The 72,089-nt window shown below is 38.7% G+C and overlaps 2 long non-coding RNA genes across 2 annotated transcripts; one reads left to right on the top strand and one right to left on the bottom strand.

Moving 5' to 3' along the window:
* Positions 1 to 5,889: 5,889 nt before the first annotated feature.
* LOC137466540 (uncharacterized) lies at positions 5,890 to 40,350 on the bottom strand. The gene is made up of 2 exons (XR_010995204.1): positions 40,235 to 40,350; positions 5,890 to 6,530 (listed from the first exon to the last, which is right to left on the bottom strand). It is a non-coding gene; the product is annotated as an uncharacterized lncRNA (long non-coding RNA).
* Positions 40,351 to 43,038: 2,688 nt separating this feature from the next.
* On the top strand, positions 43,039 to 44,078 carry LOC137466548 (uncharacterized). The gene is made up of 2 exons (XR_010995205.1): positions 43,039 to 43,301; positions 43,861 to 44,078. It is a non-coding gene; the product is annotated as an uncharacterized lncRNA (long non-coding RNA).
* The last annotated feature ends 28,011 nt before the right edge of the window (positions 44,079 to 72,089 follow it).

The following is a 72,089-nucleotide window of genomic DNA, read 5'->3' on the forward strand; positions in this document are numbered from 1 at the left end:
TGAAAATAACAGGAAATTCCCTAACTGAACAAACCCGATATATACCAAGAGGTTCACATACCCTAGGAATAAGAATTTCAGCTTTAGGAACGTGTACAAGTCCATTCCCAAATGCATTGCATAAGTCTCCTTTCAGATAATTCTGCAGTACAGATATCCTGGAGGGAAAGGTCAGATCATATCCCTATTTCTGTCTCATTTGGGTGGTTGCAAAAGAAATGCTTTGATCTGCAGAGCATCCTGGCACTGTGGTATCCCTGTCTGAATTGAGAACCACACACTCTTTTCACACAATTGCTTCTCATTTCCAGCTGCTGCACATTGTTCCCTGGTCAGCTCAGGTTCCATCACAGAGCAGCTGGCTAATCCAAAGCTATAGCCTGAAGGAAAATTTACAGTCTTTTCTCAAGACTTTCCCCAGAAGCTGAATCACACCTCTTTGGGGAACTTTTTTTCTGTCCAGTGGCAGCTCCTGTGAGTTTAGCCACAACTCTCACACTTCTTTCCCTTCTTTCCTTCATCAGAGTGCTGACATCCTCTGCTTGCAACCACCCTAATTTCTTTTGGGAAGGGTAAGCACAGAGATTCCTCAATCACTACATCAATCCTACCTCTTAGCTGTCAACATTTATCCATTGACTCCTTTCCTAGTAATAAGTCAAAATTAAAAAATCACCATATATTCCTTAGGATCCTTTTAGTGTCCCAACTAATTCAGGTAATTGAAAGGGTAAAGGGGCATCACAATGACCCCTTCTTTATCATCACCTCCTTATAGGCACCTCGTCTTCTGTTTCCATGAGTATATTTTGCTCCCCACTTTCTCTTTGAGTGTGTGGTGCCCATGTGTCCTTCACTGACAAGTGCAGAAGTAAAGCTTCCCTTATCTGTCTTTCATTCCAAATAAAATTTGATGTCCTTGCAGGCAGGCATTTGATATGTCCTTAGAAGCATGAGTGTTAGGACTCTAGCACTTTCACCTAAACCTACCTATCATTGTGGCTCCAGATTTTATCACACTGGCAATTTTGACATATGACAGTGCAATTTTGACTCCACATACATACAACTCTAAAAGATTTTTTGGGTATTTTATCATTCTCACATTCCCCTGCTTCAGTTCCAAGTACCATTCAGGCATGGAGGCTGCACTTTCTATGCTGAACACTTACAGTATTGGACTTACCAAAGCAGGATGATGTGCTGTCTTCAGCCTGATTCTTGGACCTCTCTGCTTTTCTAACCTTTGATTGTCACCTTCTCAGTGAAGTGGCATTTTTATGTACCATCCATGCCAGGGCCTCAAAGCTGGGGCAGTGCTTTATATTTGCAGATATATGGAGCAGAACATAAACTCCGAGGAGTAACAGATACCAACCATTCTTTCATGGAGAAACACCACAGAGATGGGGACAAAATGGGCATCTACACCCACTCCTTGCTTCCATCTCACTCTTCAATTGCTATCTTAGCTGATATGGTGTTTCTTAAATCAAGGGCCCTTCCTCTCCAAGTTTACCCTTCTCTGCCAGCTCAATTGCTAACTCTCCAATCATAATACTTCTCTCAACTCAGTGGTCTTCCATGCCCTGTTTCAAACTTCTCTTTATCATCTCTTTGCCAACTTCCAGATTTTCTTGTCATGTAAGTAGTGATCTCATGAGGTGCTCTGCAAGACTGCCTATCACTAAGTTGCTTCCCCACATTCAAATTTGGGCTGGACCACAATGAGCTCTTTGCACATAGGCAAATAACACCAGCCAGATATAAAAATGTCTTGAAACACTCATCGAGATTTGAATCTGATATAAAGATTAACAATAGAAGAGAAAGTGCACACAAAGTCTGGTGTTCAACAAGGATATGTACATTTTCTATGTGAAGCAGAATTGACAAGTCATCAAAATCTTCACAGAACCTTGAAAAGCAGGAGTCCTCCTTCACATGGATGTTTTATGAAAAGGGGTGGCAGAACAGACAGGGAATACTTTTGGCAAAGACAGGACAAGAGCTGGAATAAAGGCAAGAATAGAGAAGCAGAGGAAAAACTTATGTATCTGCAACAAAGAAATCCCAGTCTGGATCCCAACTTACATGTTAATAACTGCTGTGCCAGACTTATTAATACTTCCCAATTGTTTGGTTTCCAGTTAGGGCTTTGCACATGATTGAATCATTGAGAGACTGTGTCTTGGCCTCATATTTCCAAGATATATTGCATTCTTTTTACATATATATTACACATCCTACTCAGGGCCTGGTGTTATATTCAATACGCAATCTACATTTAGGAAGCATTCCTTTATATTCATTCAAGAAAAGTGCTATCCTCATTTGGTGTCCCGATCATCCTTACATGGAAAATTCATCCATCTTTTAATCTCCTCTGAAACTAGTCTTCATCTGATACTTTGGAGTGTTCAGAACATTACTTTCTCTCATGTGTCTAATTTCTGATTCCTTCTGGGCCAGAGCCAGAAGTCTTACAGGAAAGCATCTATACATGAGAATAAAAGCCCATTTTAAAAGGTTGGAATAATCTGAATCAGGTATATGATCTAAAGTCAAAGCCTCTGCCCAGCAGCCTTACTATTTACACTTGATCACGTGTCAACACCATAAATCTGATTTGCATAAAAATTTTCATTCTCTTTAGTACCTATAGAAATTACAGTAACATAGCTCACTCATCCAGGTTTGCCCACTGGTTGTTGTCAAGTCAGCTGAAGACAAAAAAAAATATACAGTTTGATGATATTTTATAAAGTTTTCCATTCCCTTCTCTTTTCTCTGTTTAATCAAGTTATCACTTGGAACACAGCAAAGGTACTGCTCACGTCCTGAACCCTGTAGTGCTAAGCTAAGTGTGCAAATACAAACAGCACGTTCTTTCTAAAAGAACGTGTACTTGCAAGTGTTTTTAATATGCTATCACAAACAGGGGTCTGGATTTTAGTGAAAGCAAAGTTTACCAAACACATACTTACCTGCTGAAATGAGATGAGAAACAAATTGTTGAGGAAAAATAAATTTTGGTAGTTAAGATTAAGAAAGCCTTGTTTTGCAGTGATCAGCTAACTCCTGTAAGAGAGCTGGGCTGTGCTTCTCTTTACCAAATATTATTTCCATTTTCTAGCAAATCACAGTAGTTTGCTCAGAATTGAAACAAGAGTAGGCATACACTATATCTTGTGTAAATGACATCATCACTAGGATTATTATTAAAGGCTGCTTTTTTAAACTGATATACATAGAAATGAGCTTAGCTCTATTGAGTGTAAGTTATTTGCCACAAGTCTTTAATTTTTGTGTTCCATGAGTGACTTCTCCATCTTAATTCCATTCTAACTAATTGGTGTAATGCAGTGTAACAATCACAGAATCATATATCACAAAAAAAAAATTGCATTGAAATACACACCCAGAGGATGTCTGATCCAGGTCCTTTCTCTAAATAGAGTTAAATTGATTAGATTGCAGAGCTGTCCAGTTGAGTCCTGAACATCACCAAAAACAAGAGTGTCCACAGCCAGGGCAACATGTTTGACCACCATCATGGTGATATTTTGTTAATATCCAACAGGAATTTCTCTGTATCGTAACTCATGTCTGTTGTGCCTCATTATCTCACTGTGCAACTCCAAGAAAATCCCAGCTACATGTCTACATGTAATTGAAGACAGCAGAGAGAACTCCTTTTAGCCTTCTCTTCTGAAGGATGAACTTTTACCACAGCCACAAACTCTATATCTTTTCTACAGCCTCCTCCCATCGATGTGACATCCAGTGAACGCTCTCCATTTAGCTGAAGCCTTTCTTGTCCTGGAGAACTCAGACACAACACTCCAAATGGCATCTCAAACATTCCAAGTCACTCAGCCTGCTGGCTATGGTTTTACTTATGCTGCTCAAGTTGTTGCTGGCTTTCAATGCTGCAAGGGCCCATAGCTGGCTCATGTTGAATTTATTGTCCATCAGGACATCCAGGTCCTTTTCTGCAAAACTGAGCAGCTGGTCCCCCGCCTTAATTGTTGCTTATTGGGCTTATTGCCTCCCAGATACAAGTCTTAGCATTTCTTTTGATGAACTCATGATATTCTTGTCATCTCTATATTTCTCTAACATGTCAAGATCCCTCTGAAGAGCAACGCAACTCTCCCCAGTTTGGTACCATGTGTAAATTTGTTGAGGGCATACTCTGTCACATCACACATTATAGGTGTCAAAAACCCTGTTGAACACTACACATTACACTTATGTATGGAGAGAATTATAATATTGTATATATATGGTTTTACCTACTTGCCCTGGTCAGTAATCAGTGGAACCAGGGTTAAAGTGTGACTCCCTTAGCAGAAGAATTCACACATGTGGCTGCCATCATGACTAGCATTTCTGGAGAACTGGGATGAAGGGGAATTTTATGAATTCACTTGAAAATTATTCTGTGAGGATTGGAGGAGTTAAAATACCAGTCAATATAAACCATTTTTTGCCTTGTTGTTTTCTCTAAGTTTAGCCTGACCATGGACATAAAATCTATTCTAGGATACATCATACACATTAATTTTTTTATCTTCACCACAGTGAATAGAAAAAATGCTCTTCTACTTTGTAACATGCTCTGCAAAACCTTTAGTCCCCATGTGTTTAAATCTCAAGCATGTGCACTTTTCCTCCTTCACTGAACTTTTTTGCAAAACAGGTCAGTCTTCAGTTAATTGCAGGAAGCACCATTTGCAAACCTGCATCACTTTTGCTTGTAGCTGTAGTTTGTGCTGCATGGTCACTTAGATAAAGGTGGTCAGGCTGGGCTCTATCCTGCTTCCTTTCCACCAATCTTGGCACCTGTGATGTCCCAAGTCCAAATCATGACTGGCTGTCAGCCTGGGACACTAAGGCCAAAGCCATCTAGACAAGAAACCTTGTTTCTTTACCTTCATGTCCAAATAAAGCCTCTTCCTGGGACCTGTGTTTACAACAACTGGCCACAACGATTTCTCAAGAGATGTAAACAAAAGGGCTACAAGTGTAACAGGACTGGATCATGATTTGGGTTTTACAGCATTGGCAGGAAGCTGGCTGTGTTTAGTGTTTACTTACACAATAGTGTAAGTAGTGTTTAGTGTTTACTTACACAATAGCTCTGCTTACTATAATCCCTCAAGGTCTAGGAGTGAGTGGGTTTTCATGCCTGTTGTCTCTCTCTCTGAATTATAGTTGGGTCAGTAACACTTTGTTATTTGTTACAGGTTATACTGAGACCAAAATGTAATTTGCAACCACATAGCCAGGGATTCAGTCACAGGAACTGCAGTTTATTTTAAGTCACTGAACTTCTCTATTCCTTGGTTTCATTACTGTGCAGTAGATTAATTTGAAAAGTGATGATGGTGCTTTGATGACAATATTTCTTTATTAGTAGTAATTAATTTTTGCATGTACCTTGAAGCAATAGAATGTAAACAAACAAGTGATGTCAGCATGTGTAGCAGAGAAAAAATAGTCTATGAGAACATACCCTTTCTTGCATATAATGACATGTTTTTGCTGTAGAAAGTCCCTAAGGCTGATTTCTTACTTGCAGTTTCAAAACATCATCATTAGTAAGACACTGGGGAATTAAACCTTTCCATGAATCCATTTATGTCTTTACTGAAAACCCCACTTTTCTATGTGAACAACAAGAGTCACTTGCAGTTTTTTCCTCACAGATTTTGATGTGGGCCAGAAAACCATTTCAGATAATAGGCGTAACATACCCTGCTAATCTGAGTTGGTTTACTCAGCTACTACAAAGGAAGGAGCCAAATATAAAATCTATTGTCAGTCTCATGACTAGTCATATGTTATTTTCACTACTGTAATTTTTTTTTGTTTAAATTTGACTTTTGTTGCATTCATAGATATTTGGAGCTTATACTAAATTAGAAGACACATATATTTATGCAACAATTCAATGGCGAGGTAGGAAGATAACTTGGCAAGATTCTTTTTCCCCCTCAGGCTTATAAATTCCAGATTTTTTTTTTTTTGCCACACCTATTTTGCATATTTTTTTTCTTTTTTTTTTTTTTATGAAGAACAGGAATAACAAGATCAACCTTGAAAAACACAAAACCACAAAGCCCCTCTAATGGGGGCCCAATCCTAACCTCCAGAATCTTTTTGCTCAGCTTAGCTAGTTCTGGACCAGGCCCATACTCCGGATTGCTCCTGCTCCTCAGCGTGTTTCAGCTGACAGCCAGGACTGCACAAGAATGCTTGAGAGAACCCTCTGTCCTTGGCATAAACTGGACGAGTTGTTAATCATTTCTCACTGACTGACATTTTTTTCTGCCTTCTGACTTTCCAGGTCATCTGTTTCTCTCTTCCCAGTGCTCTCAGACACACTACATTTGGTTGCTTCAGGGGCTCCAGCCACTCTCCTCAGTGTTTCATGTCTAGTAGCCTTCTGGTAGCAGGTACCTCCCAGGTAAACAGGGCTCTGACAGCTTTTGACTAGCTCCAGTTTGTCCAACTGCACTGCACTGGAGGAAGCAAAGAATATATTTCATTTAAAAATGAAAGAAAGATTAGTTGGGTAATGTGATCTGCTGCAAAACCACACTCTCCTGCAAAAGCAGTCAGGTAAAAAACATTACAGAAAGAATTTCTAAGATTCTTTTTTTTAAAGTTGTCAGTAACAATACAGACTATTGTTTACATTTTTATTAACTTCTGTTTCACTGTTTTTTAAATAAGGTTAATTAACCTCTCGCTTTCAGCTGAATTATTGCATGGTCTTGAACCTATTCAAGACCTACTTAAAATTTTCAAAGGTGAGCATGGCCGGTTTGTGTAGAGGAAGTCAAATTAGCAATAACTTTATAGCAATTTAGTGCCTTGTAGACACTGAAGTGATGCGAAATATCTCTTGGAGAATCTCTCTTCAGCAACCTTTAATCTTACAGGAGTTTTCTTCTTTACCTTTGTAGTATGTATAACTGTTCAAACTTGATAATAAGGAATGGGAGATTATATGTGTAATACAGTAAAAAGTTAACATCAGAAACCCCAGAAGTATCCCTCTACTTGTACCAAAAATAAAGAGAACACCTGGCTTTGACATCACTGCAATGAAAATAAAAGCAAAGATACACTGAGTGCTGCTCTCCTGTACTTACCGCCTTCTCATCTGCACTTTCACCACCAAAACTTTAATTCCAGTCAAGAATCTTGTTGCTTTTACACTGTGCTCTTCAAACAGTGTGTTCAATATAAGTACTAGCAAATATGTTACAAATGTGCATAGAATTGTGAGCAAGCTGTGAAAGCAACATTGCACAACTAAAAGGAAGTATATGATTGACTCATTTATAGGGGAGATATATATATATAATATGTCTGCACTCATGAATCCTGATACAAATCAGTATGGTTTCTTGATGGTATACATGTAGCTCCCTAGATCTTTGGCTAGGACTACAAAGCATATTACACAACACAGGAAATGTGAAAAGGGAGTTTCAGGCCAAATTTGCAATGTGCCACTCCCAAACTAGTGACGTGCTGATCTGATCTTCCAGCATAAGTTGTTTGCTTTAAATTATCCCTCCTGTCAGTAGCACAAAAGTGCTATGACAGCAGCTAGGAATTGGCAGGAAGAAATGGAGCTCCCAGCTGCGCCATCTCTTTTCTAGACCCATTCTTTTTTTTGCCTGCCTTCCTCACTCTCTTCACCAAATCCTCAGGCCCTTCCTGTCTCTTTCACCTTTTATTCTTATTTTTGGCATGTATTTTTCTTAACTGAGTCTTCTGGCTGTGTGCATAAGTCATCAGGAGAAGAACTAATGCAACCAAGGGTTGATCAACCTTTGCCCTATTGCCCAGAGAAAAAAAAAATCCTTTTCCAACAGGATTTCTTGCCCAGCTTGGCAGGCGCTTAACAATTTTCATACACTCATAGGCAAATCTTAAGAAATATTTTGACATCTATTCCCACATAGTAGTGATGAGTTCACACACGTAGCTACCAGACTGAACATTGAGGACATAAGAAATTCTTTCCAACGCTGATGAAACTTGCAGTCTTATGTTCATTCTACCAAGGAGATTAATTATTAAGGTGTATAATAGTGAAAAACTTTTAGTTTTTCGTGACACCCTTAGAGAATAAGACAGACAACCACCAAAACTAACATGTCATAATCATCTGGTGACCTCAGACAGTCCCCTTGAACTCCTCTCTTTCACAAACCAAAAGCATCCCCACAGCTCATTGATGCATTTTGACAAAGTGAAAAAGCTAGATACGATTGCATGTGGTAGAAAAACAATCCTGAATTTATTTAACAGTGGCATGAGGAATAAAGGAAATCTTTTGTATAACTGTCATTGCATCACGAAACCTTCTTAATGAACCAGCTAGTCACAGGGACACTATAAACCTCAGTCTTTGTCACCCCTTGGTCTGTTTTTTCTAACAGTGGGTAAATTGGAGGTGACATTATATCAGTAATAATAATAATAATGTTTTAAAATAATAAGTAATCCCAGATCATTTTACCTAACAAGATACTCTGAAGCTTAGCATACACTAAGTTGACTACTGAAGGCCAAAAAGCCTTAGAAAATACTGAAGTCACTATGGCAAGGGGAATAACATGTGCTTTTGTTCATGAACAAACAGGAAAGCCTGGGTTTGCTTACTGCTTGGAGATATTATGGTCACAAAATGCTTCTGTTTTCAGCCACCCTGATTTTCTCCTTAACAGATGGCGTATGCCTTCCCATTTTTATGACTAACTTCATTTCTCATTCTTGTATTGGAGTTACACTCTATTGCTTAAAAAAGGTCATTCCATGAGTACCAGGATGGATGAAACTCTTTTTCCGTGACTCTGAGCCTCCAGGATGATTGACTGATTAGTTAGGTATCTTTAACACATAGAAATTCTTATTAAAGTTTCTCTTTTAAGAACACACTCTATTTACAGAGGTAATCACAGCAGCAATCAAGCGCTAGAAACCAAGAAAGGTACATTCACTCCAAACTCCCCATTCACAGTTTTAGTGGTGAGAGAAATTAATCAATATGTGGATTCTTTGTGAGAGAAAAAAAATACGTGAACATGCTTCTGTGTAAAGGCACATAAATTTCACGCTGCCTTGTTTCCATACCATTCATAGGATAGATTGCTTTCTGTGGGAATGTTAAAATGAGCTCTTTATGCTTCATTTTTTACCACCTGATTCATACTGTGTGGATGTTAGCCTGAAATGCTGTCATCAGATCTGTTTTTCACAATTTGTTTTTCGCAAAGTGACTCTGAGCAAGCAATCATGACAGGCTATATCCAGTAACCTAAAGAGGTTGCACTTCTTGGATTGTTCTATAATTCTCTAATCTTTCTTGCGGCTTCTGCTTCCCCAGTTACTCAATATTCTTCTTGAAGACTAGAGACCAGAATGGAGTTCTACATCCCAACATCAGTCACATCTGAGCCAGCTGTAGAAGAAAAAAGTTATGCCCTCCCTGATGCTACAAATATTAGCATATGCTGTTTTGATCATGGCTTAATTTATTTAGATGACCATGACCCTCAAGTCTTCCAGAGTCCCTTCTCTAAAAAACAGTGTGGATTATTTTATATATTGGCTATTACTCTATGGCTTTGGATACAGAACATTACAGCTGATCATATTGAAGGCCATGTTATTTCTTGTGCTTGGTTGAGTGATACAGATAAGCCTGTGTCAGGCTAATGTGCATCTTACCTGCCTTCAACCACCCCAAAGTCCCTTTCTTTTAGCCACATAGCTTCCTGTGTGAGCCATCAGAAAGTCACAGTGTCCCAAGAACAAGTCCACAGTTCCTGAGGACACTTCCTCACATCTTTTTTTAGATAATGACAGGGGATGGACTGTCTCCTTGAGGTGCCAATAACTCTCCTTTGACTCTACAGAACTGTACAGTCAGTGTATATTACACACCTGATGTTATGGATGCTGACATGGGATGTAAGACAAATGCCATCCCCAGTGATATGTCAGCACCACTATTTATATCTCCCCTAATCTTTACAGATGTCTTCTATCTCTTTCTTGTGTTTGGTTTTTTTCAGGAGTGGTTTTAGATCTTCATTCAAGCTACAAGTATGAGTTTTGAAATGAAAGAAGGTCAATTACTTACCTCTAGGGTCTCTGCAGAGATAAACACATACACTAATAATGATTTTCCTGCTTCCAATTACATTTTAAAACATGTTAACCTGATGAATTGTTTTATCTTTTCTCATTTTTTTCCATTAAAATGCTGTGTGACATCAAATCAAATCAATTTAGAACAAAAATATCTTCTAATAGCCCTGTGAGTGACCAGTTATTCATAAACGCATTGTTCTTGACACATGCTAGAGGTTTTCCTTTCTAGAATCCAATTCTACTTACTCTTGGAATCAGTGTCAGATCAGTACATTTAAAAATACTTGATACAATAATAAATTTTCATCCATGCTTCTGAAATTTTCTTTTTTACACAAAACATATGAAAAATCAGTATTAATAGTTGACTTCTCTCTTTAAATAGAAATTTCAAAATGTCTAATTTCATTTTCTGTAGTTCAACATTTCTGTCAGCCATTAAAGCAAAAAATTACCATCTACAGATGATGTCTCCTGTTTTCTTTGATATATAATAAAAACATCTAAATTTTTTGCCTTTTTCCTACCATATCTGACATTTTAATCTATAAATAAATATAGCTACTGTGTTTCCCCCTTTATAAAAGACTTTAGAAGCTCCTACTTTTTTCTTTTCCTGATTTCTTTTCCTGTTTTGTTTCCTGTTTAGAAATATCTAAAATCTGCTATTCATAGATTTTCTCATGTCCTTCTTCTTCCTTTCTTAATATTCTCAAACTCCTTCATTTTAATTTATGTCTTTTCCCCTTCTTCATTATTAATGTTCCTGTCTTAACGAATCAGAAACGTGATTCAGGCAGGCACCTTAAAAAATTAAACTATCCACTTGGTCTTCAGAAACACAATGTAATGCATAAGATCTTTCCAATCATCTCATTCCTAATTCCCAGACACCCAGTTTTTGACTATCACATACTGCACCAAAGTTCTGCAGTTTGTGCTATCTCCTTCTGTACTGAATATTTTGCTACTAAGATTCAGAATGGTGCCCAGTTCCTTCTTTCCTGGAAAAAAAAAAGAAAAGAAAAGTGGTTTTAGCATGTCCTGGATCTAACTGCTTTTTAATTCCAAAAATATCCAAGTGGATACAAGCATCTTAAGACCTCTTAAAATTTCTCACTGAGTTACAAGATGGAAATGGTCTCACAGTATTGCAAGCTAAATTTTTGAGGTTCAGAAAATCTTCATCCCATTTTTGGTCTCTGCACAAGTTTTTGAATACAAATAAGACTCTGAATAGTTTCAGTTCCAGACAATATATTATGAGGGAAGTTCCTCAATTTTAGGATTGTATGGGATGAAGTGGGAAATTTGAGGAACTTGGATGCTAAGAGTCAAAGCAGAGTAAGAAAAATACTTGCCTAGAAGATTTAGTTGTTCAAGACTATGAAATCCAGAGTCATGTAATATAAATTATGAGAAAAGACAGAAATAGAATATTCATTTTAAACATTTTAAGCTACAACTCTTCACTTAATAGAAACTAGTCACTTTTTGATTTTCTGTGGAATCCCCTTGCACATAGCTCAGAAGATAACACCAGGGGAAAAAAAAAGCAAAGTGGACAGATGTTCCAGAAGAAATTACAGAAGTGAAGCACAACTGGGACATTTACCGTGCTCACAGTATTTTCTACATTGAATGTTTTCTAGATCCATTTGAAGAGAATGATCTCAAAGAAGAAATTAGATAATAGAGATAAATTAGATAAATTAGATAATTTAAAGCTCCCAATTTACTGCAGGGGAAAGAGAAACAAACCCTACAAAACAAAACGGAACAAGCCTACTAAGTTACAAAGCAGTTCAAAACATCCATTGGATGAAATGGGTAGGGAAAAGTAGCACTTGTTCTTCCACAGGTTCTGGTGAATTATTGTGAGGTTAGTTATTTTCTAATGAAAATAGAATTGGCATGAAAAATGCACGGGAATTAGCCATCAGCATGCAGAGATCCATGAGGGGCAGCACCCTTCACTTCCTAATCAATTTTAAGAAAAAAACATGGTAAGTTTTTGAGGACAATACATTACATGGTTTCGAATCATGCCTGTTAACTGTGTGCATAACCCAAAATAAATTCAATGCTTTTAGGAGTTCCACAAGGTCATTGACAAGGACTTACTGACTCTTCTCTGCCTTCTGGGGCTGCTTTGCCACAACTCAAGACATCTCCTATCTTTAGCCATGATAAAGAAAGTTACATAATGGCAGAAATGTAAACATGGAAAACAAGTTAGTCTTTCTATTTTTTTTTATACCAGGTCTCTTGAAATGTTGCTGATTAAAGCAATAACTCAGCTGAACCAAAATAATAACAGATGTACTGTAAGTGTTCCCAGGCCTAAACACCTTGGAAGGTCTGAGATCATATTTAGTAAAATTGATCCCTATCTTAAGCAGTTTTGACACATATTCTTAGCCTTGGTGGTAAGCAAATAAGTAAATCCTTTGAAGTATTTTGAGGCAGGCAAACAAGGATCTGTCACATAGGGCTCTTTTGACCTTATATTTTTGCAAAAATTTCTCCAACTTAGTTAAATTCACTAGGATTTTTCAAGTGATGCTTCATGGAGCTGACATTTTAAAGCAACAACCTGTCTGCCTGGGCATGTGTGTGTATAACATGGAAGACAGCACCTACATATTCAAAAGTCAAGTGAAGTGATACAATTAAAAGTAAACTGGAGGTGACATATCTTTAAAAAACCATGAAAGTGTTCTCTAGTTACCAGATTCAAATATATTTTCAACAGAGATATATTTCCTTTCCTCTTCATCATTTTCTTGATTATTACTAAACCAGTAAATGAGTAAACAATCTTTTCTAATTTAGTATATTGTTTTAATTCAGCATAGGCAGACATACCCACTACTGCAATATGACATGGTGAACATGATGAAAGCCATCTGCTTCCAAAGGTTATGGTTCAGAATTTCACTCAAAATGTTTTGCAATGGTTCCAATTACAGATGCTGATATTCATGTGCCAGTGGCATAAGGAACATGAAAAGGCAGTCTCACCAGATCTGTCCAGAAACAGGTTCATCATAACTTCCCAGATTTTTGCAGACAACCCCAAAATCACAGCTGGCCACATCTTAGGCCACCCAAGACATTTCCACACCACCAGCTGGTATCTATATGTTCCAAGGCATTGATTTTTTACTGTGGCTTTACAGCATTTTAAGGAAAAAATGTTTGAGAATAAATCCTTAGGATCAAAATAAAACAATATAGATGGAATAACTAATTATATTTAAGGCACTGGTAACAGTAAGCTGGTACTTTGTTTAGCAACTTCCTATACAATAAAACGTTGTAATTCTAAAAAAACTATCAGAAAGTACAACAAGTACGTAGGTGGTTAAAGAACGAGGAGGGTCTGCTTATAATGATATGGCATTCAGCTCAGTAGGATGGTTCTTATGTCCTTTCCTGAAAAAAATTAATGACAATCCACCAAAAACCTGCATTTTCTGTCACTGTAAACACACCCCTTTTAACTATTCTTATCTTCCATCTTCCTTAATAATCTTGTTTATTATTAATCCTTAATAATCCCTACTTTTTCTTTCTTCTTGGCTTCATCAGACTGAGTTCCTTGCACCCACAAACTTCTTTGGAGTTACAATAAATAAGACAAATAGGGTTATGATCTTGACTTCCAACAGCACATGCTGCCAGGGAATAAATTTTCCGGGCCAGTGGCATCATCCCTTGTTTTTCACCCTTGCCCGGCAGAAAATGAATGTGTGACAAGCTCAGAGTGAAGAAAATCCACACTTCCCTCCCACTACTCTCTGGGGCAGCATGCAACCCATCTCTGTCTCTAGAGTCCCTACAAAGTAAATTCGTGTATTAAATAGCTGTGGATTTCTTTATAACTCAAAGGTTTCTGCTCATAGGTTTCTAGCTTTTTTCTTTAAAAGCCAAAGGCTGCAGGTAAGGTAAAGCCAAATCCTAGTCTAAGGCTTTCTTTTGATATGTATGGAAGAATAGTAAAACAAAGAGCAAACAGTAACATACCAAAATAGACAGAAAGGCAGAATCCTAATTTACAACTAAATTTAAGCGTGGGGCAGAGCTGTCTTGCTTATGAAATCTTGCTTCAGAGGCATTCACATAATTTTCTTCTCTTCATCAGCTGAAGGAAAACTGGGTTCACATACATGTAGGCAGAGCTGTCTCACTAAGGGCCTACAGTTCATCCTCAAGTTAAGCACCTTACTTATAGTGACTGGACCCCATCCAAAATCACCTCGATCAGTCAGGAAAGCTCAGCTCTAAATTAGCTGCAAGAATCACTGATACATGTGAAGTAAAATGCATCAGAGGATAAAAGTGATATTAATCTTACAATTAAAGTCTATATAATGGCTCGGTTCAGCAGGGAAATGTAGGCACCATGTCAGACAGTACAGCTTATGGTCCCCCCCCAAAAAAATCTACCGGCATTCAGGTGCTGCAGAAGCATGGAGGAGAGGGTGGAAATAGCACAGAAAGCATCATAATGGCTTTGCATATATAAAGGACAGAGCATACTTCAGATACTTCTTGCAGCACCAGACACTGTGTCCCATAAAACAATATGATAGACTTGGTGAGAGATCACTAAAAAATAACAGCAGTGGAAATGTGGTCTTGTGAAGAGAAATTGGAAAGACAGAGGATTTTCCCCTCATACAAGAAGGAATGAGAGGCGAAATGAAAATATTTTACAGATTAATGTTATCATATAAAACAGCACAGGAAAAGCAGATCAGGGGCTTCCACTCTGGTTCTGGAAGGAAAAACAAGAAGACATTCATTGAAATTAAAAGGTGGGCAAGTCAAAACTGATAAAAGGAAATACCTTTTTATATTACGTGTAATTAAATTGTGGAACTCATTGCCAAAGGAAGTTGTTGAGACCAAAATCTTCACCAGATTCATCAAGAGATTGGATATTATATCAATATCATGTATAACCAGAGTTATCATAATTAAAGAAAATAAAACTTCTGGAAGAGATATTAAACCTAGTGCTCCAGGGCTTAAACTAGTCTCTCACAATTAGTGAATAGGATCAGGAGATCTCTGTGGAGGCAGATTATTCTGCCTCTGCCTCCTGCAAGGTTGTTCTGTCATTCTTTACAGCATCTATTTCTGCTTGTATCAGATTGAGTAACAGACAAAATGGTTCTCCAGTCTGACTTAGTCAAGGATTCCTCTACACTTACACTCCTGTGCAAGGAAGGTCTACCTAGTAGTGGGTGTGGATATGCGCTAAACCTTTCCGTGTAAGCACAGGATTTTAGTGTGAGGTTTGCCCAGCACTTCCGAATCTGTTATTCTGCACAAAGATGCAAAACATTCTTAAGAGATAGGTAAAGAAGTTTTATTTAGCAACAAGATAGTCCAGATGATGTGATATATCAATATGTTATGGTGGCAAAATGACAAAACCCATGAAAAGAATAAATCAATACACAGGACACTCTAAAAAGCATGTTTTAAAGCAGGTCATTAAAAAGATACCCCTTTTCCCTATTTCTTCTCGCCTTGGCTTAGTTTTGCAGTCTCAAGACAAATTCTGATCCCCATCCTGATGTGGGGGTCTTGGAACCTGAGCAAACATATAGACCAATTGTGAGATAAGCAACTCATAGACTTCTTTCTCCAGAGAGACATCCTGTCCACTATATGTAGGTTAAACTTAAAAATCAGCTGCAGTGAACTCCTTTGATCTAGGGCTAGCAACAGGGAGATGCCACTATCATGGTTTGAGAAGACATACAGCAGTGGGCTGCCAGTCAGTGGGAAAATACATCTTTTTTATTGTTTGCATAGTACAAAATGGGGAGGAAAAAAGTTTTGGAATTAATCCAGACATAATTTTTACCTCTTTTTGAACCAACAATAATTGACCTAGTTTTACTCCAAACAATAGCTGACCATTGCAAACATAAGAAGTCTTTAAAAGCTGACTTTCCATCTCACCCACCCACCACAGCTCGCTCTTTCTTTGGAGAATTAAATTGCCTCAGCGTAAAGAATTCATACTAGCTTTAGTTCTAGAAATCTGATCCTACATTTTTTTCACATGAAAAATAATTCCTTGATCTGCTATCTTTGGCACTTTTCCTAAACCTTACAAGCATTCATTATCTATTTTGTTTGGTTGGGTTTTGAGCTACATTTGGAGATATTATTGTCAAGTACTACTGTAAATATACAGTAGCCTAGGTAACCCCTTCTTTTGTGTTTGCCTTCATGCACAGGATTACTTTAAGCTACCTCTACCAGTGCAGCAGGAATTTAATAAAGTTTATAACCAGATATTTATTCCACTTGACCATCCTTGAAAGTGACTTCTTTAAAAAGAAGTAACTAAAGATACAAATTGAGAACACTATAGAACACTATAGGTTTTTACCCTTTTAGTTGCTATTTTTGTTATTCTTCCTCCAGCTCAGGCTTTTATATTCAAGTTTTTCATTATTTCATTTTGAAAGCATTCTGACAATGACAGCTAGTCAGAAAATATTTTCTACCTCCTTGTAAAATATGGACTTTAAAAAAATGGAAAGTCAAGCTTTTGACAGTAGTGTTGTGACTAAAATATATTTCAAACTCCTCTTTGCTTAGTTTTTTACTTTCAATGTCTTATTTAAGATTTTATGAATACCACAGGAATTCAGAATTGTATTCTTTATTCCCTTATATTCCTGTTTTTCCTTTTTTCTTGTTTTGTTTATATTCTCTCCACCCCTATATACTCTACTGTAACAAGGGCAGAGGAGACAAACACTGGGTAAAAATAGTGGATGGGAAGGATTTCTTCACTGATTTCTCCCAAACAGAGAAATTCAAAATAATATGAGTGAGAAAATTATATTTGAGGTGATAAATAATAGCAGTAGTAATAGCAACACAACTCTACAGCTGAAAAAAATATATCAATATGTAGCTGTGCGTGTACTTTTAATTTTGAATATAAATTAATTTATACGGATTTCTCTGCAAGCCCCATGCTTGCTTTCTCTGACCCAAGTATTACTGTCAAAAATGCAAAATTTTATCCTGTAGTGATTTTTTTATAACTGACTCATAAACCAGTGACTATAGGGGTATTTTTAATGGGAATGTTGATACAGTCCCATCTATTCTAGCTCAGACAGTGCTACTCAGTTTCTTGTACATAAAACTCATTTTAATGCAGTGATGACAAGAGCTTGTGTTTTCACAAGCCTTATAAAGTTCAGTTCAAACAAATACCTGTTATCAGACTATTCAAGAAAAGGAATGTGGGAGGGGGGGTTGTTTTAATGTTTTACTCAGTTTTGAAGTGGTTGAATGGTTCATCAACCCACTGAGTAGTTTCCTTAATCATTTTCTTTTTAATTAATAGACTTGTGAACAACCACAACTGCTTTGTGGAAACACTAAACAGATGACTAACTTGGAGTGAGCAATCTACTCAATACAGTCTGCTTTAATTTGAGCCATACATGCTGAAAAATAAAAGCATGGCAAGTATGCAGGTTATTGTACAGCTTTGTGTCTGCTTTCAGTTAAAACAAGTCCCTGGTGAGCAGAAAGCAGCAATCATTAAAGTGAGAGAAACATTTTAGATTTGTTGCCACCTGTTAGCGTGACTTTGAGCAGTGTAAGGGACATGTGTTATCAGCCAGGTTAGTGTCACAGTGCTGATGCTGGTGGCCACCATGGCTGCAGAAAGAAATGGTCAAGTGTCAGCTCTGTGGACCAGACATTAGTGACTGATTACAGGAAAGATAGCACACTGTCACTGTGTTCCTTCTGTCCTGTTTCTGGATAGGAACCATCTACTGGGGGTTCATTAGAAACGAGCCTCGAGGCAAGCCAGCTCTGTAAACTACAGCTGTCTAATTGGTTTTGCTTGTGTGCACTGTCTTTGCTTTTATAATGGGGGAAAGCAACATAGCCTTTCTAATTAGATTGTTAAACATAATAGCTGAATGGCACAGCAGTAAAGAATTTGCCCTAGTCTTTGTAATTCCAGAATAAGGCACAGCAAAGATCCAGGATTTTTCCAGCCCATTTCCCCCATCATCATATCCAATGGTAATGAGACTGGGTGTTTTTTGTTTTTTTTTTTCCTTAAAATAATGCAAACGATTGTAGGCCTTGCTAAAATCCAAAATAAATGTCAACACAGAATTCCAGGAGCAAACACATCTCTCCCTTTATTCTGCTGTCTCTGCTTTCATTTGCTTCAAATGCTGGGGCTATGCACTAATTGGTGTCTTTGTTGGCAGTCAACACAGAGGGGAAAAAAATGCACAGGCTTGGCAGATGAACTCTCCTCTCTGCCCGAAGGTGGTCCCCCTCAACCAAGGCTGAAATGCACTGGTACAGTGGGGAAAGCTCAAAAATCATTTACTGCACCTGTTTTGTGTATTAAGAAAGGAATTTGGTCTGTCAGTTCAGCACCTTTCATAGCCTTTAAATTGATTCAGAAGAAATAAGAAAGCATCACAAAGACAGTTTTTTCTCAGTGCCTTAGATTCAAAGTTCTTGATTCTTTTATTGGTCCTTGCTGGTTTTCACATAAGGACTTTGTCAGCATGCTGAGCACACGCAGAAAAATGCAGAGTCCTCTGTTTCCATTTGCTTTCTATAGAGTAATTTAATGCATATTCTCACAGACATGATGTGGATGTTTGGAAGGATTCCTAATACAGTTGAAGCTTTTCTCTTCTTTGAGAAGAAGAGAATTCTTCTCAAATATTCTCATATTCTCTTTTCCTTTCAGAAGTCTGGTGAAAGAGTCTCCATTGGATCCATAGGATAAATGGAGTAGGAGGCAAATAATCAAGTATCAAATAAAAGTGCAATTTGTATTGATTCTAAGGTTTAAGTCACTCTTGATAACATGGCAGCAAAATGCCAGCATATTTTACCACAGTCTTCAAGTCATTCAATGACTCTTTTTTCAGATACTCTTTTTGATTTCCTGGTTAGAAAGTGAAAAAAAGGAAAATGGTTTGCTAGAATAACGAACCATGAACTTCCCCCAAAATGGTCTCTTTGAAAAGATAAATTCTTTGGTGCTTTACATGTAAAAGAGGATTTTTTTTTTTTTTTTTGGGGAATAGCATGGAAATTGATGTTTGAGATATATGAAAGATGTCATGGGAAATAGCAAATTGTTCAATGTGCAACTGCAGTAAATAACAGCAAGAGGAACCAGCTGTGCAACTTTCATGTGGGTGTCTCAAAGGAAACAGAAAATGAAAAACAAAATATAAGTGCACTACATGAACCTTTAGCATGTATTGCTCTCTACTGCCTTAAGCCTTCTGAGTCAAAATGAATTTGATTTCTACACAGAGGCTCTTCCTCATCTCTCAGGGTTGCACTTTGTTCTGCAGGATCTTCAGAACCAGAATTCTGAGAAAAAATTGGTTGAACCTCATCTTGCACAGTATCTTTCTATTATGTCATGGTCAAATCACCTTGCATTACCAGAATCACTCACAGCAAATAAAACTAATTTTGTTTCCAAATTTTGATACTTTTTCCTTCTCTTTTATCTACAAAACATGAATTTATATCATACAACTCTTTTAGTTCTTGAGAAATTGCAAAGTTTACGTAATAACCGTAAATCATAAATACAGAAATATTTTTGATTAATACATTAGAGGATGCCAAAAAGCAAGTTCTTTTCTGTAAGAGCGTATTTCTGAATATGAGAATGACAAGTAGGTACTTTTAAGAAATGTACATTAATTCCTTATCTGCCTTTCCCCTGGCTCATACAACTTCACTGCTGTAAACAGTTATAAACATTATTTTAATAAGTAGATATGGGTCTATCACAAATGTGTTCACCAACCAAGATCTCACCAGAATGGTAACACCTAATACCAAAAATTAGGTTTTTAAGATCTCCATTAAAGACCTTCTGCATAAAATGGATTTGAAAGACCTTAGGGGGTCATTTGATGTTTTATACTGTCACATGAGGTTGCTCATGGATTTTTTCTGTCAAATTTTTATTATCTTCAGGGATGGAGGTTTCACAACATCTCTAGATAATTTGAACCAGTGTTAGACAACCCATATGGTGAATTTTTTTTCCTGATATCCAACAAAGATTTTCTTGTTTTGCACTTTGTGTATGTATTTCTGCTCATGATTTTGTTGAGAATCCCCAAGAGAAAACAGCATTAAGATCTGACTTTGCCTTCTGTCCTTCAGACTGAGCAAATCAAGGTTTCTCAGATAGTCCTTGTACATCAAGGACTTAGCGGCTAATCCATCTCAGTAAGCCCATGTGATAGACTAGACTCCTTCTAGTACCTTGGGCTTAGTTTTGTCTTGGCGAGTTCAGAACTGGACATAGGCCTTCAGATGTAGTCTCAGAAGTATAGAACAAAGAATATTCTATTGCCTCAGTCTGGAGAATCTGCTCTCACTAGTTCAAGTCATCCACCACTACTCTTTGTACTCTTTTCAGAATTGTCTTCTCCCTTGCCTGTCCTGTTGCATGGGACTGAGCTACACTACATTGGAAGAATTTACACCTGTCCTTATTGAACTTCATGAGTTTTCTGTAAGGCCACTTCTCCAGTGTACTGATGTCTTAAGTGTGTTTCTTCCTTATTCTTGTCATTGCTTATAAGGGAGAATCTTGCTTTCCCAGTACTGGTTTCCATGGCTACTGGGAAGCACCTTCTATTAAAAGTAAGTCAAAAATCTTCTCTTTGGAATGAGCTGGTAACTATCCAGGAAGTCAAATAAGACCTATGTCCAGGAAAGTCCCCCCTATCTGAAGTACAAACCCATATGAAAGATTGGCAGGAACCAGGAGGACCTGTGTTGCCTATATGAAGCATTTGGTCTGCAGGTTTCCTCAGAATGCATTTCCTCTGCATTCTGAGAGAAATGTGTCTTAGTGAACACAGAGAGGGCAGGGAAATGAAAACTCTTCCCAAAGAGGCCAGAATATAGAGACCCACACCCTGGAAGCTGTAGCACACCCTGGAATGCACATGAGCTATGAGACAAGAGAAGTGAAGCTGGCATCCGCTTTTGCCTGTTTGGGTAGACATTCATCAAATGTGAGGAAAGTGTGTTTGAAACCATCTGCTGCTACTGAAGAATTCTTGTTAATTGCCAAAGAATACCTCAATTTAGCAGTGAGACCTTTTTACTGCAGCGTATAAAGGAGTCAGACCAAGATGCTTCTTGTGGAAAATGAAGTTGGTATAAACAATAAACAGACAAATGCATTCTGATCATTTATATTAGGTTTCATCACAATGTTTTAATGAAAACTATAAAAAGAGAAAGAGAGAAAGAGAAATTTATCAGGACTGTTGTCCAGGACCTTCCAGCATCAGGCTTTTTCATTAAAAAGTGCCAGTTCTCAAGATCCAATAACTTTGTGGCACTGGGTCTGTTTTAACAAAACTCTGTAAAGAGATTTTCTGTACTTAATGAGACAACAAGTGAGAAATCACCTGATACTGTTGTGAGCAAATATTTTTCCATAAGAGTCCCATACAGAAGATACTACTCAGCCTTGATTCAGGTCCTTACTTCTTGATCCAATGATATGAACTGAAACAGGCCCAAAAGCAGACACAAACCCATTTGTTAGGGCACTCACCTACACTAAGTAGCTTTGATTCTTCACTGTGAATCAAACTAGACAAGAGCTTGGCTTTGCCCCAAAGGTTCTTCAGCAGATGCTTTAGGCAGAAGCCTACTGTTCTGGGTAAGATTCTCACAAATTCCAGAATTTCAAAGAGTGTTTCTATTTTACTTGTAAGTAAAATGTAACCATTGTTCTCTGGCCAGACCCAGACACAGATTCTGCCAAATTTATAGAAGACAACAAGGCTGGAATTCATCTCATTTAACCCCAAGCATGCTCTTAGTCCATGGAAAGAATTAGGCTTTTTTCTGAGGTGTGATACATCTGGTCTTTCTTAGATACCTTAGGTGAGATTTCTCTTACCAGATGTTCTTACATCCAAGCTGGTCTCCCAAGCCAATGGACCAAAAAAAAAACCAACTCTACAGCACTATTTGCTTCATTGTAAGGTAAATGTTTAAAATTATCTAAAATTGTTCATTTCTTCCCGTTGACTATAAGCAGAATAAAGAAAAACAAATCAAGATTAAACACCTTTCTCATAGATATCTGAAATTGGATACAATGAATTCTACCCTAAGAGGAAAACTTTGCATCCATTTTCATTTGAAATTATGGCTCATATCTAACTTTAATGAAGAGAGAGTGAAAACAGGGATTTAAAAGAAGTGTGAGGTTGCTTTCTTGGCTTTTGTATACTTTGGAAGAAAACCTATACTGTGCTCTTTTTTAAGTTATGTGCTGAAATATGTTTCTGTGTTGTCAAAGATTAAATAATTAGTAGAACATGGTCAAGATCAAAAGGCTGTTCCATGTCATAGCTGATTTGAGAGTTACCACAAATATGACAAGTAGTGATTCCTGCTGGTTCAATACCTGCTGTAGCCAACCATGTGGGTTCAGAGTGAAATGTAATACATTCACATTGTGTTTTAATTCAAGTTGTCATAAGGTGTTAATTTAAGAACTGAATGTATTTTTACCACTCCTCATCTCCCAGTTACTATTAACATAAAAATGAATAATGGGCTTCTATTCTAAGCGAGAATAGTTAAACACTTGGCCAGTGACCTCTCAGACACCAGTTCCAAAAAATGTGCATGAAAATAAAAAGCTTTATGCTAATTCTATGCATAGCTTTATCAGTAAGCAGTCTAATAATACTGTCTTGGCAGAGGGGATTTTTTTTTCCTTATTTCTTTCCTTTCTCTCTCTTTCTTTCTTTCTTTCTTTCTTTCTTTCTTTCTTTCTTTCTTTCTTTCTTTCTTTCTTTCTTTCTTTCTTTCTTTCTTTCTCTTTCTTTCTTTCTTTCTCTTTCTTTCTTTCTTTCTTTCTTTCTTTCTTTCTTTCTTTCTTTCTTTCTTTTTCTTTCTTTCTTTCTTTCTTTCTTTTTCTTTCTCTCTCTCTCTCTTTCTCTTTCTCTCTTTCTTTCCCATCTCCCACTCCCTCTCCCTCTCCCTGTCCTTCTCCTTCTTCCTCATATTTGGCATATTGAGGACATCCATCTATGTATTCTGTAAGAATCAGTATCTTTGTTATGCAGCAAACACAGAAAATTACTGATGTAAAGAAGAATCATTTCATTTGGCATTATTCATAGATTTGAAAAGCAGTAAGCAAGAACATTGTATTACTCTCATGCAAAAAAATTATTCATTCTGTGCCAGTGACTCATGCATCAGTGCTTTGATATGCATAAGCTGAAACATTCACCCTCAAATTAACCTTTGTATCTTGCTGTGATCTATCCACCTTCCATCTGAACCACAGACATTATTTGTGTGGAATACTATTCCTACACACCTCCCTGTAAGCACTTTTGAATCCACATGCTACAAAATAAAGTATTCTAAAGCCTGATTTGGAGGTTTCAGGTTCAGAGGGAGAACTGACATAGCCTGATGGCCAGAAGTGAGAAGAATTCTTAATTGCTGCAGCTTTGTTAGTAATTTTTGCGTGCTGATTGTTTCAACGCACCAGTACCAACCAACATAGGAAGATGTGAACTGCAGGAATCACAAGTTCCGCTACTAAGTACATCAAGTTACACATGACTTTGAACTATTCAAGGTGAGAACATTGCACTTAGTTTTTCAGAGGCTGTTATATATCGCCTGTCTTTGCATAAAATTCAATCAGAAAAGTAGCAGGCTCTCATATCACCTAGAAACAGTTGTTTACTGCTTTTCCTTCATCTTCTTCCTCCATTCCAAAGGTGTCCCTTCTTTCTTCTATTTTGATTTTTTAATCCATCTTTTGTTGTAGTAGAACAATCTCATAACTGCCTTAAGCCTCTCTTTTCTTCCATATTCCTCTTAGATATTGCAGTATCAATCACCCATTCTTGATATATGACCTCAAGATCTTCCAATAGACTCTCTTTTTACCTTTGTTCCAGCAATGATTTCAGCTAAAATTTTGTTTAGGAATTTTTCATTAAATATTTTTGGCCTTTAACAGATATAATAAATCCTGTACTTTTCATCATATTGTCCCAGTAGTGATTGCATGTAGCAGAGTCAGACCTGCATGACGCAAGACATTATCTTTTTTAGCTGAACTGGGGAAAATATCAGATTTGGTTTGAATTTTGAAGGACACTAAAGGTGAAATAAGGCAACTTGATTAAATATCTTGCTTTACTCTGTAGCAAAATTGAAAATATCTTAACATTTATTAATAATTTGTTGTGCTGCTTGAATCTAACCATATGCCAGAGCATACAGACAAAAGAAGAAAAGTGTCTGAAAGCCAAGAACATGTTTCTGGTCAAAATAAGAGACAGAAGAATCCACTTACCAACTACCAGAACTTAGTGGTTAGGGCACTTGCCTACAAGACTGGAGGCCTTGATCAAGTCCCAGACTGATTTTTTCTCGCTCTGATTTACCAAAGAAAAAAATCAAAGATCTGTATCTGTTTGACCCTGGGACTGAGCCATTTGGAAACTTCAGTAAAGAAGAATATGCTTGTACATCTCAAAGTAGGAATGCTTTTAAATCCTTACATCTCTTTTGCTATTTTTCTCTTTTGTATTTTAAAACTCTACATGCATATTTATTTTGTAAACTGTGTCCTATTTGACATAAGTAAGATGTTCAACTTTCAGCACCTATAATGACAGCTAAACTTTTTCTGCCTTCCCAGATGAGCTTCTTGTCTTCTCTCCTGTGAATGCAATGAATATTCAGAGTTTAGGGATTTCACTTTTACCTAGATGTCCTTTAACTATCTTTCTTCAGTTCAGCACTGGCTTTTAACTGAGGTCCAAATTGCATTGGACTTTACTCTGAGCTTGTAAATTTGATTATATTATTTTAAGGCACAATATCACAGAGGGTCCAGAGGAAGCTCCTCCACAGACATTCCTTTTTTACTCTTTCATATGCCTAGATTCACATCTCATTTATAATAGATTTCCAATTCCAGTGGAGACAATGAAAGTAAAATTAAATTAGCTCTCAGTGAAAAGGATTCAATATTGCCAGAGACACTGCTGTGAAGGGCATCTGAACAATAATTTTCTTGGAAATCAGGCTTGAAGGTGCTGCCCACATCACAGAGCAAGAAAACTATGCATATGTCATAGCCTTCTGCAGAAAGTATGACCTTTCAAACTCCTGTCAATTTAAAAAAACATGAACTTTATTTTGAAATCGTAAGAACGATTGGAGTAAGCTCAGTTTTTCTCTCTTTTATTGTAAGGATGTGAGATTTCTCTGAAGGGAAAAAGTAACAGCATGACAACTGCTCTAGAGTGCATGGAGTGGCTTATTTTTGTGAGTAAGTACATGGATATTCTCCAGTGTTGTAACTGTAACTGAGTTTTATGAACTCTACCATGTAGTCATTGTCTTTATTACATCTAGATAAAGGATTCTTGTGGGTTTTAACTTACACGTGAATGAATGATGGTCAAACCTGAATGATGATCAAAAGCAATGTGCTCTGTTCTCAGTTCTTCAATATCTCTTTGGCCAAGGTCAGAATTGGTCTGTTTGGCCCCACTGACACTAACAGGACAAAGCACAGACCATGGTGAGAGGACTGGGAGAATGGGCTCGTTCTGCTCTGAAGTTCCCAGCACAGCTGTGTGGGACAGAGGGAGCAGGAGGGAGTGGCAGTGGTGTTCCCTACCATGGCAGCTGCCCAGGCTGTGCAGCAAAGTCCTCCGGGGGCCTGCGGGAGGACCATGCTAGGGCATGGACGCATGTGTGCCAGGAACAGGACATGGGGACTGTATGCCTGCTGAAGAGAAACCTCTCTGTCCAGGCCCTGTCAATAAAGAGGATTTAAAGGGTGGAGGATGTGTAAAGGATTCTGCTTGCACTCACACCTGGGCTTTGAGAGAATGCAGGAATGGGCAACAGGACTGCAGGGGCATCCCAAAGCCAGGGAAAGGCCCCCAGGGTGTGAACCTGATAAACAAGCCTTTTCCACAGGAGATGGCAAAGGACACTGCCCACAGCAGAGGCTGTATGGAAGGGTTGGGATGGGCTAGGATTCCACCACAGCCCACAGGGCTCGGTCCCTGTCCCGCCAAAAGATGCAATGGGAGAGGCTCTGGAAAGCCTGAAGCAGCAAACCACCTCCCCAGGCACCAGGGACAACCAGATGTGCTGGGCCGTAGCACATCCTCCAACCTGCTCCTTGGGATTAGCAGGTCTAGGCCAGAGCTCAGCTCAGAGCAGACAGTGCAGTCCAGCACTCTGTGATGATTTCTTATCACCATTATTATTTTAGAGAAAAATGTATAAACACTCATGCACACACTTCATTGTGAAGTATCATTTGGCAATCTATTCTCATACAAGTTTTCTTCCTCATGTGTAAGCTATTAGGTATGATAGTTTAAGGAAGTTAACTGGAGTTACTAAATATTCCTGTCATATGCTTTTGGGGAGATTTTTTTCCCTAGGCCCATAATCACATATCAGAATTTAAAGCATATACTACATACAGTCTTGGCAAAAAGGACTATGGGGAAGAAATTATAGTGCAATAATTCATTCCTGTTTTCCCTCTGGTTTTAGTGATAGCACTGACACAAATTACAAAGGAAATATGACTTCAAATTTCTGTGGTTCAAAATGCTATTAAAACACTCTCAAGTCACCTTAGGGAATGTATTTCACCAAGTACTTTGTTTTAGTGGTTATATGTGAGTGTGCATTTGTGCACAAAAGTGTTTCTCTGTGTGAGTGGAAAGCCCATGGGGATGTGTTTTTAGTGCATTATGTTGGGATTTATCATAGCAAAAGCTTGTAAGGAGACTTAGTCTTTTGTTAATTGAAGCCAATCACTTAGTTTTATTTTACCAACTTTTGTAATGCCAGTTTATAGGTAAATAGGGCCAGAATTTGAGGGGAGAAATTGTTTCTCTTGTAAAATGTTTTGGAAAATATTAGAAATTAACCTAATAGCTTTAATTTCTCTCTGGATTCTGTCATTTAATTTTCAACATAAAGCTAAGTGTTTTATAACAAAAAATATTTTATCCATTGCATCACATTAGAAGCTCTAACTCATCACCACACTTTTGTGTGTTTGTTTACAAACATGCCTGTTTACTTTAGTGCCTCAATAACATGGTTTCCCTGATCCCTTCAGGCCACTACTCATCTTCTAGCCTAGAACTTGGGGTTTGAACAATACTTTTTTTCCCAAAACACAGATACATTTCTGTCCACATTGTCTTCAGTTTTAGTAACATCCATCAAAGTTAAATCAGGAGGCTACACTCTTGCACTGCTCTTTCTGGCTGCACAGGTTACTGGATACAGGGACATGGTATCACAGTCCAGCAAAACAACATCTGCTAGAGTGATTAGAATTACATCACTGTTGGTGGAGAAATGTTTGTAAAATTCTTTTTGAAGATGAAAAGTCATATTCACAGGATAATTGATGCAGAATTCTAACAAAATTACACAGAGTGCTTAATACCTTTTCTTCTATGCCAAATACCATATCAAAATACCCAACACAATGTTAGAACCAGGTGAAAATATGGCTGTTTTGCAAACACAAATACAAATCCGCTAAATCAGGAAGGTGGCCATTTCAGTTTACAGAGCTTGGTTCAAATGACAGAGGGTAGGTCCATACAGCTACATGCCCATGGTAGTGTGTTGTAAATTAATCTCTGTGCATTTCTGATTCCCACAATACCACAATTTGTGTCTAGGGACTACCAAGGCACATAGAATGCAAGCAGCTCTTTGCAGGTGACATGCTGTGCTTTCTAGTTTTGAAGTTAAGTAAGTGTGTAGCTCAACTGGGCAAAGGACCCCACAGCTTCACTTTGCAAGCCTCCAAAACACTGTTCACAATCCTCATGAACTGGCAGACATGAAGTTTGACCACCCAGGCACTGAGGACTGAAGCACAGTGAGGAGCTACAAATACAGGCTCAAGCTGGAGATCCAGATAAGCTTGCATCACAGAAGAAGCTGTTCTGAGAACAGGCAAAGCACTGAAGTCCAGAGACAGCACTTATCAACAGCTGCCCAAAAAAGCAGAATAATGTTTTGTGTCCCATGAAGTTCAGATTATTTGTTCCCAGTCTCCAACGTGTGTGTGTGTGTTTGCACGCTCACATTGTATTAGTTCATTTAATGACTGAGGGGAAGGTTGCCTGAAATTATGTTTTATAATTCTCTTCTATATTAAAAAAAAAAAAAAATCAGAGAGGGAAAAGAGAAAAAATGAAAAAACTGTGTGTGTTGTTGTGGCTAGTGTTTACTGATCCCTGACATATGACCTTCCTAAAATTAAGTAAAGGTTCCTAAAATGAAGTGAAGGTTCTTAACAGTGGCCCTGGATATGACAGGGTTACTGTAGAACCAATCCACTGTGAGCACAATAATAGACTAGGCTTTTCCAGCTGCCATTTTCATTATCAGATAAGCAAGGCTTAATATCAACAGAGCCCACAACCTTAGCACTTTTCTTGTACAACACCCTGTACAAAATCCCCAACCCTTCTTTATTTCTATCATTGGAAAACATGTATGAAATTTAATCTTCCCTCATGTGGAGCAGCCATGTTCTCAAGCTGGGCATTTAGAATTTACAAACATTGCTGAGCCTTCAGGAAATACACAGCACAGTTTGGAAGAAAAACCTTTGCTCTTTCTAACTTTTAATATTCTCTTCTACTTAAATTTTGTCTCCTTCAGGTACTCATGAGGTTTCACTACCTATCTATTCCCAAATTTACTCATCAGAAATCTAAGTATTTTGTCTAAACTAACGATCTTGGATGGGGAGAGACTGGCATTTCCAGAAGATAACTGCCTACTGAAATAATTTCCCTTCAAGTGTAATGAACACTTGATTAAGGTGCTTGCACCAAGGTCCTCGATTAGGGATCTTAAAGACCTTGATTAAATGAGTTTTAGGGAACGAGTCATGTATAGTATCAGGTGAGATGTACGTTACCTTTCCACCTTTCTGCTGAGGTTGTAAGCAAACTTTCATAGTTTCTAAGTTTACACTGGCCAAATACTTTGCCAGACAATACTTCTTTTGCTTATTCCATTCCACTTATATCTGAATTATTCGCTGTGTCGCACTTTATAAACATTTACAGTTGATATGTTCTAAAGGGAACAAATAACAGTTTGCCTGCTATGAATGTGGGCTTGGCTGCCAACTCCAATACCAGCAGTACAGAGAAAAAATTTCTTTACTTTCCCCTTCAGGATATTGCTGGGAAATAAGGCATGGGAAGAACATTTTTCTACTGAAAAGTAGTATTCAGTGCAGAAGCAATTCACATTGCAGAGGAACTTGAAGCTAAACAAAATTTTGCTTAAGGAAAAACTTTTATAGTAAACTGTACAATAACTGTAACTATTTTTGTTGTCATAAAAAAATCCTTTCAACTTTTTTTTTTATATTAGAACTAATTTTGTCAAGGAAAAAAATTTTGTCAAGGAAAAAACCAAATGGAAATGGAAAACTATAAAAAATCTAATTCTTAAGCAAAGAAGAAACTTGTGGAATTATGAAAAGGTTAAAAATGCTTACATTTTGTCTTTAATATTGGGGGAAAATAAAATCTGCATCAAAATTTCTTAAAAAAATTGTTAAAGATTCTTTGAAATGCTCTGAAGACTGAAAAAACATGTGAAGCAGATCTGTGTACTTAGGGTGACTGATGGTTTTTGGTTTTAAACAGCTGGGTTTTGCTCAGTATCATAGCGTTGCCATCTGGAATTATTAATCCGTAGAATCCCTTCACAGTTTTGACAAATGTAAGGGCAGATTCCCAGGCTAGAAAGCACCAAAATGTCCCTGCAGCCCATTGGACAGCCTCAGTCTTATCCCTCAGAACATCTTTCTGTGTGGACTAATTAATACTGAGGAAGAGATAAGCATTCTTGTACCTGTAGTAATATGAGACCAGTACAGGAGCTGGCAGGTACCACAGAGCAGCCAACACTTTGGGGTTTTCTAAGGTAGGGTGGGAGACCTTCTTTTTTCCCAGGAGGCAAAGCTTAGTTTTAAATTTCCACAGAATGGAATCAAGTTATATTCAGCATGCACGTTGCTTATCTTAACTCAGTGTACAATTTTTATACATAGCTTTGTATTCATCATGTCAGAGATGGCAGTGAGGGACCAATACTAAGATCAAACTCAGACTTCTCTGTCTGATGTCAATGATTAATTCTTGCAGCATAAAGGAATCTACAACACAGGTTTTCTGAAAACTACCTTGTAACAAGCAGAGAGCTTAACAGATATCACTATCATTATAAGCAGGGACAAGAGTAAAGCCCTTCTTAAGTCAGTGGAGGGAACATCTTTGTTTGCTCCACTTCAGTCAGGCACGGCTTGCACCAGCAGAGCCAGACAGCTGCCTTTGCATCCCATTAAGAAATGTTTTCATGTAGTATCCTAAGTGGGATCCCTCCACTTAGGTCACAAAAGGAGTTTTCATAATGTCCTTCTTCTAAGGCAGTGGAGATGTGCAACATACAACAAGGATCATGGCACCAGTTTTCTATTGCAGTCTACATGAAGTCACACCTGCCAAGGTGTCACTGATCTCTTTACATTTATTTTTGAGCCCTTGTGCAGAGATACCAAAGCAGGACAGGTCAATATACAGAGCTACACATAAAGAGAAGGCAGCATTAGCTGAGACAGCCCCCTTTTCAAGAGCAAAGACACAAGAAAAAACTTTCTTTCATAATGTTTTTTTGTGCATCCCAGAACTTTGATGTTTTTGTGGTCATGGACTTGGCCTGGGGGCTGAGTGATATGCCAGTCCGGCAGGACAAGAGCACCTATTCCAGCTTTCAAACACAGTCAACACAAATTTTGCTCCATAGTACACCAACTCACGCTCCCTGTACTCTAGCTAATTAATCAGGAGCAAACTGTGGGAGCCTTACACTGCCCTTGATGAAATGCTGGATACACAGCACGGCTGCCATCCTTGCACTCTCTGGGGATGCAGACACCATCCTCTTGCTCAGAGGTGGATATTTACACTATTCCAAAGCCCTAAAGCAGTGTGAAGGGCCCGGTATCTGCAGTTGAGAGATACCAGCAGCTGTGTTTTCTTTGACTCTGGACTGTCCCAGCAATGAGGCTGCTTGACAATTTGCTTTAGAACTGTGTTTTTAACTAGATCCACTGGGGTTTTTTTCTGAGAACATGGCAGTATTCTAAATAAACCACCTTGAAAATTGAAACTAAACTTCACAGATATCTTTGAAATCTTATTCTTTTCTGCTGAGTACATGACTGAAAATAAGATAATCTTCACTTTGGGCTGTGACTTTAAAAGATGCAGCCCAAAGTAGCAAATGATATCATCATTACCTGACCTCTCTGGAAAATGAGCTACCAGGAAGAAAAAGCTACTTTTGAGCCACAAAGTCCTTGCTTAAACACTCTTGAGGAGTTTGGACAGAAAGGGGCCTTCAGGGCTTGGCTTTGGAACATACACACACCTCCAGTAAGGAGAAAAAATCATCAGGAAAAAGCATGTGAATTTAATGTAAATAATTATATTCAGTCTCCCATGTTTGAACATTTATTCTAATGTAAAAGGTTTTCTTGAAGCAGAAAGTGACTACCTGGTGTGTTTTGGATCCTAATCCAAGGGAATACACCCCCTCCCAGCACACAGTAAAATCACATCCCTGCTGTTAATGGCTCCCTGCACAAAGACTAAAAGCCTCTTGCGTAGTCTCCTGTTGAACTGCAGGGAGAATTCGGGACTTGCACTCAAAAGCACATTAATTCTATTCCAGAATCATAATCCTTTTCAGCTGGCTGCTGCACTGATATAGTCACATTTGCTATGTAACTGCTGGAAAGTTTCCCCAGTTTGATTATCCCTTCCAGAGCTAGTGAAAGCATGTGGGGGGTTTTTTTGTTGTTTTGTTTTTTTTTTTAATACCAAGTTATCTTGTTTAATCATGACTAAGTAAACATATTACACACTAATAATAAAAGCACTGGAAATTCTCTATTTAATCTCTGAGATTTTCTTTAAAGACCAAACAAAGACCAGCAGGATCTCTAATCTTATGATCAACAATGTTACATCACCAGCAGCCTCTGTTTTATCTGTTTACAGATCGGGCTAATGTTGTTAGAGGGTGGTGACATTAACTGTTACTGTATCAGGAGATAGTGCACTTGCATTAGGCAGCCCAAACTTTGCTGTCACCTCTAGGTGCAATTGCTTAGAGGAAACTCCAGAGATTATTTTTAATACCACAAGACATTGTTGTAGCTAAATTTGGAGCAGTAGATCACAGGGTTGCCACTGAAGATGCCACAGGAGCCTTTGCTGAAGCCTCCAGTCAAGCAGGAGAAGTACCCCAGCAGCAAATGCTTTTTGCCAGTGAATGACCTTCTTCTGGGCTGGGCAACCCCAGCTAACTCAGTATGGAGAGAGGAACTAGAGGCAAAGGGTTCAGTCTGCTCCCCATTCCTTGGACATGATGTCTCTCCAGCCAAAACTTGTTCCTCCACTGTCACACTCTGCCTATTTCCTGGATAACCCTGGGTGCAGGTAGATAAGGATGCTACTGACATTGCAGGAAGGCAACCACCAGCTCAAGAAGAAGGGACCCTGGGACGGGGGCTGCCTACCATCCCAGCTGCTGCACGGCTGCAGCATCACCTTCCCTGCCCCCTCCACAGGCTGTGTCCTGGAAAGAGCCGCAGCTGATTATCATCATGCCTCCCACATAAGAAGGATGTGCTGGAAGGATCATTACTCCAGCCAGACTCCCACAGCTCTTTGCTTGAAGTTAAAAGCCCAATCTAACCCTTAACAAACATGAATAAAAGTGCTAGGGAAGGAATTTTAATTGGCTGACACTGTAAATGCTTTGAAGGTGCTGTGTCATTATTGACTAACTTTCAGCACACCTGAGCCAGCCAGAGGGCAGTGATGTTAGTTTTGAACCCAGGATATTACTGTGTCCTAGCACCCCACCATTAAACTGCATCATCTCTTTGCAATGAGCAGGTTTGTTGTACCTCATAGTGTCAATAAAACCTTGCCTTGCTTCTGCACTGAGTTTGCAGGGAGGGTTGTGCTGTTTCTTCTCATACGTCTGTCTGGCACCGTTCCACCACCAGCACATGGCTCACCCACATGCACTTCTGAGCACCCACAGAGCTCAAAAAGCTTAGATAACCTCCCCTTCTATCCCGCTTCTTCCCAGGAGTCCCCTGCCTGCCCTGAGCCGAGCTGTTGTTTCTCCCCTATGCAAATGCCAATGTAAAAAAAAAAAAAAAAAAAAAAAAAACAAAACACCAACAAGTGGGGAGAAAGAACAAGACAAGGAAGGTGAGTTCATTTTAACTGACATGAAATCAGAAGTCATCCAATAGGAACCTGAAAGGACGCACACTGAGCCCAACAAAATGTTCCATATGGCGCTCAGGTAGTAAGTACTTGTCAGACAAGATAAGTTAAATTCACAAAGAGCTACTACACAGCCACATCACAATGCTTTCCAGCAAACATGAGAAATGTCTTTGTATCCTCTGCAAAAGGAAATCAGAAAGTCTATATCTCAATCTTTTCAGGTGACCTAACCCCAAGATGAGGGGAGCTTTGCTCTTTTTTCCTTTAGAAAAGGTCCTTTTAATTAAAAATAAATGACATCTGATATTTAGGTGTCTGATGCCCTTTATCCCCTATGTGATCATGCTAAAATATCAGGAATACTTCCACTACAAAATAAAACATATGAAGCCCAGAGGAAGAAACCTTGGAAGTGACAATTTTCTCCTTCCATAAAGATGTATACTAAATATAAAGTTAATGCACAAAAGTAATTGAAATATTATTTATGGAAATTCTGATGACATTGATAACTAAAAAAATCACTGCTTTACATATTTGGTTTGTATTCTGCATTGTTTATATGAAGGACCTTTTTAATGGCCACTTTTAAACATCCAGGAGACAACATTAAGCTTTTATTACACTCCTTAGCAGCTCCCGAACAGTTCCTTTCAGCCCCCAACAAGAAATTTCTTCTCTGCATTTAAACCACAAGTTACAAATATTTGAGAATCATTTTTAATCCCTTCCTCTATCCTAGCTGTGTAGCCAGTGTCAGTACACAGTACATGTATCAGGGACAACCAGTGATAGAGAAAACTGCAGTACGAACAAGGCACTGCCTTGGCAGATGGACAGACATCCCCTCCATGGGTGAGGGAAGGGTTCCAGCACCTCTGGCCCCACCAGTGGTCTGTCACTGAGAGCAGGCCAGTCCACAGGAGGGCAACGGTTCCAAAACAGCACAAAATTAATTCTACTCTTACAAGAAAGTATTTTCATTTGTACATCCACATTTCGATGAAGCCTTTAGGAACCTTAAGCCTGCTCCTGCAAAGGTCAGTAAGTGTTTTATGTGCTACCCTGACAGGCTGAAATGCATGAGTAAAAATAGACTGTTGAATGAGAGACCTTCCACAAATTAATTTTCTAATAGCTTTGATATTGTTGTCAGCACAGATTTCATGGATGAGCTGAAACTAGCCTGAACTTGCTATGCCACCCAAGTTCATCAAAAACTGCAGGAGGAGCTTGGATGGGGAGTGTAGAAAGGTCCTAAAGGTGATTTCCACCACCTTTAAACCTAGACCTGTTGTCCAGAACAGCCTCTTTGTGGTTTGCCATCATCTGGAAGAAATAATCTGAACCAACACAGTTCCCAGACATGAGACCATGCAAAATAGGTGAGAGACAAGTATACAGAATCCAGTAACATCAGCCCAAGAAAGTTCAGGTTGGATATTTCTTTCAGACAAGCACTTCACATACATCATGACCTTCAGAGACTGTAAACTCTTATCCTGTTGAGGTTATTTAAAATCAAAGGCCAGTGTGCCAGCAGCTGCACAAGTGAGGAATGCCTAAGAAAATAAATACCAGTTAGGGTGCTATTTAATGCTGTTAACTGCAGTGGGTGGAGGCTGGAGGGCAGTAGCTTTTAACAGGTTTTATTTGAAAGACTTACTCAGTGTGGTTGTCACGACAGTTGTCTTTGTGACTGAAGTTGTATTGCTAACAGATGGAAATCTGGCAGCTTTTTCTAATTTATGCAGATACTTTGCAGAAGGAATTACCATCCTAAGTGATTCTAACATTAACCTTGCACAAACCTTTCTGCATTGTGTTAATAAACAGAACATTTTAAGGGTGTTCTGCTCAAAAAAGTCAAACTGCTCAACCGTGCCTCCCTTTCAATTTCTCTTACAATTTAGCTTTAAAATTCTTTTACATAAAGCCTCTTACTCAACTGAGAGTTGGATATGTAGCAAAAGTCAGCATAGTGCTCAAAATACCCATTTTAATTATAAAATTACCTACCAGGTTGTGTTTTCATTAATGAGCTAAGCTTGTGGACTGTCTTGTTCTTGAAAACTGGCATTCAGTACAATAGCTAAAAAGAATCATTTAACAAGAGAACTATCTAAATTGGCAATCATTTAAAAGGACTAAATAATATTCTTAATAGCTGCGTAATGTTTCATCTTTTTGCTTTGATTGGCACTTTTTTAATTGTTAACACTCTTTTCAAACTGGCAACACATTTCCTTATTCTAATCTGCAGTAAACCCTACAGCATTACACACCAATGTGAGTGCTAAACAGACTCAGAAGTAACACACCACTGAGATATTTTGAGGCTTTTGGTGTATTTAATGGATCTCTGTTCTTTATAGTAGATTTTAGGAAATGAGGATACCATATGCTTTTGTTTTACCTCCTGAGACTTTGAAAATGTGGGTGCCATAGAGCTTATTGGTGAAAACTTATTTGTATAATCAATGCCCTTATCAGCTGAGTGAAAGGGATACTTGCTACTTCAGCTGTAGCTCTTTGAGATTACTGATCATGTGCATCCACACTGAAGGTGACTTGCACAAAAGAGCAAAACTCTTTAAATGGTTCCCTGATTCCATATGTAAGACTTTGACCCTCAGTGACTGAAGGCAGTAATCATACAACTCTATAAGGAACAGAGATGAAAACATGATATTGAGACATGCAGACCATTGGAGCATTTCAGAGAATTAGTCAAATTAGTTTTGTTTTTTTTTAACACTATCTGCATGACTTATGAGCCATGTTTTGGGTCTAAGCATTCTAACCTGAACCAAGAAAGATACCTTAAATGCACCTTGAGTGCATTTAATAATGCACTCAACCTAGAAAACACACAAATTATATCCTAAGCTCAGATGCCATATTCAGGCAGGTCAGATCTTTCAATGGAGGATTTCAAATGCCTTTTTTCTTTGGTCATTTTCTTTACAGGACATCAGACACTTCCTTTTGGAGACCTTTTCTATCATTAACCTAGAAATTAGGCACAAGTCAGTTTTGTCAAGAGGATGACCATCTTTTTTTTCCTGTGTTTACAAAGAGCCTGAGTTACCTGCAACCCAGAACTGTCTACCTTTCCAGAGTACAGCCAGGTGGAAGCTTCAACAGTGCAGTAGCAGTAGCCTTTTCAGCAACCCCAAAGCATGGACACACACTATGGGCAGAGAAGACAAGTGAGTGTTGGTTGCAGTACAGGAGCAAGTTTCCAGGCATGTGGCTCAGACTTCAGTGAAATGGCTTCTTTCTTGCCTGGAGACCTCAGGCAGCTATTACAGAGAGGAGAGGAGATGTTCCAGTGAGGTATGTATACTTACCTTTTACTGCTTTTAGGCCCAAAGCACAACTGTGACTGCATATTAGTCTCTGTTCTTTTTCCCTAGCAATCAAGTGAAAAGAAATCTCAAGTTGTGGTGACTAAACATATCCTGGAACTACTTGTAAGTAAAAAATTCACAGCTCCCTCCTAAGGGATCCATATAATTTTTCTGGATTCTATTTTTGAAGGGACCAGATCATTTGCTATTTCAAATTTATTTATACAGACTTCTCTGTCAGGATGCTTCACCTGCAGAACATCCAGAAAGGAAAACTTTTCCCTTAAATCATTCAAAGTTTAACATCCAGTGTCCCAAACAACTTCTGCTTGAGCTCTATAAAAAGGATACAGACATTCAGGTGACAGAACAAGAGCTATGTTCTGGGAAGGATGAAATAATGACTAGGAATGATGAAAAGGGGTGAGTACTGTAACAACATCTCCCAGTTCCTCTGACTGTGAAATGCCAACTCAGCAAAGGAAACTATCTCTGTTTGATCATAGTCTTGTTCTTGTAATACTGGGTCTGAGAGATTGCAGGCTTTCCAGAGTGGTTTAGCAGTGGCCCAAGTTTGAATGGACTTGAGAGAGTAAGCAGCCACTTCTGAATCTCAGGGCATTTGGAAATAGAAAGGTCTTCAGTTGCTTCACAAATGTTACGAGAGTTTGGAGGGTTAGACAATATGTCAGGTGGGAAGTACCATTAGTCCCAAACAGTTTTATAAGAAAAGTAAACCATAAAACCCCAAATTCTGTGCATAAATAATACTACAAAATTGAGTCTAGTAAGCATTTATAGTACTTTGTGCATCTGGATTCTTGTGAACTAAAAAAGATCAAAGGCTGAATGCCCTCAGCACTTGGTCAGACCTTCAAGAAGGGGTCCAGTATTCCTTCTAGTTGATTGCTGCCTCACAGGGAACACCAAGCAGCTTAAAGAATAAGACCCTAAATGCATATCTGGCACCCAGTTAATTTCTAGAGTAAGTAGTATTTTATTTTAATCAGCGTTTGTTACACCCCAGTATAATCCACAGCTAAAAGAAATCTCACGCATCTGGTCTAAATCTTGGTCATTAATTAATAAGCCTGTCAGCCTTATCACAATAAGAGTTAATTTACTCCAGTTAACAAGTTACTGCTATTCATGTTTCTTGTATTTTTCCTTCAGTAGGCTATTTACTGTGCATTTCACTTACAAAATTCCATTACTTACATAGACAGCAATAGTGCATGAAGTATGTTTCCATCTGTTTTCAACTTTTGTGACCTATGTAAACACCGAGCTTTGAAATAGCTTATGTTAACTCCTATCAAGAATAAGTTAATTCCTCAGCTGACTTATTCTAAGTATTTTAAAGGCTGTGGTCTCAAGTGAGATTTACATTTCATATTTCATCTCAAAACAAAGCTAAAAGTTTCCTATTTATAGCTAGAAAGCTTTAAATCAGTACCATCTCCTCATAATGTTTGTACTATCACAGGGTTTATACCCCTATTAAAAAGACATCTTTAAGATTTGCAATATACTAACTAATTCATGCTGCAAATTTCCACAGGTAGCAAATTGCTCTGTCAGAGTACGACAACATATTTTCTCTTCTGCAAAAGGAAACTGCAAACTCACAGTGCCATATTCAAATAAACCTGCTGTAAATTTTAAAACACATGGTGAATATCTGTCACACTCATGCATTTCTCTCTTCAAACCCAAGAAATGGAGATTGACAGAAGCAAAATTATGAATCAAACGCTATGTTTAGTGTCAGTCAAAACAGTAGACAAAGGCCCATATTCTGGTCTGTTCTTCTCCATGGTTGGACTAGTGTTTTTGTAGGATGCATTCATTTGAAAAATTATACTTTCTATTTATTCTAAGATTCAGAAAAATGAGAATAGCCATTTTAGATCTGTGTGAACAGGTAAAACCACCAGCATTTCTTCCTACAAACTGGTTTTAAAATGATTCAATTCCTTGTGCTGAGTCACATACAGAGGACAACAACTCTGCATGTAATAACTTTCTGGGAAGCTTTACTTTCTTTATGAGCAGAATCTACCCTTGCACAGTGCATCTGTGAAAGGACCTTCAGATGGAATCATGGAATCATACAATGGTTAGGCTTGGAAGGAATCTTCATCATCATCTAGCTTAAAGCCCCCTGCCATGGGCTGGGACACCTTCCACCAGGTTGCTCAAAGCCCCATCCAACCTGGGGCACTTCCAGGGACAGGGGGTCCACAGTCTCCCTGGGCAACCTGTTCCAGTGCCTCACCACCTTCACTCACATTACAGAATTTCATCCTAATATCTGATCTGAGCCTTCAACTACAGGCTGGAAAACACAGAGAAAGTTGCTATGAAAGGAACATAATGTGTGTCATAGGAAGTGGCATGAGTAGAAGCTCTGTTTCAGCTTCCCAGAGGTTAGAGTGAAGGATCAATGAATGGTTGATGGAAGACTGAAACTTGGCTTACAGTCCAAGACATTTGCACTACCTATGCAATGACTGCTTCTCTCTTCCTGAGTTTTCAGTGGCAGTTGTTTAGCAGACAAAACACAAATCAGCCTTGAAATACAGATTTTCAAGACTTGCATTGCTTTTGTTTCTTTGTATACAGGCTTTGATAAGACAGTTGCAAAAGTGTTTTCTAAGAAAACAATTTAGTGACTAGATTATTCATCTTTGACAAATGCTGAAAATGAAGGATTCATGATGATTAATTTCAGCTAATTTTCAAATTATGCAAGGTCATTCAGATTCAGAATTTTCCAAAGTCACTTTTTTCCTGTCTGAAATTATTTCATTTATTCAAGATAATTGACAGTCAGTGCTTCCAGTGCCAGCCAGAATGACATTTAATGTCATGAGCTAACATTTTATGATTTGAACAAAAATTAGCAATGGCCGAGATTTTTCACATTAACCCATAGCAAAGAAGCACAGTACATGCTACCACACTGTTAATTCTGATTCAAAAGTTGAATTTGATCTGCTTTGACCATGTAATCCCAAGTCAGTAAACAGAGCTAAGTGGACTGTAAATCGAGGTTGAAAAGAAAGATGGAAATGGTAATGCCAGCATAAAGCTTAATGGATCTATGGAATGTTCAAAATCACAACTGTTACCCAGAAATGGAAGAATTGACAGCATAATTCATTTATTATAAAGCTGTTAAGGGGGTAACACCACCACTTAGAATCTCACCTTGTGGTCTTGAAGGAAATCTTTTTCTTAAAGATACTTGATAGGGACATATGTCAGTACACTGCATTTGAAGCAACTTAAGTGCAGATCCAGCATCTCAAGCCCTTTCTTCCTCAGCCTGAGACACACCTGGAAGAAGTGATCACAGATCTCATGCAAATATTTCCAGGGGGATCTAAACCTAGGTTTTGTTATAGAATGTTTTCCTTCCGTATCACTGTAAACATTTTCCCAATTTGGGAAAGAAAGTATTACCCTCTTTTTCTTACTAGAAGGATTAATGGCTGATGGATTTCTTTTTCTCTGTACACCTAATTGCACAGCTAGTCAGTTTGCCAGCAAGTCCTTCAATCAGTTAATAAGACAGTTAATAATGTTAAAGACCATTAACTCCCACCAATGTTAATTCCCTATGTGTCAATTGAAAGGTCAGAAGAAATTTTCCACTGTTATTTTGTTTGTGCATTTGTATTTAAGGATACAGACCTACCTAGTCTTTAGTCCTGCACTTCTGAATAAAACATTTATATTCTTTCATTATTTGCCCCTACCCAGTGTAAAATTAAGCAAATGCAAAACAAAGTCTTGACAGAATACCATCATTTCAATAGTCTTCAGACAGTTTTTTTCTCCTCACCCATCAATTTTTGACAAATACATGTATGTATGTATGTATGTTTGTAGCTTATGTTTATTTTTTTTTACTATCATTTTGTGGTTATTGACTAAGAAAAAAAAATAAGGTTACCTGGCAATAGAAAAACTGGTATTTAGCCATGGCAGCTTCAATTGAACCAAATGCCCTTGGAAGTCCTATAAATTCATTGTGATGGTGGATCCTAATATAGAGAGCAGTTACACCTACTGCTGCTCATGCAATCTAGGAGAATGCCTTGCTAAATTTAGCACAATGTTTATCCCTACTGTGCCTATATATTCTGATTAACCTGCCTGCTGTCCTTCACCAACCCAGCAATCAGCTAAAGCAACTGAACTCTAGTGTGAGACAAACTAAACCATTTTTTAGCAGCTGCCAGCTGAAATAATTTGTGAAACTAATACATTTTTCCAACCCAGTTTAGAAATCTATGAATCACCTAACTCCTTATTTTTCTTCAGTAGAAGAGCTTAAAATTATAGTCTGTTCATCCAGTTTCCTCACCTCTTCTTGGAAAGGCCCTGGTATTTGCATGTATGTGTCTTCTTCATAAAATGGTGACATTCTTGAAGGAACATAAGGAATTAAGAATTTCCTATTCATGCACAGAATGGTAGTAACCTAAGCACCCTGGTCTGAGGCTACTCTGTTTCCTAGGACATCCTGACAATTCACTCACCTTAGTCAAAGGCATTTTAACCTTTTAAATCTATTCACTATCACCCTTTCCTGCTGAGGGTATCAATTAGAGCATCATTTGCTCTATACCAAGCAAGCTTACCAAACTCATCTAAATTGAGACAGTTCCTTCCTGAGAAAGCAGTGTGAAAACTATTTTCTGCTGATTTCCATAAATCCTGGATCTCCTATAGAAACCATAAGACTGATAAAATAGATATGCTATTTGGGAGCATGTAGTAAGAATAGCAAGAAAGGGAAAGCAGAAGCCAGTGCTCGTTACTGATATAAGTAATAGTAATCAAAATTTGTGAGTATTATGGGCATTCAACAGCAGACGGAGCAGCAGCACTATCTTTTCCACTGAAGATCTTCAGTACCCCCTGAGCTTAACCAGTGACTTAGAAGTCACAGGCTCCACATACACTGCAGATTTCTGAGTCATTTGGACTCCTTTGTTTCTACCATACCTGAAGGATCTCATTTGGCTTGCTACAGAGCCATCAGAAGGTGCTCCAAACAAAAACATTAGGAACATTTTATAGTTGATAATTATTTTAATCAATATTTAAAAGCATAAGGTTATTCCTCTGATTAAAATAATGCAAGTGATTATTGTGATGGTCTGGACAGGTAATGTTAATTGTGTGAACCTCTAAAAAGGAGGAATTATTTTCTTGTAAAGATTAAGGAACTAGCCCACATATTGTGTATCATCACAACTGGAAATTTATCCTCCACATATTATATCTGTTTCTCCTGCATAATAATGCCATAAACATCTTGGTACATTTAATCTAGATTCTGACTACAGGTCCTTGCCAGAAAGGGATGTAAAAATACAGAAGTCCCCCCTACCATGAGAAAAGAAACACAATTGTGCCAGAACAGATTTTTATTTGCAAAAAATTGCCTGGCTGACTATGCAAAGGATATGGGATTGTCATGGGGTGTTCTTTGTAAGGAATGAGGAGGAGGTGCTCTCAGGTAATGGCAGAGTAAAAGAATCCCCCAGCAAGAAACTTGTTAACACAGATGTTGAAGAAGCCCTGGAAAATGCAGAGGTCCAGGGGAGAGGGCGTTGAGGTCAGAGCAATGGACAGGATTTTTTAAGCTCCATGGTGGTGAGGAAGCAGCAGGAAGGATGGTACAAATGTAAGGAGAGGAGGCTAGCTGATTCATGCATTAAAACTTTTGTATTTGGAAATGAGAGGGAGATGAACTTGTAGATGTGAAAAAAGAGCTACTAAGGTAAAACAGGGGTCTGGATGCGAAGGGAGAAGGGAATTAAAATCAAAAACACTGCTATATGTAATGTAATTACACACAGAGGATTGTTTTAGCTATGTTGAGAGAGAATAAAATTGTTTCTGGGTTCGTTCTCCCACAGACAGAGGCCATCCTTGGTCCTCTGCATATAGGCAAGCATCAAGAGGAAAGTAATCTGAAAATGGCATAATAATACACTGCTCGCTGGGGGGAAGAAGTTGAATTTTGGATGGGGCTACAGCTGTCTTCCAGCTAGTGGACAGGAATTAGTCTGGCAGAAATAACCAGGAGCATGAGTAGGTGCTGCTCAAGGTTGCAATAGCAGTTTTGAAGGAATGCCTCCATAGCTGTTTTGAGAAGTGTGTGATCACTGCAGGCCTGAACTGCAGCGGGAAGCTGAGATCTCTCACAACAAATGCCATTGAAAAATGTGTGGTGCTAACACAGCTGCTCATAAAACTGGTAGGGTGTTGTTGGGATCATGAAAATGAAGTAGCAGCTGAGGCTGTCAAATTGGAGACTTAGCACTTTTAAACTGATACATGTCCCTTCCTGTTGGAAATTTTCATTCTGAACTTTAACATTAATTTTAACAAAGTTGTGATTAAAAGAAACATCACAGTAATAATGTTTCTAAGGCTTACCACAGGATGGAATGGTTCATTGAGACATGTTCTGCACCAATTACATCTAAAGGGTCACCACAAAATACTTTCAGAAATTTTTGAGAGAAGTGCTATATTCAAACAGCCTCAAGAAGACAGAGTTTGACTTTTAAGCCAAATTTCCACATCCATATAGAGCTAATGTTGAAAAGAGGTCATGCCTTGAATAAAATTCTGGGGTTTGTAGCCTTCTTTTCACTGAAATACTGACTAGAAGTATTAAAATTCTATTAATTTACATGAAGATTGGCTTTTATTTTGGATAGTTTAGAAGTGGTGATTTATGTTAACAGGGGGAGTGTGTAAGGTGTGTGTTTCCAGCATCCTGCTTGTTACAGAATGTATTTTTTTTTTAGCTTATAAATGAAAAAACAACAAAAATTCTCATTCAAATGAACTTGTGTTACCTTTAGGAGAAAAAAAGCCAAGCAGAAAACACCAACCTCTCCTGAAACTTGGGTGGTTCTTTCCAGCAACCTTTCGAAAATTTTCCCGTCTCTCATTTTGTACCTCTTTGGCTGTGTGAAGATATAATTAATAAAACCCTGTCATCAGGAGCCTCCTATTAAATAATTTCACTGAGTTTTCTCTCCATTTAATTCTGTTTAGCTGAATGTTTACTGATGAGTCAATTAGCCACTGCTTTGTTTGTTCAACCTAATGTCATCACATCACCATGAGATCACCACAGCAAACATTCATCAACAGCAGCATTGTCATGTCTGGCTGGTTGCTACAGGCCAGCCTCAGGCCACATCAGGGGTCTGGCTGCTCAGTGGCCTTGGACCGGCTGCGATGTGCCATGGGGAACTCCTCTGTGCAGGGGGACCAGAAAGTACTTTTCAATCTCTGGTGAGGATCATCCCTCCCTATGGTGCAACCCCACAAGCAGGAAATAAGGAGATAGACCAGTTTGCAAAGGCAGCTGTGACAAGAAACCAAGGGTAAATGAGTTGGTGTCTGGAACTGGAAAAGACCCTCTCATGCTGTGATGGTCGTTACCACAATAAACATTTTTAAATCAATAGAAATTGTTAGGGAGCGAGGTAGTAGATGTACCAATGGACATCAATATAGCAGCCCAGAAGGTTTCAATTATATTGATATACCTGGTCAAGCACGACAGCATCAGATTAATTTTAGTGCATTGTGTATTGCTGCCATAAACTCAGATATTCTGGAGCTGAACAGAAGATGGCAAATGCATGTCAGGGTCACTCAAACTTAGTGACTGAATTACTTCTTTAAGCACGTCTGCCAGGCTATGTCTTCAGAGATTGTTTTCCCAAATATCTATAAGTGGACGCAGTCCAGCTTAAGGTACACTTAGATATATCAGCAAGTGATACGTTTCAGAGGGGTTTTTTTTGTTCAGTGAAGATAAGATCCTTTCACAGAGATGCTGAAAATCTAAATCATTCTCAAGGAGTGCCTTTTGCCTTTCATGGTTTAAACAAGGAAGAGAAGTGCGCTCCTAACAAAGAAACTTAATCAAGGGAGGCTGGATGTGACTTGGAGCATAGGCTTGTGTGTTGCCTCTTAAAAAAAGAGTTCAATTTTCCCCCTCTCTGCAATCCTCTTAAAACCTAGCAATCCATCCCCCGTTTCTAGCAAGGGCATAAGTAGATAAATAAGGTGTTTCAGGGGGAAATAAAAATTTGTATTATTAACCAGTCATAAAGGATATGGAAGCTAACAAGGACAGGTAAATTCACAAATTCTGTGATTAAAGGAAGTGAGGAGAGAATCAAACCATTGCACAGCACCCACTACATGGTCTGTGTCCTCTATGTAGCACAGGCTCTAGGTCCTAATAATATTCTGGCACTGATGCTTATTAACAGTGCAATTTCAATAATCAGCATATTTTGTCAAATAATTGGTAGGCTGATGGTTATAAGAGGTGACACTGCCAATATCTCATAAAGGCTGAAAGAAATATTTCCCATTTCCACACTGCATAAACAAAGCATGCCAGACAACCTCAGGAATGCTAATGATCTCCAGTACTTTAGTATATTAAGTATTCATCAATTGAGCGCAGACCACAACAATGTTTTGAGAGTCCTTAAACACATGAGAAACACATGAGAAATGATGTAAAGTTTATATGAGCTCATATAATCTGAGCTGGTTGTACAGCCAAGCACAAGATCACAGAAATAAGGTCATGTGTACCATATCTCTCTTACTAGAGGGTTGTGCCCTACATTATATTTGCTGGTGCCACATCCAGCCCAGAATTAATTGACTCAAGCAATGAGTCATCCACTTCTTCCCCTATGGCATTATTCCCCAATCTAACAGATTACATTGTTGGGATTTCTTTTCCTTGATAATCAGACTTCACTGTCCTTAATTTCATCCCATTATATAATACCTCACACTTACACTGTAACTGCTATCCAAAAGCTTTGCAAGTGTTAATTGAGTTTCATAACAGCCCCCCACGAAATAAATAAGTTCTGAGTCAGAGATGCAAACCCCTGAGTTACTTGCCACAAGCCACATGTGGGATCACATCAAACACAGCTGGGTCTCTGTCATTGACTGGGAGCTGTTTGCTTGCAATTTACGCAATAATCAATAAATAAAAACTCTTTCCTAGGATGCAGCCCTGTCCACTCCTACCAGTGTCTATCTGCACCATGAAAAACAGTTTATTTGTTCTTTAATATTTGTGTCTTTTAAATATTCACGTGTATCTTTCCCTAGCCATAATTTTCATACTGTTGATTTTTGCTCTATCTATAAACAAACCAAGCCTTTTATTATGTGGCTCTTTTCTCATGACTCTCTGATCTGGAGATAAGTCTTTGCAGATGATGTGCCTAGAACGATACTCTGTGGAGTTTACAGAGATAAATCATGCCGTGACAGCCTCCCAAGCTGCGACACGATACAAGAGGCACAACCCAGCTGGCTGCCCCAGACTGTCAGCTGAGACACAGTAGCTCACTGTGCATGTGCTGTTACCCCATTGTGAAGCAAAGTAACATGGGTTCATGTGAGTCACCATCCACAGACCTTGTTTTTCATGCACTGCAGCAATGGATCTCACTCTGTTACCACATCTGAAATGAAGGACCCTGACTAACAGCTGGGGGACAGGAACCTCTACCAGCCAGCACAGGCTTTCTGCCTGACAAACCCTTAATTTTCTTTAATTAATGCACTTGGGTTTACAATACACAGTTAGAAATGGCATTTTGTTGCATGTATCACCATAACATCTCAGGTTTCTAATTGAAGCAACTCAGGCAATATTCTAGATCATAATGCAAAAGTAGGCAAGAACTTGAAATCTTCTGGCTGCTTTGAAAACCAATGTATTTGGTTGTAATTTCTCTTGCTGAACATAATTTCCTTCTAAGTATTTATCTTCAATTTGCTTACTAGATTTTGAGTGATATTTGTCTGATAACTGTTTTTCTAAATTGGATGCAATCATATTGCTCTTTTGTGCTTTTACAACACTTTCAGATTATTTTGTATCATATTTCTGCTATTATGCTTTTGCTACCATTTCTCAATGAATTGAATAGTATAGCTCATGGTGGAGATTCCTGCCATGTAAAATTCAAGATGGCAGAAATGAATGCTTTCAAAAACATATTAAATGGTGAATGACAACATTTTGTGTGTGTGTTCTGCTACATACAACATAGGGGTCATAATACATGCAAAAGTTGTTTCTACAAGAAAGTTTTGGTACACTATCTTCCCTGAAATTATCTTTATCTAGTACTCTTCCTTTCTCCACCCTGCCAGCAAAAGCAAACTGACAATAAGGAAAACTATCAGTCCTCTCCTGCCTGGGTAAAACAGCCACAGAAAAGGGGGAAAATCTTTCCTGAGAAAAACAATCAAAGAGCTCAGGGTATGAACTGTCTCCCCGGCATAAAACAATGGGTGTTTCTGAGCTATTTACCTAACTTTGATATTGCTTTCAAAAAGGCTCACAAAAACTGAGGCTAACATTTTGTAGCCAGCCCTGCAGCTCACAGATCTCACCAGAAAAATGTGCTACTTGAGCATAATTAAAGGATCTGGAAACTACTAATCAAGATAAAAAGATCAAGAGCTATCATAAACCATGCTGCCTTATGGGATGAGCTCACCAGCAGCAGAAAAGGATGTGTTTTCTTTCTGTGAGGATTACTTGCTCTGGTATGGTATAGGAGTTTGACAATCTCTTCTACAGTAGCTCTACTTGAGGACACAACGGAGACTTTTTTTCTAGGAAAGCTCCTGTGTCCGAAAATGCTGTCAAAATTATTTGCCTATCTGTTCTGATATTTAGCAAGGACTCACACAGAGCAGAGCTAGCATGGAATGTTATTTATTTACTTCATGAGAAAGTGTTTATGGACCAACACTGAAGTTTTTTCATGGGAATATGTCAACTCAGATAAGGTTTTTGGCAGGAAACTTTCCTACTGTACAGAACCCAAGCTAGAAAGACCTGGGAAAGTGCAGAGGTCTCAAGCTGATGGAAACAGAGAATTCAGTATCTTGTATATATATTTTGCCTCAGAAAGCAGTTGTAATTAGCAGGCCTGAGCCATGTCACTTACACCTATATTGTTATGTTTTAAGAAGATATCAAAAGAAATTAACTTCCCCCCCCCCCCTTTCCTTCTTCTTTTCCTTCTGTATGAAGGTTTTTGGAGGATCACAGTGTGGAACCTAGACAAACAGCAAAGGCTGCAAAATAGTTCTTGCTTTCTTTCTGTTCTTAATATTATTTCTTCTTAGGACCCTGTGTAGTCTCAGGGAATTTGGAAGCAAAACTTAATGTTGATTAAAACTCTTGGGCTCAAGTTCTATCCCAGCCTCATCATTTATAAACTGTTTTCATGTCAATAGATAATCTTTCTAACTTGCTTACAGAGAAAGAAAGTAAACATTTTCCCTGCTAGTGTCATCCTTTTTGAGCGGTTTTTGTTTTGACAATTTTTGTAATATTTTCCTTTCATTTGTGCTGTTTAGCATTTAATGAACCTCCAAAAACTGGAATCTTTGTTCTAGTAAATACACAAAACCTTGAAAACTCTTCCTGCACTGTTAGTCTCCTAAATTAGCAGAATTCAGCAGCTGGAAATCCAGGACATTTCTAGGTGTCCCACATTTATAGCCAGTTATCAGTTTCACTTCTCTGAGTTGTTTTTGTTTTTTTTTTTTTTCAGTCTACTCAATTGTGTAGCCAGAGAGGGAGCAGGAAAGGCAAATAAGGTAGACAGGATGCTTTGACTCATTCAACCTGTGCAGGGCAATTGTCCTGTCACTGTAGCAATCTTTCATCCCCCCTCACCTGAGCCCACACCTTCCCCCACCACAGAAGAGCTTTAAAATAGGTTCCATGCAGCAGCCAGCCAAGAGCACCTTGGGATTACACCCCTTCCAACACCAGAGGGAATGCAGTTGCTGCAGCTAATTATGACTGCTCATCGGTAATCTCTAGAAATACTCATCTGGAAAATCTTAGTTTCTCCATAAAGCCAAATTTGGACATATTAAAGACTAAAATCAGTGTGCAAGTCAAAGCTGGGAAGGGCCAGGTGGATGTCACTAATGGTCATTTCTGCACCTCTCCTACTGGTTTTTGCCACACAGACATGTACAAAACAAAACACATGAATGACAGTGCTTGTCACGCTAACCCAGCTGGATCCTGAAGCCTCCAGGTACCGTGAACTCCCGGGGAAACATAAAACTGCCTCAACACAGGCTTCTCATGCCATTTCAGATGCTGCAGAGTATCTGGCATGACCTTCAGCTGTGGCTTTAGACGGCTGTGGATCTCCCATAGATCCCAAGTCCCCTCTACCAGCTCTGTGTGGGCGGCGTAGCTACTTCAGAGCATCTGAAATGTTCTGAGCAAACTGTATTTTGGCAATGGGCCCCTGCTCCCTGTGTTGCAAGCTATGGAAAACATGTTTTTGCACTTTCACAAGAATCCCCAAGTGTTAAAAGACCAGAATGAGGCAAAACCTCACCAGAGTCTGGTTTACTTTTGCAGCTGTGACAGAGGTTTTGTGCGCTGTATTTCAGCACAAAACCCTTTGCTGTACATGTCCTGGGATGGCCATAACACCAGGGTAAAAGCCTTCCGTGAAGTTGCTTACTGCCCAGGGCTGTCTTTACATCCTCTGTCAAACTTTCAACAGCTACTCGATTAGGAAAAAAACACACTCTGTGCTTACTGTGGGCTGGAAGTGCAGCCTGGGACAGCTATTCCTTGGGAGCTAATGCATCAACATATCCTGCCTGGGACTGCAGAGGGGTGTTGTCCACAGAACATGGGGCTATCGGGGGCTCCTCTGAGGAGAAAAGGATGCCACGAGCGCTGCGTACCTCCCTGCATCACCAGGAGAACAACTCCCCACTAAATCAATCCTGTCCTGAAAGCAGAGCTGTGGGAGCCACAGGGGGAAATTCTCACCTAACAGGCTTTAAAACAAAGGTACAATCCCAACTCCTTTATTATCAAAGCGGGAATGGGTATAACATAAAATTCTTCAGCTTAAAAAAAAAAGATAAAAGATATCAAAATCACATTCACCCTTTTCTTCCCCACACTTTCATCAGGTGGAAAATCTGATACAAAAGGGCGTTGCACACTTCGGAAAATCTGGCTAGCATGTCAGTTCAGTATAAAAAAGAGTGGAGAACAGAAAAGCCAAGCTCCCATGCTCATGATGACCCTTAAGGGAGCTTAATTAAAGGTGAGAGTGAAAGAAAGGTAAACAGTTAAGACCCTGCACCAGACAGGATATACTGAGCCAGATTATGCAATACTTGTAAAGACAATGTTTGTCCCTTGCTCCTGTCAGTCTTTCCTTCCTCAGTCCCTGAACTCTGATGAAGGTGAAGGGTAAAGCAGGGTAGGAGGCAAATGGCAGGCAATGATGCTATTTCTTAAGACCTGTTTCCTGGTTAATTGCTCTTCCAAAATTTTTATTTCACTCTGCTTCTCTTTTCTGACATATCAGGAGTCTGACCCAGAACTTGCCTGCCACTTACCAAAAATTAATAGAGAATGGAAGCAAAGCAAAGCAAAGCAAAGCAAAGCAAAGCAAAGCAAAGCAAAGCAAAGAAAAGAAAAGAAAAGAAAAGAAAAGAAAAGAAAAGAAAAGAAAAGAAAAGAAAAGAAGAAAAAAGAAAGAAAGAAAAGAATGAAGGAAGAAAAGAAAGAAAAGAAGAAAGAAAGGAAGGAAGAAAAGGAAGAAAGAATGAAAAAATAGAAAGAAAAGAATGAAAGAAAAGAACGAAAGAAAAGAACAAAAGAATGAAAGAACAAAAGAAAGAAAGAATAAAAGAAAGAAAAAAAAAGAAAGGAGAGAAAGAAAGAAACAAAGAATGGAAGGAAGGAGGGAAGGAGGGAAGGAGGGAAGGAGGGAAGGAGGGAGGGAAGGAGGGAGGGAAGGAGGGAAGGAGGGAAGGACGGAGGGAAGGAGGGAAGGAGGGAAGGAGGGAAGGAGGGAAGGAGGGAAGGAGGGAAGGAGGGAAGGAGGGAAGGAGGGAAGGAGGGAAGGAAGGAAGGAAGGAAGGAAGGAAGGAAGGAAGGAAGGAAGGAAGGAAGGAAGGAAGGAAGGAAGGAAGGAAGGAAGGAAGGAAGGAAGGAAGGAAGGAAGGAAGGAAGGAAGGAAGGAAGGAAGGAAGGAAGGAAGGAAGGAAGGAAGGAAGGAAGGGAAGGAGGGAAGGAGGGAAGGAGGGAAGGAAGGAGGGAAGGAAGGAGGGAAGGAAGGAGGGAAGGAAGGAGGCAAGGAAGGAAGGAAGGAAGGAAGGAAGGAAGGAAGGAAGGAAGGAAGGAAGGAAGGAAGGAAGGAAGGAAGGAAGGAAGGAAGGAAGGAAGGAAGGAAGGAAGGAAGGAAGGAAGGAAGGAAGGAAGGAAGGAAGGAAGGAAGGAAGGAAGGAAGGAAGGAAGGAAGGAAGGAAGGAAGGAAGGAAGGAAGGAAGGAAGGAAGGAAGGAAGGAAGGAAGGAAGGAAGGAAAGAGAAAGAAAGAAAGAAAGAAAGAAAGAAAGAAAGAAAGAAAGAAAGAAAGAAAGAAAGAAAGAAAGAAAGAAAGAAAGAAAGAAAGAAAAGAAAGAAAGAAAGAAAGAGAAAGAAAGAAAGAAAGAAAGAAAGAAAGAAAGAAAGAAAGAAAGAAAGAAAGAAAGAAAGAAAGAAAAAGAAAGAAAGAAAGAAAGAAAGAAAGAAAGAAAGAAAGAAAGAAAGAAAGAAAGAAAGAAAGAAAGAAAGAAAGAAAGAAAGAAAGAAAGAAAGAAAGAAAGAAAGAAAGAAAGAAAGAAAGAAAGAAAGAAAGAAAGAAAGAAAGAAAGAAAGAAAGAAAGAAAGAAAGAAAGAAAGAAAGAAATCCTGCTCTGACAGGGTCATGTTCCAGTGAACTCATTCTAAACATAACTTTTTCATTTCAAGAAACCTACTCTTGCAGCGTCTAAATTCCCTGCCCAGCTGGTGGCTAAGGCTTAATGCCTCTATTTCTATCACTCTCCAGCCCTGTAAAGTAAAATTTCTATGGCATACAGCTATGAGATAACAGTCTCCGTGGGGCTGAGTCATAGGACTTTTCATCTAGGGCTGAACAATTAACCTGCAACCATTTTTCTTTGCCTCCTGTACCTCTGCTACATAAATTTGCATTTATTCTCCATCTTCACACTGCTGCATTGAAATCTGTCTCAGGCCACCATGTCAAACAGCTGCCTGTGTATCCTCCATAACCATTCACCAGAGGGACCAGGCTACAACTATCCCTGCCTGCTCTAAGAGGTGGGTGAGCAGCCTACAGATGAAGAAATCCATCCAGACAAGAGGCAGCAGCCTTGAATAGCTTGTTTAGAACAGATATTCTGTGCTTTGACTAATGCTAATTTGGAGAACTGCAGAACAGCATAATATGGCTGTGAGATCATTACAACTGATGGAGATGAAATTGTTTAGATCTGATGAAACTGGAAGTGAGGGGATGTGGCCCATTTCTTCTTTTTATGAAAAACTCTGGGCTTTTTTGCCTTATCCATAAAGGAGCTGATGTCTTAATTTTGAATTTACAAATCATTAACATAGAGGGCACAGAGTCAAGACTAATCTTGGTACAGGATTTTTGTGTGACCTTGATAAGTTACTCTAATGGGATCATGCCGGCACTCAGCAACTCTGAAAATCAGGACACAGAGGTGCCTAAATAGGGATGAGATGTCCACATTTCAAATGCTGAATGTAACCACTTTGTCCTTCCAGTTCCCTACTTACAAGAAATCAAGCTAATAACATTTTATCAGGCTCAATACTTTACTGAGGAAAGGAACTGCAGTGGATGGCATGAATTTCTAGCAATAGTGCATTAATTCATTTTTTAGAAGCCATTTAGGATGGTAAGATGAAGGTGCTATAAAAATGCAAAACACCTCACAAAATTTTTCTTCTCTGTCCATATAGCTCATACTTGCAAATTTATGTATCGGTATCTCAGTAAATATAGAATCCACAAAGTGTTTCAAAGTAAACAGATTAATATTAGTTCATTTACCTGACAAAAAAAATATTAGTGTCTGCAATACAAAAATTAATGAGAAACATATGGATGTTACAGAGAGCAACTTCCATTTGGAAGATGTGCTCAAAGTCTCACACTAATGAAATGTCATAGGCTTTCTAAAAGTTATGGAGCATAAACTTCTGACACAGAGGGTTACTTTGCCTTGGACTTCATATGGTGGACAAAGATGAATTAATCACTGGAGTAGAAGCTGGTCGTTGCCTAGGAACCAATGATCATGACCTCATTGCATTCAACATACCCAAACAAAGCATAGCCCCAAGAATACAGTAGATGTGGTGATTTAGAATGGCTACTTCCAAAAATCTAAAGGAAACTCTGAACTACATTAACTGAAAGAGAAATATTTTAAAGAAACTGTGCTTATATAACTTTCTACAGTAATATTTGTTCCAGTGGTGCTAATTTTTAATAAACCTGCTGATGATTATAGCATATCAAAGATACTTAGGAAGATACTTAGTTTTTTTAAAAACTGAACAGACAAGCAGAGATCTGGATAACTACAGTTTGACTAGTTTAATGTCATATTCATGCAAAGTAATGGAAAAGGTAGTATGTGCTTCAGAATTAACTGATGTCAATTCAGTAGCTGCTCTAAAACAAACAAAAATCTAAACACATCATAGTCTTTCAGACTATAAATTCAGATGGCAAAGGTTATTTTAAAAGGTTATTTATTTGGGAATATTGTTAGTCATTCAAAGCAATAAAACATAATATTCTGATTAAAATAACATTGTTCATTCTCTGGGGCACTTATTTAATGCATCTAAGAAATGACCAAATAACAGATCTTGAACACTGATAGGGAAAACTTGGTGAAAGGCTGTGTTACTAGTGGGATTATTTAAGGATTGTTACTATGTCTTATACTGGTCAATGTTATTATATTAATTAGAAGCAATAAGAACAAATTTGGTGCTCATCTACAGATTAATGCAATAATATAACAGAATGGGAACGGGAAATTTATTTAGAGCAGCACATTTTTTCAGTAAACTGGGATCTACTGAAAGAAAATAGTCTTTAGGACAGAGCAGAAGAATAAATCTCCTAACTGCTACTAGAAGATGTTGCTATGACATTTGACCTTGTTGCACATTGCTGTTATTTGGAAAGTTATCACAGAGTAGGGATCAGATTTTAGTTTTTATGTCTCTGTCCTCTGTTCCTAAGACTCCCTGGTAAGAGAGTAAGCACTGGACTGGCTAAAATTTTCATGCCTTCAAGCACAACTGTCTGTGGATATTCTCAGTTCAGTCAAAGAGAAAAAGAGAAGGTATTTTAACCAGGCGAAGAGCCTGAGAGACAGTTGGAAAGGAATGTAAATAATCCTCTAATCTATCTTGTTGTTCACATTGTTTGTAAATATGCTCTGCCACTGTGCGTCATTCACAGCACACCAATGGTGTGAGATGTTTTTACTCTAGGACCAATGAAATTAGTCTGCACGATGTTCTCTATAAATAGAGCGGTGCATTTGAAATAAATCGGAGTTCATTCTCTAGCCTTTGACTTGGAGTCATTCTCGTTACCATCCTGCTCTACAGTGACAACTGTCCTTGTACTTTAAAGAGAAAATCATTTGTGTTTGGTCAAGGAACAGATATGGTTCAAGCAATGGCTAACTGGATCCATTAAACAGGAGATCAGACTAGATTTCTAGCTGTTCCTTCTAGCCCTTAATCTCAGAAACCACAAGCAGGCTAATGCATAAAATATTCAGCAAGGCAATATCTAAACATTTAACTTCAGTGTATTTGTTGTATAGGAGAAAGCAGTATCTTCACCCCAAAGGCTTACCCAAGAGACTGTTCTACTTCTGCATGGAACCAGTGTGCACCAATGATCTTGAATTTTTTTTAAATTTCTTTAAAACACTCTACTTTTGCTTTTATTTTCATCAGCAATTGATAAAACTTATTTGGACATTTGAAACTTAAAAGAAACATATTTAGTATTTGAGGTTGCCATTAAAAACTACATGCAAAAAAAAAGGAAATATTTCCTCTCCTTGAGATGGCACATCTGCTCAGTAAACTTGCACTACACTTTACTGGCTCTGTTTTTTTTTTCTTTCCAAAAACTGCTCCTGTGAATACACCTGTGAAGATAAGTCAGACAGAGCTGCATTAAATGGACATTAACAATATGCATTGCAATTCTCAAAACCAGATTGTGTCAGGAAAAAGCAGAAAGGAAGTTCTGAAAATCAAGGTTGACCATGAAAAAAATAGCCAGAATGGGCCAACTCAGCATATGTAAGAGATCTACCTCACAGAAAATATAATGGTAACACTGAAATTTTTAAAATAGTCAAAACAGGAAAAAAGAGTTCAACTTAAGTGTAATCATGCCACAGGAGTTTTCCGAATAGTTCTTGGATCAATTCTTGCCATGCTTCTTAGAGAAATGTCAGAGCTTACTGGTCATCTTCCAGAGAATCGACCAGCTGCCTGCTATCAACACTGCAGCATTCATACACGCGCCTTTTCCTCTTCATTACAAATTTTACTGCTACTGCTTTAAAAGCTCTTTTCTCCTAAACAGTAGAGAGCCTGGGTTTGTGCAGTTTTGTTAAGAACAGCCAGTTTATTAACAAGTACTTGACCTGTTACACACACAACAATATGAATTCTAAAGTATTTCAAATGAATTATTCTTAATTATCACACTTCTAATATGTTAGTAAAAATATATATAAAGCTATGTTATGTTATATTTTGATTACTACATAAAAGTACTTGGAAATAACATTTACATGAAACACACATTCTCTGTGGAGATGTGGCATTCATTTTACACTGTTTAAAATCATGTCACACTCCTACAGCACACTGAAAACCTGGTGTTGAAAGTGGATAAAGGTGGAGATGTGACCAGAAACCCTGAAGCACAAGGAGAGAAAAATGGTTACAAGGAAGGAAAAATGGTTACAATGGGAATGACATGAAGAAATCCATTTGGATACTCTGTGTCTGTCTCTTGCCCACTTTGTGCTTTGAGAAATCTTGGGAAAGTTGAGCACCAAGACTGCCAACACGAAGGCATATCTATACCTGTCCAGTCTTACTGTGCACAGCTCATCTGTGCTTGGAGTCCCTGAGCAACCATAGTGTGAAAGGCAGCAGGTTATTTCAGCACTTACCTTCATAAGGCTAAAGAATTATAAAAATAGTAGAGCACCATGACAAGAAACTCACTGTGAACAAAATTCCAGTCATTTCTTAAATTATTTATCAAATCAGTCACTATTATTAAAAGAGAAAAACAGAACCGAACACCTGGATAACAGCAAAGACAACGCTTCTGACAATAATTGTCAGTGGGTAAATGAATATGCTGTGGACAAAGTTCTGCCTTCACAAACTGTGACAGCAGAACTTTTATCTGAGCTCTTTCATGACTCTAAATAGTTACTGAGTGTAAAGAAATGAGCCATAGATAACTACAGGGAGTTCAGAAAGGAATTGAAAGCTGAAACAGAGAAAAATAAGCAGGAAAGACATAAAAATTAATGTGGTTTACTTGGATTTTTACCAAGCTGTATGTCTTCAGCCATAGCCCCTAAACCATCCAAGGAAAGAAGTAGAGGTAATTTTTTTCAGTGTAATTGCATTCTTACATATCTATTTTATTCCATTGCCTTTCAAACACCCTGCGACCCACCACAGAACTCCTACACATCAGCACACATTTATGTGTCTGAATTGAGGACTTTTCATGCAAGTAAGTGATTTACACATGGAGCACTGGAAAGAAGTCACAGAGGCATGGATTCACAGGAGGGGCATCCACAGCAGCAGCATCTCTCCACACCACCCCTCACCCTGTCTGTGGCACCCGCTGCTGCTGTGGCTCCACGCCACAGTTGTGGCCTCCTCACTCCCTCAGTCTGAGCACAGCAATGTACCTGTAGATCCTACCTGAAATGAGATGCTGCATGTCTTTACTCCACAGGAGTAAAAAAGATACACAGGTGGTGGGCAATATTTTTTTCACTTTAGCAAGGAAGCAAGAAGGGGCTGACCTTCCACAGTCTTGGCTTGCAAGCATCACCTAAAAGAACTCAGTGGAGCTGCAAGTACAACCTGAAAATAAAGATAATTTACTGGGCTATTTCACTACAAAACAAACGGTTTACAGTATTTTATGAACCACCCACACCAGTGTCCATGAAAATAGAATGCTGTATTTATGAGGCAACCCTTATGTGAGGCAGCATAACCTTAGTGCCTTACACTTGAAAAGTTAGAGTAAAAAAAAAAAGTAAGATTACAATCTGGTAGACTGGATAGTACTGAAAAGTTGAGAATTAGGCCAGGATTTACAGCACATTACTCTGGTGATCCATGGTGTACAGCTAAAAGGCTACATCGGCTGCCCAGTCGGTTGCCTGTTTGTCCAGCCCAGCACACACAAGCTTCCTTCTCTCCCCTGCCCTCACTCTGCCAGGCTCCTGTAGCCTCTGAAACTCTGAAGCAGCTAGAGGGATGGTGTCAGGAAGCAGGGCATGTGTCAGGTTCAATGAGTCCCTACAAATCCCTTGGAGTCACAGTTCTACCTGGTTCCCCCACTGGACTGCAAATGCAACAGGCAGAAGTCCAAGGGAAGTGCCTGCTGCACGCCGACAGCGAGGTGATGCGTTCCGCTGTGTCACATTTTTGGAACACAGTAGTAGCAGCTGAAAATAGTCAGAAGGCTTTAAGTATGTGCACAATCATCAGAAAGCAAGGAGAGAGAGACTCCATTAATGAGAGAGAAGGTAAATAGAGCCTGAGAAACTGGAAACATTCTTTGGTTTGGCTTACAGCAGGGAAAGAAAAATCTTAAAAAGCATTGTGCAGAGCACGAAGAGAGGTCATTAATCACAGGAAATGCATTTCCTCAAGTACAGTAGGAACATGTGAGAGCCTGTCATTTTTCAGACCATTACTCAAAAGCTTTCCAGAATTTTAGAATATGATGATCCTCAAGACCCAGGTGACATGACATGGCAGCAGAGTGACTGATTTGACAATGATGGTGAAGAGCTTACTTACCCTGAAGAAAGACATAATTCCTAGTCTTTGGAAACCTACCACAAATTGTAATCAGGTGCCCCACATGGCTCTGCACCAATGGCCCTTCCCAAATACCCAGCAGGCCACATGCATGAGAGAAGTCACCGGGGAACTTAATCAACTGTAAAAGGGTGTCCATTGTTTACACTTTCCAAATGACCCATCAAGTCCTAGAACAGATATACCCTGCTATGGCAATAGTTAAAAATTACAGCAATATTTCAGAATCAGTGGTAAATTGTCATGCCTTTTTCAACATCTGAAAAGAGTAATTTATTTAAACTTGAAAAGTATCTCTCTCTGCCTTGACCTTAGAACAAGAGCCAGGTACAGTATTTGTGTTTTACAACCAATGCGAGGCTCTAAACTGAGAATTCGGTATGTCTGTGGGAGCTGGAAAAAATTATCACTGCTGACGATCACATATCAGGGATTCACAGGTTTTAAAAGTAACAATGTCACACAAAGTATGATGGTTTAGTAGGAATACCAGGCCCTTGTTTCTTAGCTCACCACATTTGCTAATATCATCCATGCAAAGGACTTTGTGCAAATTCAGTCTTCATAAAACCCCATTGAATTGAGGTAAATTCACTCTAAAACAAAAATCCTCCATTGGGTTTCCAACAAGGTGCAAAAAAAGCCTCCAACAAGCATTAAGGAATGGGTCCAGAGTTTTTTCTCCTCTGTGGATTTACCTCTAAGTATAGATAGCAATTGTATTTGTTCCCACAATTTTTGATGATGTTTCCCTGTTAAAACTGCAACAGACATGTTCTGCTGGAAAAACAGTAGGAGGGAAAGTATTTCCAAGAAGCTGTACCAATTAAAATGAGTCAGCTGCACAGTGCATGGAGGTGTGCTAGCAGGAGCTGGGCTTTTTGTCAGTGACACCAGCCATAGGTGAGGCTCGCTGCTACCTTCGGTAGCCCTATGGGTCTGTCCTCCCCTCAGCATTGCCTGCTTGCTGCTGCCTCCCCGCCAGCACGGCTTTCTGTGCCTGCCCAATTGCCTAAACGAAGGTGAGGGAAATTACAGGGGAGAGACATCATCTCTGCATGAAACCTGAAAATGCTTTGCCATGTTTATAGCGCTAACACCTTCATAAAATCCCAGGTACAGAGTGGATGACAAAAACTCGGGTTTGAAATGAGCAGGCAGAGTTAAGGAAAGTGCTTTTTTAATTGCTGCCACAAAAATTATTGACAGCTAAGTGACACTGGAAATACAAAAGGAGGGAAGGCACAATGGAGTCTGTTGGTTTAACTCTTCATCGGAGCACGTTTAATGGGACTTTATGTTCAGCCATGTGAACTTTGAAATACCTAAGTTCAAATTTCACCTTCAGACTTCCCATCTGTTCTTATTTCGTCCTCAGACTTTCCATCTGCTCCCATCTAGGCCTTCCTAATGCTATGCCCAGTCAGACGGTATGGTTTTACCAGATGCCTGTGTCTTGGAAATTTTATGGCATATAAGAAACAATAAAAATTTATGTTGTACACGTTACTTGTGCTAATTAATTCCACTGCACAACAATGTTTTTTAAATGACATTGTCCAGAAAGTCTGTTAAAATCTACTGTAGACAAGTATGGCAATATTTTATAGCTCCTAATGCCAGATGGGTTTGGAGTTCAGACATTTGCGCTAATGCATTTTGCACTTAGGTGTTGTGCTGGGAAAAATCGACTCCCAGGGACAAAGAGTTAACATTAAAATATTGGTGTTAGATAGGTGCAGTGAATGCAAGGTGGAGGTCTGTTTTTCTGTACTAATTTTTTGCTGGAAATGAGTGTATGATAAGCTGTTAGTGTGCCATTTTACAAATTTTATATAAAGTGAAAGATGTTACTTCATATTACTAATATGTAAATATTTTCACGTCTGGAAGAGCAAGAATGTGCTGGCTAACAACCAAAGATGTGCTGGATAAAATCCCCTCCACCTGTTCAGAGGGCCATTGTGCTAGAAAATGAATATTGTTAAATAAGCAACAGTAAGTCCTGTATCATAGCAAGTCTAGTAAGAATAATTAGTGTATTAAAGAGTCACTATCCAAGGGCATTCCTATAGTTTCTTATTTCGAAACACTGAATTCAAAGCCAGGAGATATTCTGAACTCTGAGTACAAACAGTGGGTTACACAGTGGGGCTTGTTTTGGACAGGGTTTTTTTGTTTGCTTGTTTGTTCCACAAGACTGGGTAAATAAGGCTTCATGCCAAGCAAGACTTTCCTTCCCTTGATTTTGCTCCCTCCCAAGTACTCTGGTGGCTGTGCCTCCTATACATGAGGAATCCAGAATGAGCCCAGGGATTTCACATTTGAACCCAAATGCTGTTAAATATCAGACAACAAGGGTTTCCCCCCCAACAGCAGATTCAAAAGCAACCTCCTGAAAAAGGCTCTGTCATCTCCATCACTGCAGGAAGCTCTCTGATGGCCAAACAAAATTTGTTTTTAAGTGGCAGCTCCATCAACATCACATCACAAGGGTTAAAAGGTGCAGAGTTGATGGGGGAATGGCTCTCAGCAACAAAAATTGAAAGAGCAGCTTGTCTCATTTTCCTCAGTAAAAGAGATGGTCTGGAAGGAGGACAGGGAAAGGACAGACTGCATTATCTATTCAAGTGAACATAAAGCTCGGATATTATCTTGTCTAACAATTTTTGGAAACTGAAAAACAGTTACAATTGATGCCCAGAGATTAAAACAGGAAAATGTATCATTGTGAGAAAGAGCATTTACAATAATGCTGTGATTCAAGAATACTTTTGTGAATAGAAGAAATAAGCAGAGTTTCCTGCTATTTGTGCTTTTATAATATGTCATGCTTATAAATCCACACACAGCTGTGGGTATTTGTCATGATAATCATGAATCTTCATACTTTACTCAAATTTTAGTGCATGTGATTTGTTCCTGTAAATGATGCCAACACTGCAATTATCCCTATACTTTTTTCCATATTATTTTGTTTTTAAAGCAAACAATCTCATTTCTAGGGAGAAAAGATGATACCTGTGTGAATTATTGACTAATTGTGATGCACAAGTAGAAATTACACAGATATAATAACATCCTACAAGCAACCCACAAACTAAAATCTGTTTTCATAAACTATTCAATGAATATTTATGCATGGAAAACATATTCATGAACAAGGAAAAAAAAGGCTAAATTTGCAATTAATATTTGTAGTGAATAATTTTGATTTATGAATGGGGACATTTTGTTCAAGGTTGCTAATTATGTGTTGGTTTGCGTGGCTGTGAAACAGATTATTCTAGCAAAAAAATGGTAAACAAGTGAATATTCAATGCTTCCATAAGTTTTGAAGTTCTTTATCTGTTCTTTTAGAGTTAAAAGAATAAAGTTAAACAGCTTCTTAGATAACACCTGATTATCTAGTTGCAGGTAAGCATCTTTCTGAAACTGACACATTGTTTAACAGCTATTAATATTTTCATGATCCTTTAATATTTTACTCAGTGTTTCAATAATGATGAGGCTGCAAGACTCTGAAAATTAATTGTAGGATATGTACCTTTTCTTTTTTGACTGATTTGGGTTGGGAACATGTCCCAGTTCCATGGTAGCCAAAATTGCTACCATTGTTGGCCAAACATTAAGTTGCAGCATGAGTTGTGGTCAAACATAGGCATCCATCACATACTGCAAATAAACATACTGCCAGCTTGCCATGAGTATATTGTGGAATTACTCCCAGAAAAGGTGGTGAAAATCTTATCAGGTTAAGTGTACCATCAAGGTATCCACTGGCAAAAACAAGAGACAATATGTTCCCATGAGCAAAGAGTTTCCATACCAACAGCAAAGGGTCAGAGAAACCTGGTGAGTCCATTGCTGTGGTTTGCTGCTTGTTAGCAGCAGTATAATCTGACTGGGAACTTAATACTGAGGCTACTCTTTTTTCTTTTCTTTCTTTTTCTTTTCAAAAACACGAACGCGAGTTCTCAGTTTGGGGGCTTTCCTGCATGCCCAAAATAGGCCTAAGTCCCACTGCAGTTTAACTGCATTTTGCCATGAAGACATAGTAGAAGCCATGTGCCTCTGGATTCCAGCTGCCAACCAGGTGCCCTCAGATTCCTGTCATCCTTTTTGATAAAGGGCCATTCTCACAGTCCTAGCCATCCTCCTTCAGACTTTGCTAGGGCTTACTTCTCTTTTACTCTGACCCACACAGGTCACTCCCTCCAGCTCTATGGCAAGCAGCTGACACATCTCTGTGCCCTCCTCCATCCCAAAACAAACAAGAATAAGAGCTGACTCTCTGACATGAGGTCTGGCTTTGTCCGTGTGTAGGAAGATATTTATACTCACATGTCATAAAATCTTACATTTTCACACAGGAAATCATAATCTTGGAAAATACAGGCACACAGCAACACTGACTAAAATAAGTAATTCTGTTGGTTTGTGTCTATAGCTTCCCTGGTCTGAGCTTGAGAAAATCAAATTTATGAATGCAAGTGGAGGCATGAAGGGAAGGAGGCAGCCTGTGTGTTTGGACAGAAAAGAAGGCTGACACAGTCCCAGGGGGCACCTGGAAGAAGTCCCACAGGTAGCAGAGCTCCCATGAAGCCTCCCAGATATCAACTGCTAACAGTTCTGGTTCATGCCAAGAAAAAGGGGTTCATCAAGAACAGTTAATTGGTCAAAACAATGAAAAAAACCAAAACCATAAACACTGATTTGATTACACTCTCTCAGGGCCACAAGAAACTGTCTTCAAATTCAAAGATTCCTCCTGACAAAGCACCACTGAAAGAAGTGAAAGCAGAACAAGACTGGGAACACAATGACAGCCTGTGCTGATCCTGCTGGTTTTGTGCTTGTTCTTGTGCTGCCCTGGACCTTTTTCTCTTTTATGAAAATGTTAAGAAATGTATACCTTTCTCTAACATAAGACAAGAGGCATTCCAAATTATACAGCTTCCATAAACTGAATTTTCTTCCAGCCATGGAAGAATCATGGGATCCTTCAAAATATTTTCAACATTTCCTCAATTACTTAGACAAGTCCTTTTGCTTGTTCTTCTGTAGCTTCTATAATGCAAAAGAAAAATATACTGTTATTTTTATATCATTTTAATCCTTTACACTTTCAATCTTTTGTTCTTTCCTCCAAGCTGTAATTATTCCCTCAGAAACACTTTCAGTTTAGAGAACATCTTGATCACTAACATCATATCAATATAATATAGTACTTGATTCAAAATTAATCTAGCAGGAGATATATCAACTCCATTTAGCTTTACTGCATTTTTAATTCAGTACAAAGACTTTCCTGGAATCAAACAAACCATCATAATTTAATATTTCACATTGGCTCTCTGAGACTGAGAAGTGAAGTGAAAAATGCATCAACATTGTTTTTGTTACCACTGTATCTTGTATAAGGAGGATGGACAGGGTCTGGATGATGGCAGTTCTTTTATAGCAAAATACATTCTTGGTGGTGATGGTTTTGTTCCTGCTTTCTTTTTTATAAATATAAGCAATTCACTTCGTTCTTTTTCCTGGAGGATTTTTGCAGCTGTGGCTCCCTGACCGACCATCACTCTGAGCATCCTTCAGCACTGACCATTTCTAGTCTGTCAGATAAATTCTTACAAGCTTCCTAGGTCATCATGGATTTGTAGATCTCTGTTAGGATTTAGCTGGGAATTAACTACCTTGGCTTCATCAATTACAGTAAGGATGACTTTCTCCTTAATCTTCTGTTCTGTTTTTGAACTACTTCAAATGTCTGTTATGAATAAATCATGATTGTAGGAGTGTCCCGGGTAAATAACTGGTTGGGACAGATTGTTAATTCAGCTGCTAAAGGGAGGGAAAAACCCCTTATATTCATTCAAAATAAGCTATAACAAATAACTTTATATTATTGAAGAAAAAGCATAAACATACCAAAACCACAACAAAAACACTAAAAAACATCACCAAAATCAAAGAAATCCTCACGCATTCAACCCAAGATAATAAATGAAGTTTAGAAGACTTATTTTCATGTTTCTGAGAAGAGCATCTCTTTTACCTACTGGCCTCCCTGAGGATTTAGATGAAAGCCCAGATGAACTTCCAGATCTTCCTCGTGGAGATTCAGAACTATATTCTTTAGTAGAGAGCACTCTTCCAAGCCATTTTGTAGGAAGAGGCTCCTCTGGCATCTCCTTACTTAACGTTTTAATATTATTTACTACTAAGTGAGTTGAAGTCCTCAAAGGATTTCGCCCCAGAGTGGAAGATACATATGTTCCATAATTGATGCCAGTATTTTGTGTATTTGTAGAGGAGTGAGCAGGTGGGCCAATCCCTTCGGACCCGTTAGCAACACCATAGGCAGAGAAAGGATAAATGCTACTTCCCAAGTTGTAGTTGCTGCCTCAGCTCCTAAGCAGCCTGTACAGCAGCTGTTTTATCTCCTTAGGAATCACTTCTTCTTCTGTAGAAGTTACACAGCCAATGACAAGGTTTTAGTGCTGTTCCACCTCTTGATTCTAGAAATTATTTGAAGTCAGTATTAAGAGTTCACATTCTGCATAGGCAAGCTCTAGATGGGATGCCTACTAGATTGAGAAGTCAAATTGCCATAAAATGATTAAGTGAAATTATGCCTAAAATGAGCTAACATGATTCTTTAGAGAATGTAGAAAAGTGAAAGCAGCAGCAGCTCTGTAGTGGGTTCACCCAGAGTAGATGCGAGGCACCCACCAAAGCCACTCACTCACTCCCCTCTGTAGCTGGACAGAGAAGAGCAAACTTAACAAAGTGTTCATGGATTGAGATAAGGAGCTGGAGAGATTGCTCATCAAATACCATCATGGGCTAAACAGGCTTAACTTAGATGTATAAAGTAAATTTATTACTAACAAAATCAGAGCAGGATAATGAGAAGTAAAATAAGACCCTTAAAAACACTGTTCCCCTAACCCTCCCTCTTTCCAAGCTCTTCCTCCTATCCCAGCAGCACAAGGAGTCAGGGAATGGGGGTTATGGTCAGTTTATCACTCGAGGCTTCTCCCACTGCTCAGGGAGAAGAGTTGTTCCCCTGCTGTACCATGGGGTCCCTCCTATGGGAGACAGTTCTTCACAAACTTCTCCAGTGTGTCTCCATCTCATGAGCAACAGTGTTGCAAGCAAAGTGCAGCAGTGTGCTGCAGCATGGGTCACTCTTCACAGGGTGCAGTTCTTCAAGGACAGGCTACTCCAGTCTGGAAGCAAGAAGCCCTCTCTCCATGGGTCACCCACAGGAATACAGCCTCCTCCAGGCATCCGCCCACTCCAACATGGGCACCTGCAAGGACTGCAGGTGGATCTCTGCATCTTTGTGGACCTCCATGGGTTGCAGAGGCACAGCTTCTTCACCATGGTCTGCATCACAAGCTGCAGAGGAATCTCAGCTCCAATGAGGTACCCCTGGTATGGTAGTCAGACAGCAAATTATTCCATGTGTTTTAGTATTAACACTAATAGCTCATTCCAATATGCCAGCACTACTGGTCTTTCAATATAATTGACCACTGACTTAGAAATGTAATATTACAACCCAACCCAGGTGCACATTTAAGGCTACAAAGACCAGGAATATGTTGCTATTCATCCCAGGATGAATAGGACATTACACCTGACTGTAAGTAGAAACTTCTTCTGTTTGGATCAGGCATGCCTTTCTCATTGACAAATGAGTAACACACTTCCTAGACTCTGACACTGGCACCTATTCCTGCCTCCACCTGTATTTTGGCAGGATTGATATTCATCAGCTTATGTATTCAAAGGCTGTGTAACACAAGTCATAATTTTCTTTATGCCATTACATCTATTTGTTTTGCTCTATCCATGAGCCCTGCATATATTCCCTAACTGTGCCTTCACAGCTCTGTGAATTTTCAAACTTTTCCAAGAGCCACAGAAATTGGTTTCTGTGCTTGCTGAATGACAAAATTCTTTCTTTCCCCAGAAGCTTTTCAGACTGCTATCACTTGAGTCTTCAGGACATTTTTTTCTCCCTCAGGACTCAGAAACTTCCTACTGGAAGTTTCCTCTGATGCTTAAAAATGGGCAACTTCACTGATTCCAAATATCAAGTCCTTAGCCTCAGAGATCCTATTAATCCCTTTGTAACTGAATAATACATTCCTCGATGGACTGAAGGATTTAGTAGAGGTATCTGTTGCATCCAGAGTCTTGTTTCTAGAATCTTAACAAAGCTTTAGGGATGAGGGAGAATCCTGTTTCCAGAAAAGAGCCAATTTGTACACTCAACACAAATCTGGAGGAGAGATTTGCATGATTACTGTAGAAAGTTCAACCTTCATGACAATACTTAAAATCAGTCTAAGTGCTCTGGCACTTCCCAAGTTAGTTTTCATTAACTGCTGAGGTCTTTTGTCACCAGAGGACACAAAGAAAAATGACGAACCACATCTATGGTCATGATGAAGAGACTAATTTATTTCCTCTGACTCCAATCATTTATAGTTCTCAAAAGGTGCCAGTGGATTGGAGGGTGAACATGCCACCTCTCCAATGACACTGGACAAACTACCAGTCTATCAAATTTCTCCATCTCTATGAAGGAATGCAAAACAACAGGTTATTTACAGAAAGTTGTGTGAGAAAGTTTTCTACGGGAATGTAAACTCAGAAGGCTTTTGAAAATCTTAAAATATCAGGGTGACAGTCTTTCTTAACTCCCTATGTATGTTTCACTCCTGCCTCAAATCCCTACTCCTGGTGCACCTTGACTTCTCACTTCACTCCTGCCTTGAGTACTTCCTCAGTCATAGGAGCTTTGTCAAGCCTGAGATAGGTATCATTGCACCTCTCAGAGAATCTGAATTCTCAAGCAAGTTCAGAAGTCCTTCTCCTGACCAGATAGGTGGGAACAATATATCTAAATCCCTGATATTTCAGATGTAAGCAAAGAAATCCCACATAAGCCTCCAGAAGAGACTGATTTATTAGACTGTTTTGATTCATTAAGATAGCACCGAATTTGGTATCAAAAAAATGGGGTCTCAACCTCTTGGTCAAGAAGTTCAAGTGTTCTTTCAGGCAATGAGTGGATTGAAATCCACAGTCTGAACCCACATCACAGGTCTTGGCAGGTATCCAACAACTAGGCCATTGCATTGCCTGCAATAAAACCATTCATTCTCCCTTCCCTTCATCTGAAGCTGAGTCACAGAACAGAAAATCTCAAGTCATGGCTGAGAAGAAAGGATGAAATAAAAAACAAAGCTGAAAAGGGTTAATAAGTTTCAAAGTCAGAACTGGGTTAATAACCTTTTTTTGAATTTCTGAAGCCAAGTAATCCAGTCAATAGTTTAACTCCCTAATATTCATGAAGCTGATTTTCATTTGTGCTAATGTTCTCTATGTCCTCCATTAACAGTTCATTTAAAACTTTTTAAAGTCCCTTTACATCTCTAAAGCAGTGTAAAGAAACCATTCTATAAGTTAGTGTAGGCTGGAAACATTTTTCCTACTACTATATATTCAGTTTTGTGGGGATTTCTTTGGTATGGAAACAATATGAAGCCTTAATTGAATGTGTCCTCACAAGTCTTAAAACATTACTACTATAGGTGATGGTTTCCAAGAGCTGTTCTCTAGAATTATTCATGCCTCAGTCTTGTGGAAGACATGTAGATTTTGCAAGTGAATGTGGATTATCATACAGCATGCTTGGGCTTTCTCCAGGACTTTCATGAAACTAAAACATTTCCATGTTGAAATGAAAGGGATGTCTGATTTTTCTCGTGGGTTTATTGTATACTTGAAAACTTTTGCCAAAATATTGCATCATGGACTGCTTCATGCTTCCATCTAGAGCATGCAGTGTGCAGGTCATCTCTCTCCAGAGAACTAGAAAAGTGTATTTTTCCCAACAGGCCTTTGGGCATGAAGTCACTGTGCCCTTCACACCAGTCACAATCAGAGTGACTGCCAGTTCTGGATCTTGCTAAGGTCCTTTTAGACCAAGAATAACCCAATCTAGCTCCAATAACCAAACTCTATTCCAAAATGAAGTCCTGTACTAGTAGTTTTCAATTTCCTATTACCTGAGGAAAGAGGTTCTGTGACAATCACTGCATAAGAGCTTCTCTAGGAAACTGTTTTAAAGTGTTTTAATTGGTTGTATTGAAGCAAGCTAACTTTTCATCTTGAATGAGAACAATTGGACCCACAGTAAATAATGGCATCTAAGGGATAAAATAACAATTGCTTTAAAAGGAGAATGTGGTGTTTACCTTCATAAAAAACAATTCATCTGTAACAACTCTATTTCCTTCATTTTTCACTCATTGGGCATATTCACTCATTGGGCAGCTCCAGTCACTGAAGTGTAGTGCACAGGAAGAAGGCAGGCTATCAACCATGGTAATTTAGAGGTCTTTCAAAAGCAAATCTGTCAAAGAAGGCCATCAATTTTAGTAGTATCTCAAATACAAATTGTTGATTATTGTGAATTTCCTTCCCAAAGTAACCCATCTGGAAAGCAGGTCCTTTCATGTGGCTAAAAGCTATCTCAGAGTCTTCCCACTGATCTCTGTGGGGAAATTTTTTCAAATTACCAGTAATTCGTGGAACTAAATCATCCTACTTCCAGCAATGTTTTGCAAACCTTCTGACTTCCTTTGAACTAAATGCTCCTGAGGCTCCTGTTTTATTCTTCTGTCAGGCTCATGTGCCTGAGAAGCTCAGTATGTAACACAGGCAGTATCAAAAGAAGGTAAATGCCTACAATTGGAGACAAATTGGAAATAGGTGCTGGGGCCAGAATTCAACGCCATTTAGCTATAGAGAGCAAACTAAGGTGTATCAATTAGGAGTGTAAGTACACCAGGCTGCCCATGGAGTCAGCAGAGAGACAAAGGCATCCCTTTCTGGATGCATAAAAAGACCTCTGACTTCACAGGCTAGGAAAGGTTGCAGGACAGTCGTGTGACTAAGAAGTGCCTGATCTGGCCTGAAACTCAACCTGAGCCTACAGTGAAATATGGTTGTTTCTCAGAATGTCAAATACAAAGACTTTAAAAGAGATACTGACTCTAGGATCACAACCAGTGTTTTGAAAATTTTTGCGTTTCCATAGATTTGTATGGAGTGCAATCACACACACTCCTGCTGGACCCCCATGTTATTGCCACACTTTCAGGAAAAAAAAAAGCGACTGAAATCACTTAGTCTTAAGTTAGAATTACTGCATACGAGGACCTATCTATCAAAAGCCTTCCCCAAGACATGAATGCCATTATATGAGCTAAGTGAAAAAACAGTAGGTAAGTTGTTCAATTATTTTAAGGGTAAAGACAACATAAGAATCTAAAAAGATCTCAAAATGTAAACATTGAGACCTATGTATCCCAACAGAATTAATTAATTATACTTGTGTTTGTTTTTTTTTTCCTTAAAAATATGTGAAATCATTTCAAAAATCTGCACAACAGTATAAGGGCCATTATTTTAGACATATTGCTGGAAAAAATAATTCTATTTGCAGGGTCATGGGTGCTGTTATAAGAGCTTAGGGGCAGCAAATATTTCTTGTCAACTTGCAGCAATTTTTTCTGCTTCTTTTCCTAAATGCTGCCCATGCTGTCTCTTTTACAAATTATCTGAAATTTCAAAAGACCACACACTTGGCTTCTCCATTATTTTTTTTCCCCAGGAGCCCCTAAAAGGGCGAGGAACCTTGTTAGAATAATTTCTTTCCAGAATAGAGGTTGAACTGGAATTCCACTGGAGAAATGCTATTTTGTTCTGGCCAGAATCCATAAGTTCCATCTTCATATTGGAAGTTTATCATCTTGCTTAAGCTGGAATTGTGTCCAGCTGGGGAGTCGCCATTCATCCCTTCATCATCTTACTAAATATTCAGGGAATGAATTCTAAGAGCTAAAAATGCGTGGCTTATGATATGCAGCTTGAATTTATAGTAACACTATCTGCACGCTAATAAGGAATTTGCAAGCTATAAAGATGATTATCTTTGTCCTTAAAGATGAACGTCATTAACCAGACCACTTCCATATTAGCAATGATATGCTAAGCAGTCACTTATTTTAGAATAGCCAATATTTTTCCTACCCTTTTTTTTAGCAAATGCAAAAGCTCAAAAATTTTAAAATAAAACTGAGATTAAGATAGAAGATGACATAATAATCATTATGTCTATAAATAATAATTAATATTTAGTCCATACATTAAAAAAAAAAAAACATATTTAAGGCTATTATCCCACTAAACTAGCTGAAGTAGAAAGTCCTGAATAACCTTATTGTCTTTGCCTGAAAATGGATTTTAAAAAAACTTTAGGAAATTACTCTTTTGATCTTAATAACATGTAAATTTTCATCTGATCCCTGCTGACAGTTCTCTGCAGCCTAATCCATTCCTCACTTCAAACTCCTACATTTCTGTATGAAAAAAGACATTGTTCTCTACGGCCTTAAGAACTTCCCCATGCAAAAGTTTTTAAGGAAATATTGCGGTCATGTTTTTAGAGACTATTTGCAAGTGTAGTCCTTTGGGACCAGTCACTTCACTCTAAGTAGAAGGGGTAGGGTACTTTTGACCTGATCCTCCAAGAAAAAATTACAATCTGCCTAATCAGGCCACACTTTCAAATTCAAATTTTAATTGCTAACTAGTCACCCTTTTTGTTTGAAGTTAATTAGATCAGCCATGCATTTGAAGGATTCAAAATTTCAAAATGTGCTAGTGAACAGAGAAACTAAGGTGTGTAATTCAAGTCAAAAATTGGTTTTATAACTGCCTGAATATGAATGGTTAATCTGGGAATATGGGAAGGAAGCTCCCACCAGCCCAGACAGTGTCAGTGGTTTGGTACACTTGCTACAGCAGTAGCAGCCTTCAGAGTCCCAATGGTCCTCACCCTCCTCCCCAGTGCTTGTGCAGTGCCACCAGCCATGACCTCTGCTTTTCTCAAATTCTCAACAGCCTTCAAGCAATAAGCATGAAGTATGGACACCTCAGACACTTTAGCAAGAGTCAGAAATCTCAGAGGAGATGACTGCCATTCCTGACCATCTGTTTCTCTCATCATGAAGGCTCATGTGCTTTTATCTGCATCACCTTCATATCTGAGCCTCCAGCAGTCAGCACTGCAGGCCATTGTGGTTCCTTTCAAACCAGTCAAAGACTGTTTATCACTGTGCTTGCCCAGGATAGTAGGCTTTATTTTATAGGCCAAAGGTAGATTTAATTTGGCAATACATTTTCTTTAAAAGTCAACCCCTTCAGTGTAGTAAAAGACATGAGGTTTGATGTTCTTGGCTATGAAAAACTTGCCTTTTGCCAAAGTTGCATTGTCTGAAGTCTCAAAGCAGGAGTTATCATGTTATTTGAGATGAAGGTCAGAGTAATTTGTGGTGCTTGGGCATGACACATGTAATTTTACACTTTATCTGTAGGTGTGATACTGGATTCTGCCAGAGTAGCCACCTGGTATCAATGTTCCTTCTGGCAACAGTTCAGCAAAACTCACGACTCTCAAGAAAAACCACAGGTTACTGTATAAAAAATGAACTCAAAGTGTCTAGAGATAGGCTAACATTAGAAATGCATGACCTACCCATCAATTTGTGGGTGATAAGGAAATAGAGGGATGTATTCCTCTAGGGTTTTTTTGCATTTGGGGTGGTGTGGCAAAAGTGACTGCTGTGTATCTCTGTCTTAACAATTGTTTGGATAAATTTTCACAGACTTTGGGTTTAATGCAGTGTTTATCCTAGGGAACATTAAATAAAACTTCATTTCGCTCTTGGGAGGTACCTTTCCTGTTATCTGCCTGCCATAGCTATTTGCTCCTGGCAAAGAGATCCTTGAAGAAAAGGAAGTCTTTCATCACAATTTTAGTGGATTGAGAATTGCAGCAGCCTCCAAATGACTGAGCA

Source organism: Anomalospiza imberbis, chromosome 2, assembly GCF_031753505.1.
Source record: "Anomalospiza imberbis isolate Cuckoo-Finch-1a 21T00152 chromosome 2, ASM3175350v1, whole genome shotgun sequence".
NCBI classification, from domain to species: domain Eukaryota; kingdom Metazoa; phylum Chordata; class Aves; order Passeriformes; family Viduidae; genus Anomalospiza; species Anomalospiza imberbis.